This window comes from Triticum urartu, chromosome 3A, assembly GCF_056163025.1.
Source record: "Triticum urartu cultivar PI428250 chromosome 3A, HENAU_Tu73, whole genome shotgun sequence".
Classification (NCBI taxonomy): Eukaryota; Viridiplantae; Streptophyta; class Magnoliopsida; order Poales; family Poaceae; genus Triticum; species Triticum urartu.
In genome coordinates, this window is record NC_141875.1 from 289,296,536 (window position 1) to 289,368,624 (window position 72,089).

The window sequence follows — 72,089 nt, forward strand, 5'->3', positions numbered from 1 at the left end:
TGAATTTTGAATAGCATAAAAGGATACTTGAATAAGAATTTTTGGCAAATGGAGTAACTGAATAAGAATTTTTCAATGAAAGACCTCGGTGAAGCTACTTATATATTAGGCATCAAGATCTATAGAGATAGACCAAGATGCTTAATTGGACTTTCACAAAGCACATACCTTGATAAAGTTTTGAAGAAGTTCAAAATGGATCAAGCAAAGAAAGGGTTCTTGCCTATGTTACAAGGTGTGAAATTGAGTCAGACTCAATGCCCAACCACTGCAGAAGATAGAGAGAAAATGAATGACATTCCTATGCCTCAGCCATAGGTTCTATCATGTATGCAATGCTATGTACCAGACCTGATGTGTGCCTTGCTATTAGTTTAGCAGGGAGGTACCAAAGTAATCCAGGTCAAGTAATCCAGGTCTGGATCACTGGACAGCGGTCAAGAACATCCTGAAATACCTGAAAAGAACTAAGGATATGTTTCTCATTTATGGAGGTGACAAAGAGCTCGTCGTAAACGATTACGTTGATGCAAGCTTTGACACTGATCCGGATGACTCTAAGTCACAAACCGGATACGTATTTTTATTAAATGGTGGAGATGTCAGTTGGTGCAGTTCTAAGAAGAGCGTCGTGGCGGGATCTACGTGTGAAGCGGAATACATAGCTGCTTCGGAAGCAGCAAATGAAGGAGTCTGGATGAAGGAGTTCATATCCGGTCTAGGTGTAATACCTAGTGCATCGGGTCCAATGAAAATCTTTAGTGACAATACTGGTGCAATTGCCTTGGCAAAGGAAACCAGATTTCACAAGAGAACCAAGCACATCAAGAGATGCTTCAATTCCATCCGCGATCAAGTCAAGGAGGGAGACATAGAAAATTGAAAGATACATACGGATCTGAATGTTGCAGACCCATTGACTAAGCCTCTCTCACGAGCAAAACATGATCAGCACCAAGACTCCATGGGTGTTAGAATCATTACTGTGTAATGTAGATTATTGACTCTAGTGCAAGTGGGAGACAGAAGGAAATATGCCCTAGAGGCAATAATAAAGTTGTTATTCATATATTTCCTTATATCATGATAAATGTTTATTTTTCATGCTAGAATTGTATTAACCGGAAACTTAGTACATGTGTGAATACATAGAAAAACAGAGTGTCCCTAGTATGCCTCTACTTGACTAGCTCGTTAATCAAAGATGGTTAAGTTTCCTAGCCATAGACGTGTGTTGTCATTTGATGAACGGGATCACATCATTAGAGAACGATGTGATGGACTAGACCCATCCGTTAGCTTAGCACTATAATCGTTTAGTTTATTGCTATTGCTTTCTTCATGACTTATGCATGTTCCTACGACTATGAGATTATGCAACTCCCGAATGCCGAATGAACACCTTGTGTGCTATCAAACATCACAATGTAACTGGGTGATTATAAAGATGCTCTACAGGTGTCTCCAATGGTGTTTGTTGAGTTGGCATAGATCGAGATTAGGATTTGTCACTCCGTGTATCGGAGAGGTATCTCTGGGCCCTCTCGGTAATGCACATCACTATGAGCCTTGCGAATAATGTGACTAATGAGTTAGTCATGGGATGATGCATTACAGAACGAGTAAAGAGACTTGCCAGTAATGAGATTGAACTAGGTATGATGATACCGACGATCGAATCTCGGGCAAGTAACATACAAATGACAAAAGGAACAACGTATGTTGTTGTGTAGTTTGACCGATAAAGATCTTCGTAGAATATGTAGGAACCAATATGAGCATCTAGGTTACGCTGTTGGTTATTGACCAGAGATGTGTCTCGGTCATGTCTACATAGTTCTCGAACCCGTAGGGTCCGCACGCTTAATGCTCGATGATGATATGTATTATGAGTTATGTGTTTTGATGTACGGAAGGTTGTTTGGAGTCCCGGATGAGATCATGGAGACAACGAGGAGTCTCGAAATGCTCGAGACATAAATATTGATATATTGGAAGGTTATATTCGGACACCGGAATGGTCCCGAAGTGTATCGGGTATTTTCCGGAGTACCGGGAGGTTACCGGAACCCCCCGGGGGGTTAATGGGCCTTCATGGGCCCTAGTGGAAGAGAGGAGGCAGTGGCTAGGTGGAGGCGCGTGCCCCCCAAGCCCAATCTGAATTGGGTTAGGGTTTGGGGGTGGCCCCCCTTTCCTTCTCTCCCTCTTCCTCTTCCTTCTTCTCCTACTTGGACTAGGAAAGAGGGAAACCTACTCCTACTAGGAGTAGGAATCCCCCTTAGGGCGCGCCCCCTGAGGCCGGCCCTCCTCCTACTCCCCTCCTTTATATACGGGGGAGGAGGCACCTCATATACACACAAGTTGATATTTAGCCATGTGTGGTGCCCCCCTCCACAGTTTTCCACCTCGGTCATATTGTCGTAGTTCTTAGGCGAAGCCCTGCGTCGGTAACTTCATCATCACCGTCACCACGCCGTCGTGCTGACGGAATTCACCCTCCGCCTCAGCTGGATCAAGAGTACGAGGGACGTCACCGAGCTGTGTTGGGGAACGGAGTATTTCAAAAATTTACTACGCACACGCAAGATCCATCTAGGTGATGCATAGCAACGAGCGGGGAGAGTGTGTCCACGTACCCTCGTAGATCGAAAGTGGAAGCGTTTAGTAACGTGGTTAACGTAGTCGAACGTCTTCGCGATCCAACTGATCCAAGTACTGAACGCACGACACCTCTGCGATCTGCACACGTTTAGCTCGGTGATGTCCCTCATACTCTTGATCCAACTGAGGTCGAGGGAGAGTTTCGTTAGCACGATCACATGATGACGGTGATGATGAAGTTATTGACGCAGGGCTTCGCCTAAGTACTACAACGATATGACCGAGGTGGAAATCTATGGAGGGGGGCACCGCACACGACTAAGTCAACTGTCAACTTGTGTGTCTATGGGGTGTCCTACTCCTAGCAGGAGTAGGTTTCCCCCCTTCCCTAGTTGGAGTAGGAGAAGAAGGAAGAGGGAGAGAGAGGGAAGGAAAGGGCCCCCCCACCCAATTTGGATTGGGCTTGGGAGGCGCCATCCACCTGGCCGCCTCGTCCTCACTCCCACTAAGGCCCAATAAGGCCCATTGACTCCCCGGGGGGTTCCGATAACCCCCCGGTACTCCGGCAAATGCCTGAACTCATCTGGAACCATTCTGATGCCCAAACATAGCCTTCCAATATATGGATCTCTATGTCTCGTCCATTTCGAGACTCCTCGTCATGTCCGCGATCACATACGAGACTCCGAACTACCTTCGGTACATCAAAACACATGAACTCATAATACCGATCGTCATCGAACGTTAAGCGTGCGGACCCTACGGGTTTGAGAACTATGTAGACATGACCGAGACACATCTCCGGTCAATAACCAATAGCGGAACCTGGATGCTCATATTGGCTCCTACATATTCTACGAAGATCTTTATCGGTCAAACCGCATAACAACATACGGTGTTCCCTTTGTCATCAGTATGTTACTTGCCCGAGATTTGATCGTCGGTATCATCATACCTAGTTCAATATCGTTACCGGAAAGTCACTTTACTCGTTCCATAATGCATCATCCCTCAACTAACTCATTAGTCACATTGCTTGCAAGGCTTGTAGTGATGAGCATTATCGAGAGGGCCCAGAGATACCTCTCCGATACACGGAGTGACAAATCCTAATCTCGATCTATGCCAACTCAACAAACACCATCAGAGACACCTGTAGAGCATCTTTATAATCACCCAGTTACATTGTGACGTTTGATAGCACACAAGGTGTTCCTCCGGTATTCGGAGGTTGCATAATCTAATAGTCATAGGAACATGTGTAAGTCATGATGAAAGCAATAGCAATAAAACTAAATGATCATTTATGCTCGGCTAACGGATGGGTCATGTCCACCACATCATTCTCTAATGATGTGATCCCGTTCATCAAATGACAACACATGTCTATGGTTAGGAAACTTAACCATCTTTGATTAACGAGCTAGTCAAGTAGATGCATACTATGGATACTCTGTTTGTCTATGTATTCACACATGTACTAATTTTTCGGTTAATACAATTCTAGCATGAATAATAAACATTTATCATGATATAAGGAAATATAAATAACAACTTTATTATTGCCTCTAGGGCATATTTCCTTCAAGCTGAACGTGTGCAGATCGCGAAGGTGCCGTGCGTTTGGTACTGGATCGGTTGGATCGCGAAGACGTTCGACTCCATCAACCATGTTACTTAACGCTTCCTCTTTCGGTCTACAAGGGTATGTAGACACACTCTCCCCCTCTCATTGCTATGCATCTCCTAGATAGATCTTGCGTGATCGTAGGAAATTTTTTGAATATTCTTTTCCCCAACAGGCCACAGGCCCCTCTCTTCGACATGGCCAATAGACATGAAAAATAAGAAGAGGAGGAATGCAAAGATGGATGACTCCACCCTCCTCCGCCCCTCCCTTTTATAGGGTGGGCAGGGAGGGCAGCTGCTCCATCAACGGGTGGCCACCACCCTCCTCCACCAATTCAAGATGGCCGAGCCCTCATCATGATGCCCTCCAATGCCGCGCGCCTCCATTACCTACCCCTCGCGATGCATGCAGCATACGTGGCCAGGCATAAGGGCGCACTATGGGAAGAGTAAATTGGCAGTTTCTACCCCGTGCATTAAAGTCATTCACGGGCCATTACTAGAGAGGCCCCACCACTATTGGCCTTACACCACACGCGGGGAAACTGAAAACTGGCCCGAAATCAAGGCTGATGAAGAAGCAATGAAGATCCCAAGGGGCCAACCCCTTCAGCAACCCTGCCTAAGCACTTATTAGGCCCTACCCCCATGATGCTCAGCAACGCGTTCGGGGCAGGCCCGGGGGCTTCTGTCGGTGCAACAAACCCTGGGTCTGTAGCCCAGACTATGCACAGGCGCGAGAGCACGATTGATGCACCAACCCAAGCCAGAATACACTACAAAAAAAGACACATCCGTGACATTTTGGGCCGAACAGAAAAAAACTGTCATACTTATGACACTTCTATGACGATAATTGTGACAAAACCAGGTATCATCATAGATGTGGTGTGCTCCTACTTCTATCACAAAAAATCATGAGAAAATGGGCTTTTCGTCCATGATGGAAAAACCGTGGTAGAAGCGAGGGAAGGAAAATATCGGGGTGTTCCCGGTTACGGTGGGTGGTCGGGGCTGAGCGATGCATGGAGGTTTGCGCGTTTCTCTCATACACGCACGTGCGTGGGTGCGAGGCGTTGGGCTCTAACTGAACCCGAGCGATTGCACTGCAGGCTACACGTTACTGAACCCGAGCGATCGATCGATGGCTGTTAAGTGAACCCGATCGAGCGATTCCTTCTCTATTGCTGCTAATTGAAGCCGATCGATGCTGCCTCTGGATGAACAGTAAGCGTTGCTGGGGGGTTAGGATGAACAGTTCTCGGTGGGGTGGATGAACAGGACCCCGTAGTGTTGCCTCTAGATGAACAGGACCCCGATCGATCGAGCCGGTTGGGGCTGGATGAACTAGACCCCGTGGAGGGCTGGATGAACAGGACCACCCCGTGGAGGGCTAGATGAACAGTAGAGGGTGGGGGTTGGATGAACAGTAGCCCGTGGAGGGGTGGTTGAACAGGAGCCCGTGGAGAGGGCTGGTTGAACAGTAGCTGGTGGAGTAGCACGCGGTGGAGGCTGGATGACCAGGAGCCCGTGGATGAACAGTCGCAGGTGGAGGCTGGACGAGGTCGGCGGTGGATGAACAGTAGCCCATGGAGGCTGGAGGGGGTCGACGGTGGAGATGAACAGTATCTCGTGGAGTCTCGTTTTGCGGTATGCCACACCCCTCCCGATGAACAGGACCCCCGTTTCGCCCGTAGCGCTCGAACACAAGTCCGTTTCCTCCATTTTACGGTACGCCACACCCCTCCCAATCAATAGGACCCCGTTTCGACTGTAGGAGGTCCGTTTCCTCCATTTTGCGGTATGCCAGACCACTCCCGATGAACAGGATCCCGTTTTGAACGTGGTCGGTCGAACACAAGGCCGTTTCCTCCGTTCTGCGGTACGCCAGGCCTCGTTTCCATCGGTTGTTCCGTCCAAGCCCTCCCAATGAACACGACGACGCATTTCGTTCCGACCCAGCCGGTTGGCTCCCCATGAACACAACGACGATGCAGTTTCTCTGTTCCGACCCAGCCATGTACACGAGCCCTGGCCGTACGTATAAGCGAGTGGGCGTTCGAGACCCCGCCCGTATGTACATACGTGGCCGTATTTTCTTTCTTGCACACTGGCCATTGTACGTACGTGTACATGCTATGTGTGCGCCTCTACTACGACACATGCGCGCCTCTACATCGACCAGTATATACGTACACATTCGTGACCAGAATGACAACGCTACGTACGCTTCGACCAGGTGAGTCCCGACTGTCAGGCACTTCCTTGTGTGCGAAGATGTAGCTGGTGGGTCCCAGTAGTCAGGGGCGAATCATTTTTTTGCCCGGACGCACTTCCTTGCGTGCGAAGATGTAGGTGGTGGGTCCCAGCAGTCAGGGGGAAATGTTTATTTTTGCAAAATACGGTGGCCCGTCTGGTGGGTCCCCGCTGTCAGGTGGAGGAATAATTATTTTCCGCGTAATAAGGAGGCACTTCCTTGCTGCGGCCGTGGACCCAGCTATTAGCCTCTCAACGTACAGTCCACGTCCGATGGAAGCCGTTCCTTGACCACGTTGACCACGCCACGTCGAGAGCACTAGGGCGGTGGACGACGGCGAGGCCTAGGAAGGGGACAACGCGGTGCCAGGGAAGAAGCGACAGTGGATGCCACGCGTAGAGGAGTATGAGGGTTCACTGGTTCACTACGGTGTGAGGCTGTCGTCGCCGCAGAATAACAGGGGGTGTGGGTGACTAGAGTGATGGCTTGGCCAGTGGTGGGAGTAGTAGGGGCGGTGAGGCCTCCGCCGCATCGCAGCCGGCCACGGGAGGCAGGAGCACGAGGCACGACCGGCACTGGTTTGGGTGGCTGGAGCAAGAAGACCAGAGGTTGCAGAAGCACTATGGTCGTTGGATGGACATCGTACGTTTACTTCAGCTAGAATCGTGCATATTGACTAAGTTGACAAAGCCCTCCGTCCCTGTCAACTTAGTAGGCCCACAAGTCAACTTGCCACTATACTGGGTCCCAGCTAGCAAGGGGAGTATTCATTTTTTTGTGCGTAATAAGGAGGCACTGCCTTGCGTGCGAAGATATAACTGGTGGGTCCGAGCTGTTAACGACAGTAATGTTTTTTTTGTAGAATCCTGAGGCCCTTTTGGGGGGTCCCAAATGTCAGGTGGAGGAATCATTATTCTGCGCGTAATAAGGAGGCATTTCCTTGCGTGCGGCCGTGGATCCAGCTGTCAGCCTCTCCACGTACAGTCCACTTCAGATGCATGTCGGTCGTTGACCACGTTGACCAGGCCGCGCCGAGAGCACTAGGGCGGTGGACGACAGCGAGGCCTAGGAAGGGAACGACACGGAGCCAGGGAAGACTCGGCAGTTGTTTCCCACACGGAGGGGAGTACGACTGTACGAGGGTTTACTGGTTCGTCTGCCGTCGCTGGAGAATAACAGCAGGTGTGGGTGAGTAGAGGGATGGCTAGTCCAGCGATGGGAGTACGATGGGGCGGTGAGGCCTGCGCGGCAGCATAGCCGGCCGCGGGGAGGAGGGAGCAGGCAGTCCCGCCGGCGCTTGTTTGAGCGGCTGGAGCAGGAAGAGCAGAAATTGAAGAAGCACGACGGCCGTTGGATGGACATCCAACAGTCACTGCTTGTGCGTCAACCTTTTTTTAGGAAAGCCTCAGATCTGTGGAAAAAAGCATACAACCCATCTGCCATTATTTCTAATAATTTACAGCCCATTTGCTAATTCTTAAGGTTTTTTTTTGGAGCCCATATTCTTTTTGTTAGCATTACAGCCCATATTGTGGCCACGGTTAAAAAATTATACGAAATTTTGCATATTTCGGTGCGGTCCAAACTGTTTTTAATCCCAAAATTTCGAGTCACATTCAAACTGATTTTAATAATAAAGTATATCAATATAAAATCCAACAAATTGTCCATGCATAAAAATCAATGCAATTTAAAATCTCAAAGTGAAAAAAAAATTGAAACTAATTGTCGGTTTGATGTGTTTTAAAAATGTACAGCCCATTTGTCATTACTGATAGGCCATTTTCTCGGCCAGCCGAATGAATCTCTCCTCATCTTGAAAGATTTGCAGCCCAACAGGCCTGACAAAGCGACTTACTTGGCAAATCACAAAAAACTGGGTTGTGGCCGTGGACCCAGCTGCGGCCGTGGACCCAACTGTCAGCCTCTCCACGTACAGTACTCTTCCGATGGAAGTCGGATGTTGACCACATTAACCACACCGCGCCGAGAGCACCAAGGCGGTGGACAACGGCGAGGCCTATGAAGGGGACGACGAGGAGCCGGGGAAGACGCGGTAGTGGATGCCCACACGGAGAGGAGTACAAGGGTTCACTGGTTCGGCTGCGGTGTGAGGCTGCCATCGCCGCAGAATAACAGGGGGTGTGGGTGAGTGGAGGGATGGCCTGGCCGGCGGTGGGAGTAGTATGGGGGCGGTGAGGCCTCCGCGGCAGCACAGCCAGCAATGGGAGGCAGGAGCAGGCGCCACGACCGGCGCTGCTTTGGGCAGCTGGAGCAGGAAGACCAGAGGTTGAAGAAGCACTATGGCCGTTGGATGGACATTGTACGGTCACTGGAGCTAGAATCGTTCATATTGACTAAGTTGACAAAGCCCTCCATCCCCGTCAACTTAGTAGGCCCACAAGTCAGCCACCCACGATGGTGGGTCCCAGCTAGCAGGGGGTATTCTTTTTTGTGCGTAATAAGGAGGCACTTCCTTGCGTGCAAAGATATAGCTGGTGGGTTCGACCTGTCAGCGGGGGGGAACGTTTTTTCACAAAATACAGAAGCCCTTCTCGTGGGTCCTAGCTGTCAGGTGGAGGAATCATTATTTTGCGTGTAATAAGGAGGCATTTCCTTGCGTGCGGCCGTGGACCCAGTTGTTAGCCTCCCCACGTACAGTCCACTTCCGATGGATGTCGTTCATTGACCATGTTGACCAGGCCGCGCCGAGAGCACCAGGACGGTGGACAACGGCGAGGCCTAGGAAGGGAACGACACGGAGCCAGGGAAGACTCGGCAGTTTTTTCCCACGCGGAGGAGTACGAGGGTCTACTGGTTCGTCTACCGTCCCCGGAGAATAACAGCAGGTGTGGGTGAGTAGAGGGATGGCTAGGCCAGCGATGGGAGTACGGCGGGGCGGTGAGGCCTGCGCGGCAGCATAGTGGGCCGCGGGAGGAGGGAGCAGGCAGTCCCGCCGGCACTTGTTTGAGCGGCTGGAGCAGGAAGAGCAGAGATTGAAGAAGCACGACGGTCGTTGGATGGACATCCAACAGTCACTGCTCTCGTGTGCATTATTTCTAATAATGTACAGCCCATTTGCTAGTTCTTAAAAAAATTGGAGCCCATCTTCTTTTTGTTAGCATTACACCCCATATTGTGGCCACGGTTAAAAATTATACGGAATTTTGCATATTTTGGTGCGGTCAACTGTTTTTAATCCCGAAATATCAATTCACATTCAAACTATTTTGAAAAATAATTTATATAAATATAAAATCCAAATAATTGTCCATGCATAAAAATCAATGGAATTTAAAATCTTGTAATGAAAAAAATTGAAACTAATTCCCGTGTGTTTTAAAAATGTACAGCCCATTTCTGGGCAAGCTGAATGAAACTCTCCTTGTCTTGAAAGATTTGCAGCCCAGTAAGGCTGATAAAGAAAGTAGGCCTCGTTTGGGTATTTCTTTAAAAAAATAGAACTGGGCTAGCCATTTTCAGCAAGAAAAAAACACAACTGGGCTCATGATGTGGTAAACATAAATAAAACCCTGGATAGACGGGCCACAGCCCCCGCACAGCCCCGTTGTTACCCTGATCCATCGCTAAAACTAGTATAAATAACAACTGCTTGTTCCTTCAAAAAAATAAACTGCGTGACCTGCTGGGTCCCTGGTGTCAGCCGCTTGTAGTATAATTCTCTCGTTTATTGACTACGTTGACAATGGCGTGAGCCCTAGATGTCCAACCATTAGGAGGAACCATATTTTTGGGCTTGTAATATAGAGGCACTTGCTTGCGTACTTCCATGACGTTGGTGGGTCCCTACTGTCATCCTCTCCACGTACAGTCATCTCCTTGTTCCTCTCGGTTGTTGACGACGTTGATAACGCAAGAGGGCGGCGCACCGCGCGCGGCGAGTGAACCAAGTCCGCAAGGCGGAGGACAACGGCGAGGCCTTGGACGGAACGAACAGGAGCCGTGGAAGATGCACCGATGCAGTCGCTTGTGGAGGGGAGTACGAGGGTTGACTGGTTTGGGTGCGGGTGCGTGTTGGGGCTGACGTCGCCGGAGAATAACAGGACGTGTGGGGGAATAGAGGGAGGGACTGGCCAACGTTGGAGGGTACATACGGTAGGGCGGCGGAGGCAAAGCCAGCCATGGGAGGCGGGAGCAGGCGGAGCCGACGGGGTGGTTTGGTTTGGGTGGCTGGAGGAAGAAGAAGAGAAGAGATAGAAGATACACGAAAGATGTTGGATGTCAATCCAACGGCTGGTAGGCAGAATCGTTTGTTGACTGGCTAGTAAGTCAACACCACCTTGGATAGGATATTTCCTCGCGGGTCCCAAATGTCAGAATCCAAAACTGTCACGGTCATGCAACCTTTCCTATGAAAATTTACATCCCATTTGATGTGGGGGCTAATCACTTGTCTTCTGTAATGCACAGTGAGCTCAAGCATCCGATAAGAGTGATGTTATTTCCCTTGGTTGGGATTTGGTAGTTTTTACAATATTTCACTCTAAATTAAACGACTAGTAAGCCATTTGCCTTGCTTCAAATAAAATATGACAGTCACAGCCGAGTTGAAAAGGGCAAGAACATCTAACTCCAGCTTACAAACTGTACAAAAGCATGAGGGTTAATTGTTCATCAGGTTTACAAAAAAAACCCAGGTTGAAAAGGGCAACAACTTCTAACTCCAACACTGTTTTCGGCAGTCACAGTCAAATGGATCGGTCAGGTCCATAGAATGAACATCCTGGGTTGTAAAATTTACTGGATTATGACCATGATATGTTGTAAATAGAAGCCCGACACGTTCAGAAGCCCTTTTGCCCACCTGAAACTCCTTTTTTTCTCTTCCACATACCCATCCGTCAAAACCATGCTGCTGATAAACTTAAGCCTGATGGACAATAGTAACCTCCAACTCAGTAGGAAGAATGTGACAAATCTAGTGTTCGCACGGCGGACTACATATCGTTCTAGCGTTATTGTCTTCAATCGAATCTCATGAGAAGTGAGAAAATCTCGATGCTTACCAATACACCGATTGGTTATAACTTTCTTACCCCGTCATGTTGCCTAAATAGACATGAAGATTGAAAATAGTTAACAAGCCCTCTGGGGCTAGTACTCTGTTTGAATCCATCTATGGGAACTGCTACTACTTTTGTGTGCCCATGAATCATGTGAGAACCATCGTAATTGTTGCCGAAACAAATGCGTCCTCACTAGTTTTTTCATGAATATGGCATGGTAAGACATAAGTTGTCACGGTTTATCATACGAGCAGTTCGTGTTTTGATGAAATAGAGTACTCTTTCAAGAACTGTGCACCGACGTATACATAAGTACTTGTAAACACTGTTGGTGCTACCCCACTTGTAAGCAGTTGTGCAAAACACGGCACATTGGCTCAGCTTGCTTCAACACTAGGCTATCGACCAGCTAACAATCAAAAATCTACTGTCTGACATATAAGCAATTATGTATCTTGTTACAGTGGTTCATGCAGTTAACTCAGGCCACAATGTAAATTCCAAACATTCACACGCTAGTCCAGCGTTCATGTGGAACACTCACATTAAACTCGGCTTCATAAAAAACTTGAAAAGCATAAGTTAAGAAATTTCATACATCTCAATGATTCATAGAACATAACAAACATATACTAGTTCATAGCAAAAGACAAAGTTGTGAGAAGGTTTACAAATCAGGAAAAAACAAGCAAGGCTTCTCTGAGCAAAGGGCCTCCCGGCAGGCTTAAATTTCCTGGAGTTCACTATGGTTTTTTCTTGTTGCCAACATCCAGGTTAGGTTCTCTCATTCCAGAATAACCAATTATAATTGTGTTCTCAACTGGAATGCTGAACTGAACCATGTAGTGTACTGACCAACTGAAAGTCTTGTGCATTCCACTAAATTTAAGCACCGCTACTTGCAGAAATAAGCAGACCACAATGCCTCTTTTCTGCGCACCTGTCAGCTAGTGCCAGCTAGTCCTTGGTCCATGGATGAACTGGTACAAAGTGCATTCCAGACTAGGATGCAGTTGTTTTCGCTCGTCCCTACACTACAATCAGGAAGTAAAACGTACGAACCAACTTCTTCTATATTGTGTTGGTCATTCTACCTAGTAACTACCAATGTAGGAATACCTGGAAGATGGGTGGTTAGACGACGGCAACGAGGGATAGCCATCTCATTTTGCGTAGTTCTACTAAAACTGAGGTGTGTGCCTTTGATTGCGCGGATAGAAACGATACGGAGACAGACATCCCAAAACGATATGGAGACAGACATCCCTATTCGCGCAAATACAAAATACGGTTATTTAAATAGTGACAGATATTTGCAGTGGCGTATGATTAATAGCAGCATCTATTGTGTCATAATTGGCACTAGATTGACAGTATGAAAGTGTCCTTAAGTAAGTAGCATCACATCACATCAACACTGCCACTAGATTAACATGCAGAACAATAGCATTAGTATTACCGTCATGAGAGTAGCACATGGTCAGTAAATATGCAATCAAATTTGTGCAGTTCCATTGGGATGAAGAAATGTTAGCGGTGTGAGATTTAAGTATAACTGCAAAAACACAATTCATGGGAAATAAAACAAGACGGAAGCACTTCATAAAATGGTGGTGGCATTGCTTCAATTTATCAACAACACTAGACCATTACTTATAGTGACATTAGGTGGCATTGCTTAATGCTTCATGTGATTTTACATTAATGGTAACGATATGGGCGTAGGGACAGCAGGGGCATAAAGTGGTGAGGCAGATGTGGTTGCCGAGAGCAGCAAATACTCAGGCAGCATGTCTGCATTTGTCCCAATTTTTATCTCCTCGGTGACATTTTCCTATGTGAGCACAGGAAATCTAGACCTTCTCATTCTCATTTGCGTTGTCCCCCAACACCCATCACTTTCTTTCCTTTTTCAACCAAGAGATAGGTGCACTTCCCCCCACCCTTCTCCATCCACCATGATTTCTTCCTCTTTTCGACCAAGTGACTGGTTGGGTAGCCAATATCTACTACTTTCCCCCGTTTCCTCTTACAACCAGTCCTAGATTCATCCTACAGCTTTCCCACTTTCTTCCCTGTTTGAACCAACTCTTAGAGTCGACTGTATGAACTAACTTTACCTCTAATAATATGAAAAGTCTAGGTGGCTTTGGAACAGCGGACAGAAGTAGAAAAAGATCCACACGAAGCCAAGTGGGGAGCTGGGGCAGTAGAGCAAGGCAGGTTTCGAAGGAATATATACCTGAGGGTTGTCGGCATGTGGCAAAGACGGCATCGGGAGGCCGCATCTTGGCCACAATGCCGCAGGGAGGAAGATGGGGTCGGAGGCCCTCCTGAGTCGGCGCTCTCTCGGAGAGAACGGCACGACCGCCAATCGGGACACGCGGGCATCCATTGGTCTCCTCCCTCGCCGCCGACGACAGCGTGAACGATGCACCTACACCCCTCCCCCGGTCGAGGTTGTCCAGTCGGATTTGTAACCAGCCGTGAGCTGAGAGAGAGTGTGGACACCTATGTCTTTCTTAGATCTGGAGAGCATGAGAGAGTGAATGAGAGGAACCCTAGTAAAGCAAGCGCTAAGGCTCCTACTTATATATATAGTGGAGTGATTTTGTTGTACCATCTTCAAAAAAATGCGCTCCAACGTGTACCTGCCAGTGGGTGTGAGAGAACTAGTGTGTCCGTGCACCGCTTCTCTTCATGAGAGTAAAATATACTATGCCCAAAGAACGTTCGCCACAAAAGTAATAGTATAAGTGTGTGATGTGTGAGCTAAAATAAAATGTGCACGACGTCTTTTGTGTTTTAGAAGTTCTGAGGGTAGGGTGTGAAGAGCACATATGTGTGTGACGTCTACCTGCAAATAGACGGTGGGTGCTGGAGGACTCGGGAGAGTTGTGACTCATGAGGGTGCGTGTGTGTGAGAGAGAGGGGGGGCACGTATCAATGCAATGCATGTGTCCGTAAATCATTATCCGACAAACGTTCACCACAAGGCTTTTCCTGATGAACGCCGTAAGTATCGTTAGATCGGCATCCGACAGTGTCAGTTTTGCCATGTCATTTAACAGAACAGCCACTCCTCCTACACAAAAATCTTCCATGTGAGTGCTAGCAACTGTCATATGCTCCCTCCGTTCCATGATGCAGTGCATATAGCTTTATTGAAAATTCGAACCTCGCAAACTTTTACCGAGTTTTCGTGTACCAAATTGCACATGTAGAATACCCTGTATGTATCATTTCATTCATCTTCGAGAGGTAACTATAAAGATGGGGGAGGAGTCTACAAAGAAAGACAATCGTATCACCTGCAGCAATTTCAACCATCCTTTGGTGTGGAGGAATATCATAGGAACTCTATATGATATGATTTTATAGGATTTTTTCCTTTAGAGCCAATTGGTTGATAGGAATAGATTCACATACTCCACATGTCAAAGGAAATAAACATGATATCATTTCTATAGCTTTAGAGCCACTTGGTTCATATGAATGGATTCCTATACTCCCATAATTTCAAAGGAAAATAAACATTAGCGTATATTCAAGAGAAAAGTTCCTATGATATGAACCAAATTACATCTCTTTTCTAATCCCTCCTCATAGGAATTGAGATACATTTCATCTCTAGATTCAATAGAAAAGTTCCTATGATGTGAACCAAATGACATCTCTTTTCCAATCCCTACTCACAGGAATTGAGATACTCCATGTCATCTCTTTCCCTACAACTTCCATGTATACATCTTCTATTCCTAAATAGCTAGTACAACCCACTAGTAGCTTTTTTCCAAGACATGCAACTATGGCACAAGAACTATATAGTGTGCGAATAACTTTGAAAGATGGTCGTTGGATGAAGCTAATCCGACAATGCAGAGATGGCAAATCCGAGCACTACTGGCCGGTTGATATCATCAACATTCCACCAGATCTGCCACATGTACAATTTAGAAGACTCCATGGTTGAACTTAAGCATAATGCACAAACCTCAAAACACAAGCACTTCTCTTTTGTTCTAGAATCTTCCGTATCATAATTGAATTTTTTTTCTAAATGAATTGCCATTATTTGTTTTTTACTTTATGCCTTACAATGCACAACCCCATGAATCTTAACATTTTTATAAAACTAATTGATTTTGAATGAGATGAACTATAAGAACTAAATGAACATCTACATCATGCATATATGACTCAAAGCTTTACATGCTATAGTGTGTATTTATTCATAATTTGGTTTCGAAATCTCATGCGTTCAATGCATGTGTACCTTACTAGTTTTGAGTAGAGTAGCAAATTTCACGCGGCCCCGGGTATATCAAAATGCAGGGCCCATGCATCATTGCCTTTCGGTCGAACCTACGTCCACAATTTTTTGTACGTACTATATCTCCACTGGTCCCCGAACCCAAAATGCTACCCCGTTCCCTTAAAACCAAGCGGCCCATAGATATTTAAGGCGTCGACTCGAACTCAATCCCTCTCCTGTTTACTATGACATGGCCCCGCATGCCATAGTAGTACTCCTACAAATCCTATCGCTACACGCATCATCGGTTTTCTTCAAGAGGACAAGGGAGAAGCCGATTTGTAGTGGAGGCGCTTTCAAAAAAATGATCTGTAGTGGAGACCCCTACTGTCGTGGTTTTGTCACGGCAGATGTCCTTGTGAAAGGACTTAGTTGTGGAGCCATCGCTATGGGTTAGCTTAAAGGGGTTAACCATACAAGGGACACGAGAGTTTTATACTAGTTCGGCCCCATCGATGAAGGTAAAAGCCTACGTCTAGTTGTGTTGGTATTGCTAGGGTTTCGATGATCAGGGAGCGAATCCGCTTTGCCTGGCTCTCGAGTTGTTGTGTGTTATCCCTAAACCGCTGTCGGGTCGTCCCTTTATATACACAGGTTGACGCCCGCTGGTTTATAGAGTCTCGAGGCCGGATCATAAACGTGTCTAGCTCGGTCTCTATCCTTCCTATCTTACAATACAAGTTACATGAGAAAGTTGGTTTATATCTATAGGCCTTAACCCACCTTTGGGCCTTGAGCCTTCTTAAAGCGGCACCATCCTTATGTCTTCATGGGCTTCTAATCTTCATAGAGCTAACCTGGCTACTCCTGGCCGGTTTACATCCAGTAGTAATATCCCCAACATTAGGCCCCTGATTGATTTGAACTTGTTCATGTCAATCTTCAACACTTAGAAAAATTCTTGCCCTGGCACCTTTGCATGGATCTTGTAAACCGTTGTGACGTCATCCTCCAGGATCATGATAAATCGCCATGACATCTGTCGGGACCCCGATCCTAAGTCACACCGATCTAGCAGGTAACACTTCATATCACTTTGCGGCCTCACGCACGGTATTCCCACGGGTGCCACCTTACCTGGCCCGGGACCGTTTGCGCCTTTTGGCTCACGTATATGATACTGTCGCTAGAATCCATATGACAGAGAACCCGGGCCGACATGACTAGTCGTGAACCCAAAGTGGCACTAACTTACAGGGACAGGCATACATGAATCAACCTCGAGCATGTCGGTCAACAGCGTATGAATCGGGGCTGTAGCACTGGGCTAACAGGACTCCGGGAACCCGGGCTGTAGCAGGCTAGGCAGAACTCCGGATGTCACCGCGTGACATTTCCCGGAAGGGATAGACATAGGAACGAAGTGAATCACATGCCGGCCAGTCAAGTGTTCCGGAGCAGTAGTGCTGGGCTAGCAGGACTCCGGTGAACCGGGCTGTAACGGACTACTATGGCTCATGGAAGCACAAGACTACATTTCCCCATAAGAGAGGCTACCAGGGATAAACAACTAGGTTGTCGGATCCCACACATAGCAATACACGTTACACGTACGCATAACGTGCAGGTATGTGCTGTACAACATGGCATCACATCATAACTCAAACTCATATAGATAAAGGCCCAGAAGAGCCACATAGCATTCAATACAAACAGGGGTCTCATGACCCATCATTCAGAGCATACAAGCAACGGAAGCATTACATGTCTGAGTACAGACAACTACAAAAGGAAAAGACTAAGAAGCCTGACTAAACACGACCCTCCCAAGGGTACAAGACCGTAGCTGCGATACAAGCTACTCGTCGAAGTCACTACTGTAACCAACTACAAAACATAAATAAGCAAACGTGAGTACGAAGGTACTCATCAAGTCTTACATCAGAACTATCTACATATGCAACATTATCAACAAGGGGGGTGGTGGAGTTTTAACAATAGCAAGCCAGCTTTGACTCAGTGGCTAACCTATGCTACGAGTATCAGAAACTTCTTTGAGGTGAGAAGACGCACACGAGTCCACATATTCACCATATCAATACTCCACTATGGATCCGTTCCCGTCTCCCTATGAGAAGGCCATCCATAGCACTCACGCTTACCTTGCGGATTTTAGAGTATCCACTTCAAGTTGTCTATGTACTACATAAGTCCTCCAAGTTTCCATATCCGAGGAAAACGGCTATTCGAATAGATAATGTTGACCCTGCAGGGGTGTACTTCTTCACACATGCTCTCGCCACTTATAGCCCTGTACACGTCATGTACCTCAGAAACCTTCAAGCGGAAGTCGGGCGAGGGTGTCGGCCATGACCTGACTAACCACACAAGTCTCTCGTCCAGGTTTATCGCCTATTCGGGTTCCATCCGCAAGGAGATCCGGGCGGGGTGTCGCTCACGGCTCCAAACGATGTGTGTAGGGTTCCCAAGCCCACCATCCGGGTGCCACTTGGTACACCGTGCCATGGTGCCTAGTCTGTCCCAAGCCCGTCCCGTCGGACACCACCTGGTAGACAAGTAGCACTACCTACAAACGCCAGAAACTAGTTGCAACTCCTGGACAGAGATCAAGTGGATTAATAAGCCGAGAGGGGCCGGATAACCGGAACCCAATGTGTGGCAGTAATTGGACTTGGATAACATACACAGAACTCAGTGCTTAAGGACGGTTCCAATGAGACAACCCACCATGTACTCCTACATGGCCTCTCATCGCTACCTTTACCAAAACGTGTTCACACACTTAGCCTTATCGGTAGGACATGTTCACCACTCCGATTCATTCCCGATGAATCAGACCTGACACAACTCTAAGCATAGCTGGCATAAAGAAAACAAGCATGGATGAGTAGGCACATCAAGGCTCAAGCAACTCCTACTCATGCTAGTGGGTTTCAACTAGTTACTGTGGAAATGACAGGTAATGCAGAGGAATGGGTTCAACTACCACAGCAGAAAAGTAGCAGTTGAATCGTTGTTGTCCTAATGGAGTATAAGGAGCAGGAGCGAGAGAGTGGGATTTATCGAAATGCTCAAGGGGGGTTGCTTGCCTGATAGAACGACGAAGGGGGTACGGCTCCTCTGACAAGTACTCGGGAACACCTTCCGGAGTGGAACCTATCAAGAAGAAACGGTGCCGGAGATCAACACACAAACAAATCCAACAAAATGATGCATGAACATGGCATGTGCAAATGCTAGTGTTTGGGCTAATGCAAGATGCTACCAAGTTGGTTGAAGCCCATTTGAATCAAAGATTCAAATGCAATTCAAAATGAAGCATTTAAAATGCCATATTATGTTTTCACTTATACAGCATGTATAAGTTGGTTTTTCATGCATGTAACTGGCATAAATGGATTCCTTGCATTTTTCTGATAATTTTTCATATATAATTTATTTCATTCTGAGCTACAGTTGAATTATTATGATTCTTTGAAGTTTAAGCAATATTCTGGAATTTCCTGAGTTAAATTAATTCCAGAAATCAATTATTGTGTCAGCTCTACGTCAGCATGACGTAAGCGAGTCAACGAGGCTGACCAGGTCAAACCTGACCAGTGGGTCCCACTGGTCAGTGACCCAGTCAACTAAGTTAGTTAGTCCTAACTAACTGGGCAGGGCCCACTAGTCAGTGACTGTAGTAGCTAACCTAGTTAGTTAATTAGTGCTAACTATAGTATTTGGTCGGGCACGGCCCGCAAGTCAGTGAGAGAGAGGGGGGAGGTCAAACTAGGCAATGGGGTCAACCCACGCCAGTCAAAGGTTAGCGGCCGCCGGCGTTTAGCCGCCGGTGAGCCAAACGCGGCGGTGCGCTGCGGGTTTTGCCTACAGGGGGCTATTTGGCACGCGGAGTGCAGCTACGGGGTGCGGACGCTCGTCCGCATACAGCCGTGGTGGTGGCGCGGCCGGGGAGCGGCCGGAGTGGCACCAGCGACGACGAGTGCGGCGGCCGGAGTTCGGCCAGGTGCACGTGGGGTGTTTTGGGGCACAGCAGGAGTTGCGAGCGGGTCTGCTCGACTCACCAGAGTGCACTGAGTGCAACGGCAAGCTCGGCTGCGAGCTGCAGCGGCTGTGGCCACGACGGCGAGGGGCTGCGGCGGCGATGGCTTCGGCCGGGGTGGAAAAGGCGGGTACACGGTGTAACGGAGCACGGCGAGAGAGGGAAACGGCAGAGGAGCTCACAACGAGGCTAATGGAGGACTCGGCAGGCGCGGGGACGGTCGATGGGCAGCAAATCGACGGCGAGGATCTTCGATGGCCGACGAGGGGAATGGCGGTGCTTGCGGCGTCCAGGGGCTTCCGGCACCGTGCGTCTCGTCGAGGAGGCGTAGCCCACAGTGGCGGAGCGCGTGGACACGAAGGAGGGACGAGGGGGGGCAGTGGCCGCGGCAACGGCAAGCGGTGGCGTCGGCTGCGCTCGGGTGCGTGTGAGAGAGGGTGACAAAGGAGAGGAGAAGCACGGGGGAGAGTCAGAGGGGGTCGGGGAGGCTGTGTGGCGTCTCCAGTGGCGTCTAAAGGGAGGCGGCGAGCAGGAGGTGGCCGGGCGTGCACCGGCGTGCGTCGGCCACGCGCTCGGCGTCCTCCTGGCGCGGTGGAGAAGACGACTGGTAGGGCCAGCTGGCTGGGCCGGCCAGCTGGGCCGCCAGTGCCAGGCCTCAGGTAAGGCCCAGGTAAGCCTTTTCCCTTTTTTGTTTTCTTTTCTATTTCTGACATTTGTTTTTGACTTAAAAATAAATACCAGCACAAATATAAAAATGTTGAGATTCCTAGTGACCACTAGTTATAAAATACCAAAGGCCCTCACCAAAATCCAACATTTTTGGAGCCTCTAAAATATTTATATTATTTTAAACAGCTCCAGTTCAAATACATATGGGTTCATTCAAAAATCCAAAATGTCTAGCAAAAATGTGCATCACCCCTGGTTGTTGTTTCCAACATTTTCCAAAGACCATGAACATTTTTGAAAAGCATTTTGGGTTCATTGAAATTCCATTTTTAATTTGAACCTATTTGAATTTGCTTTGGTGCTAGGGTTTGAAACATGCCCATTTCAATTTCCTTTGAAATTTAAACATGATGCACAAAGCAAGCCTAGGATCATACCAGAACTAGGGATGTGACAACTCGCCCCCACTCGGAAGAATCTCGTCCCGAGATTCAGGAGTTGGCTGAAAGAAAGCGGGGTACTCAAGTCGAAGACGATCTTCTCGCTCCCAGGTAGCTTCTCTCTCGGCATGATGAGACCACTGAACCTTGAGAAACTTGATGTTATGACGTCGAGTGACACGCTCTGCTTGATCCAGAATGCGAACGGGGTACTCTCGATAAGAGAGGTTATCTTGGAGATCAAGCGTTTCGTGGTCCACTCCGCGGATGGGATCCGAGAAGCAACGCCTGAGTTGAGAGACGTGGAAGACATCATGAACTCGATAAAGATGTGGGGGTAGTTCCAATTGGTAGACAACCTCTCCTCGTTTAGCGAGAACATGAAAATGACCTATGTAACGAGGAGCCAACTTGCCCTTAATACCGAAACGATGGGTACCCTTCAAAGGAGTAACCCGAAGGTAAGCCTTGTCGCCAACTTCATAAGCCACTTCCTTATGACGACGGTCATACTGGCTCTTTTGACGAGATTGGGCTGTTTTCAAATTCTCACGAATGATTTGAACTTGCTCTTCCGCCTCCTGGATCATATCCAGCCCAAACAATTGTCTTTCACTGGTTTCTGACCAGTTCAAAGGTGTTCGACATCTTCATCCATACAGAATCTCGAAGGGTGCTTTCTTAAGACTGGATTGGTAGCTATTGTTATAAGCAAACTCGGCAAAGGGAAGACATTTCTCCCAATCCATACCGAATGAGATAATGCAAGCTCTAAGCATGTCTTCGAGAATTTGGTTGACCCTTTCCACCTGACCACTTGACTGAGGGTGGAAAGCGGTACTGAAAGAAAGATGAGTTCCCATGGCATTCTGGAAACTTTCCCAGAAATGAAAGGTGAAAAGACTGCCACGGTCTGAATTGATCTCTAGTGGAACACCATGGAGTGACACTATTCGGGAGATATATAAGCCAGCGAGCTGACTAGCAGTGATACTCTCTCGAACAGGTAGGAAGTGATCCACTTTGGAAAGACGATCAATGACCACGAAGATAGCATTATTTCCTTTCTTGGTCCTGGGAAAGCCGGTGATGAAGTCCATACCAACTTTGTCCCATTTCCACTCGGGAATAGCTAAAGGTTGAAGGGTGCCAGCAGGTCTTTGATGCTCTGCCTTAACGCGACAACAAACGTCACAGTTGGCAATATATTGAGCGATTTCCCTCTTCATCCTAGTCCACCAGAACCTCTGGCGTAGGTCCTGATACATCTTTGTACTACCGGGATGAATCGTGAGAGGAGAGTCATGGGCCTCCTTAAGGATCAGTTGCTGCATCTGTTGACATTTGGGAACCACCAAACGGTTTCCAAAGTAAACAACACCTCGTTCATCCATAGAGAAACAGCCAGCAACTCCCTTGGAAATATTTTTCTTGATCCGGGAGATTCCCGTATCATGCTTCTGAGCCTCTATGATCTGATACGTAAGGGTAGGTTTCGCCACCAAGGTAGAAAGGGAACCATGAGGAGCTATGTGAAGGTTAAGCTTACGGAATTCCTCATGGAGAGGTGGTTGACATTGTTGCAACATGAGGTTGTTGCAATAGGATTTATGACTTAAATCATCAGCCATGACATTGGCTTTGCTTGGGGTGCAGGTGATTCCTAAGTCGTAATCCGAGATCAACTCCAACCAACGTCTCTGTCTAAGATTTAGATCCGGTTGGGTGAAGATATACTTGAGACTCTGATGGTCAGTGTAGATTTCGCAACGGTTACCAAGAAGGTAATGTCGCCAGGTCTTAAGTGCATAGACTAGGGCTGCAAGCTCCAGATCACGTGTAGGATAATTTTCCTTATGTGGATGCAACTGTCGAGATGCATAGGCAATCACATGACGATCCTGCATAAGAATGCAACCTAGTCCTTGACGCGAAGCATCGCAATAGATAACAAAGTCTTTAGTGAAATCTGGTGGCACGAGTATGGGCGCAAAAGTCAGGCGTCTTTTCAGTTCCTGAAAACTGTGCTCACACTGTGGGGACCACTCAAACTGTTTATCTTTCTTGAGAAGTTCCGTGATGGGTTTGGCCACTTTGGAGAAGTTTTCAACGAAGCGGCGACAATAACTGGCTAGACCAAGGAAACTCCTAATCTGTTTGACCATTTCGGGTGGAGTCCAATCAAGAACGGCTTTAACTCTCTCGGGATTGACAGCAATGCCCTTACCAGAGATCACGTGGCCTAGATAGGTCACTTCTGGCAACCAAAATTCACACTTGGAGAACTTGGCATAAAGGCGGTGCTCTCTGAGTTTTTCTAACACAAGTCTAAGATGTTCGGCATGCTCTTCCTCGTTCTTCGAGTAAATAAGAATATCATCGAGATAAACCACGACGAACTTATCTAAGTACTCCATAAAGATCGAGTTCACCAAGCGGGAGAAAGTAGCTGGAGCATTGGTTAGGCCGAAAGACATCATGGTGTACTCGTATTGACCATAACGAGTGACAAAGGCCATTTTGGGGATGTCCCCGTTTCTGATTTTGATTTGGTGGTAGCCTAACCTCAAATCCATCTTGGAAAAGACTGAGGATCCAGCGAGCTGATCATACAGGTCGTTGATCCTGGGGAGCGGATACTTGTTCTTTATCGTGACCACATTAACGGGACGATAATCTACCACCATCCGATCCGTACCATCCTTCTTCTTGACGAAGAGGACAGGACAAGCCCAAGGTGAAGAACTGGGATAGATGAAACCTTTTTGCAAGGACTCATCAAGTTGTTTCTTAAGCTCGGCTAACTCCAAAGGTGCCATCTTATATGTTCTCCTAGAGATTGGAATAGTTCCTGGGATAAGTTTTATGAAAAACTCTACATCTCTGTCAGGTGGAACACCTGGCAGTTCTTTTGGAAAGACATCCGGAAAGTCACAGACTACCGGGATATCTTCAAGGTCTGGAAGAGGACTAGCATTAAGAGAATAGAGTTGACGCCTTGCAACTCTAGTGGAGACAGTGACTATTTTGCCAGATGGATGTGTCAGTTGAACAGATCTAGTGTAACAATCGATCTTGGCATGATGAGCTGTCATCCAGTCCATACCCAAGATGATGTTAATATCTGAAGACTTGAGAGATATCAAAGAAGCAAGGAATACCAGTCTGTCAACAAGGATTTCATTACCATGGCTTACCTTGGAGGTTTGCCTTTTGGAACCAGGAGTCTGGATTATCAGTGGAGTTGGCATATCACAAAATGACATGTCATGCAACCGAGCATAACCTTCGGATATGAAGGAGTGGGATGCTCCAGTATCGAACAGAACTGAAGCTGGGTGACAATTGACAAGAAGCGTTCCCAGTACGACGTCGGGATCATCTTGAGCTTCTGTAGCCGAGACATGGTGCACACATGCTCGTTCGGTGGAGGCTAGCTTGGTACTGATCATCTTGCCTGATGGCTTTTCACGGCCAACAGACCTCTCAGACTGGGGTGGAGTATAACTGGACTGAGGGCAGTCACGTGCATATTGTCCTGGTTCTCCGCAGGTGAAGCAAGTTCCTAAGGTAGGACATGGACCTACATTGGCAAGTGGTCCACTAATAGGCCTGGGTGGAGCACGTTGCTGAGCTGGGTGAGGCGCCACATCGGATGGCCTTGGTGCATATCCAGGTGGAAGAGCCGAGTTCGGAATCCAAATCCGTCGCTTCTGAGAGCCAGAGCGAGAGGAAGAACCCAGAACACAGTTGTGCTTACGAGACTCCTCGTAAGTGAGTTGAGCTGTCTCTGCATTAATGGCCTTGTTCACAAGATCCTGGAAAGTATCACAATGATGCAGGTGGAGATCACGACGCAACTTAGGGTTGAGACCCTTTCGGAACCTAGCCTGCTTCTTAGCATCCGTGGACACTTCTTCTGTAGCATAGCGGGCGAGGTTTCCAAACTCTCTACTGTAAGCATCAACACGCAGCTTACCCTGGGTAAAACTACAGAACCCTTCCCTCTTGCGGTCAATAAGAACCTGAGGAATGTGGTGCTCACGAAAAGCCTCGGTGAAATCCTTCCAGGTAGGAATCTGGCCAGCTGGTAGCATAGCCTCATAGCTCTGCGACCAAATACTAGCAGGACCTTCCAGGTGATAGGTAGCATAGGTGACCTTGTCACCTTCAGCTACGTTCGCAGAATGCAACTTGTGAGTGATGCTTTGGAGCCAATCATCTGCATCGAGTGGCCCAATGGAATGATGGAAGGTGGGTGGTTTCAGACCAATGAAGTCGGTGATGGAAACCAACTTCTTACGCTGATGTGCAGTGTTCTGCTCAATCTATGCCAGCAAGCGGTTAGTCTCATGCTTGTTCCTCTCGGATGCTAACAAGAACTCTGCCATCAAAGGCTGGTTAGGAGGATCCTCGTCCCTACCATCTCCGTGGTTCTTGCTATGAGCAACTGAACCTCGGTTAGCAGACGACATCCTGGCACAGAAACCAAGGAAACAAGGATGGAATTAGCATCAACATAAGGATGTGGAATGTAATGCAAAAGCATTGGAAACTCTTGAAATCCTAGGACAATTTCGGCAGCATAACGGCTGTAATTGCTCAAAAGGATTTTGAGACATTCATCAAAGGAATAGCATAATCAATCAGCATCATAATATCAAGGTTCTGGGTCAAACTGAGGACACACGGAAGTACTAGAACTGAACTGACACACAAACCCAACAATCCTAAGACTTTACGGTTTAGTAACACGTCATCCTGAGAGATAGAGGAGAAGCCTAGGCCTTAACCCTCGTAGAAAAGAAGATGCTGACTCAGAAAGAATGACATGAGGTAAAGGAGTAAACAGAGCCTTACGTTCCCTTCCACAATCAATTCCCTTATATAACTAAAGCATTTCTAGACTCAACTTCGACCAGTTTGGCTTGGTAATCCTACAGTCAGTCAGGCTCTGATACCAACGCTGTTGGGACCCCGATCCTAAGTCACATCGATCTAGCAGGTAACACTTCATATCACTTTGCGGCCTCACGCACGGTATTCCCACGGGTGCCACCTTACCTGGCCCAGGACCGTTTGCGCCTTTTGGCTCACGTATATGATAGTGTCGCTAGCATCCATATGACAGAGAACCCGGGCCGACATGACTAGTCGTGAACCCGAAGTGGCACTAACTTACAGGGACAGGCATACATGAATCAACCTCGAGCATGTCGGTCAACAGAGTATGAATCTGGGCTGTAGCACTGGGCTAACAGGACTCCGGGAACCCAGGCTGTAGCAGGCTAGGCAGGACTCCGGATGTCACTGCGTGACATTTCCCGGAAGGGACAGACATAGGAACAAAGTGAATCACATGCCGGCCAGTCAAGTGTTCCGGAGCAGTAGTGCTGGGCTAGCAGGACTCCGGTGAACCGGGCTGTAACGGACTACTATGGCTCATGGAAGCACAAGACTACATTTCCCCATAAGAGAGGCTACCAGGGATAAACAACTAGGTTGTCGGATCCCACACATAGCAATACACGTTACACGTACGCATAACATGCAGGTATGTGCTGTACAACATGGCATCACATCATAACTCAAACTCATATAGATAAAGGCCCAGAAGAGCCACATAGCATTCAATACAAATAGGGGTCTCATGACCCATCATTCAGAGCATACAAGCAACGGAAGCATTACATGTCTGAGTACAGACAACTACAAAAGGAAAAGACTAAGAAGCCTGACTAAACACGACCCTCCCAAGGGTACAAGATCGTAGCTGCGATACAAGCTACTCGTCGAAGTCACTACTGTAACCAACTACAAAACATAAATAAGCAAACATGAGTACGAAGGTACTCAGCAAGTCTTACATCAGAACTATCTACATATGCAACATTATCAACAAGGGGGGTGGTGGAGTTTTAACAGCAGCAAGCCAGCTTTGACTCAGTGGCTAACCTATACTACGAGTATCAGAAACTTCTTTGAGGTGAGAAGACGCACACGAGTCCACATATTCACCATATCAATACTCCACTATGGATCCGTTCCCGTCTCCCTACGAGAAGGCCATCCATAGCACTCACGCTTATCTTGCGGATTTTAGAGTATCCACTTCAAGTTGTCTACGTACTACATAAGTCCTGCAAGTTTCCATATCCGAGGAAAACGGCTATTCGAATAGATAATGTTGACCCTGCAGGGGTGTACTTCTTCACACACGCTCTCGCCACTTATAGCCCTGTACACGGCATGTACCTCGGCAACCTTCAAGCGGAAGCCGGGCGAGGGTGTCGGCCACGACCTGACTAACCACACAAGTCTCTCGTCCAGGTTTATCGCCTATTCGGGTTCCATCCGCAAGGAGATTCGGGCGGGGTGTCGCTCACGGCTCCAAACGATGTTTGCAGGGTTCCCAAGCCCACCATCCGGGTGCCACTTGGTACACCGTCCCATGGTGCCTAGTCTGTCCCAAGCCCGTCCCGTCGGACACCACCTGGTAGACAATTAGCACTACCTACAAACGCCAGAAACTAGTTGCAACTCCTGGACAAAGATCAAGTGGATTAATAAGCCGAGAGGGGCCGGATAACCGGAACCCAATGTGTGGCAGTAACTGGACTTGGATAACATACACAGAACTCAGTGCTTAAGGACGGTTCCAATGAGACAACCCACCATGTACTCCTACATGGCCTCTCATCGCTACCTTTACCAAAACGTGTTCACACACTTAGCCTTATCAGTAGGACATGTTCACCACTCCGATTCATTCCCGATGAATCAAAACTGACACAACTCTAAGCATAGCTGGCATAAAGAAAACAAGCATGGATGAGTCGGCACATCAAGGCTCAAGCAACTCCTACTCATGCTAGTGGGTTTCAACTAGTTACTGTGGCAATGAAGGTCATGCAGAGGAATGCGTTCAACTACCACAGCAGAAAAGTAGCAGTTGAATCGTTGTTGTCCTAATGGAATATAAGGAGCAGGAGCGAGAGAGTGGGATTTATTGAAATGCTCAAGGGGGGTTGCTTGCCTGATAGAATGACGAAGGGGGTACGGCTCCTCTGACAGGTACTCGGGAACACCTTCCGGAGTGGAACCTATCGAGAAGAAACGGTGCCGGCGATCAACACACAAACAAATCCAACAAAATGATGCATGAACATGGCATGTGCAAATGCTAGTGTTTGGGCTAATGCAAGATGCTACCAAGTTGGTTGAAGCCCATTTGAATCAAAGATTCAAATGCAATTCAAAATGAAGCATTTAAAATGACATATTATGTTTTCACTTATACAGCATGTATAAGTTGGTTTTTCATGCATGTAACTGGCATAAATGGATTCCTTGCATTTTTCTGATAATTTTTTAGATATAATTTATTTCATTCTGAGCTACGGTTGAATTATTATGATTTTTTCAAGTTTAAGAAATATTTTGGAACTTCCTGAGTTAAATTAATTCCAGAAATCAATTATTGTGTCAGCTCTACATCAGCATGATGTAAGCGAGTCAACGGGGCTGACCAGGTCAAACCTGACCAGTGGGTCCCACTGGTCAGTGACGCAGTCAACTAAGTTAGTTAGTCCTAACTAACTGGGCAGGGCCCACTAGTCAGTGACTGTAGTAGCTAACCTAGTTAGTTAATTAGTGCTAACTATAGTAGTTAGTCGGGCAGGGCCCGCAAGTCAGTGAGAGAGAGGGGGGAGGTCAAACTGGGTAGTGGGGTCAACCCACGCCAGTCAAAGATCAGCGGCCGCCGGCGTTTAGCCTACAGGGGGCTATTTGGCACGCGTTGTGCAGCTACGGGGTGCGGACGCTCGTCCGCATCTTGCCGTGGTGGTGGCGTGGCCGGGGAGCGGCCGGAGTGGCGCCGGCGACGACGAGTGCAATGGCCGGAGTTCGGCCAGGTCCGCGCGGGGTGTTTTCGGGCACATCAGGAGCTGCGAGCGGGTCTGCTCGACTCGCCAGAGTGCACTGAGTGCAACGGCGAGCTCGGCTGCGAGCTGCGGCGGCTGTGGCCACGACGGCGAGGGGCTGCGATGGCGATGGCTTCGGCTGGGGTGGAAATGGCGGGTACACAGCGCACCAGAGCACGGGGAGAGAGGGAAACGGCAGAGGAGCTCACAGCGAGGCTAACGGAGGACTCGGCAGGCGCGGGGATGGCCGGTGGGCAGCGAATCGATGGTGAGGATCTTTGGTGGCCGACGAGGGGAATGGCGGTGCTTGCGGCATCCAGGGGCTTCCGACGCCGTGCGTCTCGTCGAAGAGGCGTAGCCCACAGCGGCGGAGTGCGTGGACACGACGGAGGGACGAGGGGGGGCAGTGGCCGCGGCAACGGCGAGCAGTGGCGTCGGCTGCGCTCGGGTGCATGCGAGAGAGGGTGACAGACGAGAGGAGAAGCACGGGGGAGAGTGAGAGGGGGTCGGGGAGGCTGTGTGGCGTCTCCAGGGGCGTTTAAAGGGAGGCGGCAAGCAGGAGGTGGCCGGGCGTGCGCCGGCGTGCGTCGGCCACGCGCTTGGCGTCCTCCTGGCGCGGTGGAGAAGACGACTGGCAGGGCCAGCTGGCTGGGCCGGGCAGCTGGGTCGCCAATGCCAGGCCTTAGGTAAGGCCCAAGTAAGCCTTTTCCCTTTTTGTTTTCTTTTCTATTTCTGACATTTGTTTTTGGCTTAAAAATAAATACCAGCATAAATATAAAAATGTTGAGATTCCTTGTGACCACTAGTTATAAAATACCAGAGGCCCTCACCAAAATCCAACATTTTTGGAGCCTCTAAAATATTTATATTATTTTAAACAGCTCCAATTCAAATACATAAGGGTTCATTCAAAAATCCAAAATGTCTAGCAAAAATGTGCATCACCCCTGGTTGTTGTTTCCAACATTTTCCAAAGACCATGAACATTTTTGAAAAGCATTTTGGGTTCATTGAAATTCCATTTTTAATTTGAACCTATTTGAATTTGCGTTGGTGCCAGGGTTTGAAACATCCCCATTTCAATTTCATTTGAAATTTAAACATGATGCACAAAGCAAGCCTAGGATCATACCAGAACTAGGGATGTGACAACATCACTTGTTATATAAAAATTATACATCTATCCTTCAGTTAATGATCCTCCGACAATCGACGCGACCGCTCCGTCATATATCCAACTTTCGGGCTCCTTGATTCTCGCGTCTGTCACCTCTCCCTGTACCTTATAAATATAACCATAGATCATTTTCTTTTTTCCCCTTTGTCTCCTCGCTTCTTATTCTTCCTCGCGACGCCACTGCACCCGAGAGCCGCCGCCATTGTCGAGCTTCACCTCTGCATCTCCGTTGGCTGCTGCATCGACCTGGTTGCATGAGAAAGACGCGGCGCACCTCCGCTACCTCAACCGCTGCTGTAAGCCTCTCCTCTTTCCTCTGTAGATCCGTTAGGGCTCATGCGGGTTCATGTCGCTCTCCTCGTGTTCTTCGTCAACCCACAGATAGCAGAGCTTGATCTTTATGTGTTCTGCATAGTAGCTATGGAACTCCTTATCTCAGCCATTTGATCCAAACCTTAAATACATCGTAACTTGATCTAGACCTTTTGTGAACTGCTTCGGGACCAAACTTTGAAGTTTCAATATTTTCCTTTTCCTGACTTACCGTAGATCCAAAATTTCAATGCAATCCTGTGAAACCTGTTTCCCTCACTTGGGTATTTTTAGATCTGTACCCTTTACACTAATATAGGCGGTTTAAAGTATGATAATCCGGCAGGTACCATTAGTCCCCTTTTAAACCGCCAATTTATTTATACTCCGGTTTAACAATATGTATATAACTCTGCCTCTGTTCATTCCTTACCATTCATAAATACCCTGTCGTCGGTTTACCAATTTGCACATACTTGGATTCCTTTTCCTTGTTGTACCTTACGCATCACCATTAATGAATCATAAACCGGCATTATTTTCTTCCCAGCCTTTCAATTGCAATGGCCAAGCAGTTTTATTCCTGCAACTGGGTCCCCTCCCAGGTTACTGAGGAGAAACTCGACGGAATGGTCAAGATTGGCACCTTACCGAAGAAGAATGAGATCCGGTGGCGAGTTCCTGGGCCGGAAAATCCTCCCATCCCTAAGTAGGGTGAAGTAGTGGTGTTTGTTGATCACATAGGTCGTGGCTTTAAACCGCCCAGATCAAACTTTTCCCAGGATGTGCTTGCCAGCTTTCAACTCCACCCTCAAGATGTTGGACCCAACTCGGTATCCAATATATGCAACTTTCAAGTTTTTTGTGAAATGTATCTACAAGAAGAACCAACTGTCGAGCTGTTCCGGGATTTCTTCCATCTAAACCGGCACACTGAATTCGTAAACGGTTCCAATACTAAACTTGGCAGCGTCTCCATTCAGAAAACAAAAGAAGTTGAGTTTCCTCATGCCAAACTCCAGAGTCACCCAAAGGAGTGGAACCAAACTTGGTTCAATTGCAGAGACACCTCTCCCAAAGATGAGAACCCTCTATCAGGTTATCGTGCACACCGGCTTGCTAATAATCATCCACTTCCGCAACGACTAAGTGCCCAGGAACGGGCCTTGTACGCACCTCAACTCGCCAAGCTGAGAGCCTTCTTGGTCAATGGTTTAACAGGCGTGGACTTCGTCCATTGTTGGATTTCCTGGAGCATTTTGTCATTAAGTCACCGCGTCGGTTTAATGTGTGAGTATACTGGTGACGTAGAAGAATCCCAACGCCATATCAATATTCAGCTAACAGATGAAGAATTCACTGAATCTGTTAAGAAAATATTGAACGAATCGGAAGCTATCTACAGCAAGACCGGGTTAAACCCCTTTTACACGCAAAACAAACCGCCCGCTGTAAGTATTGTTTGTGCTTCAGCTTTACACCTGATATTTTTGAACTATGCAATCTTTGAATACCCCCTGCTCATGTTTAAACAGGGTGACAATCCTTTCTGGAAAAAGAAACCTCAAGAGAAAGCAGCGAAGCCTTCTCGTCCTAAGACGAAAGCCGTCAAGAAGACCACAAAGAGAAAAGCACCTGAACCCATCGGTTTCGAGCTTGATGACGACCCGGACGAACCGGAAGTAAAGGTAGAACTTGATTCACTTGGTTCACTTTTCATGCATCTCATTGACAATGATACTTATCAGGAGGACGTTGAGGGCAGCCAAGTTGATGATGCAGAGGTAATTATCCTTTCCTTCGGTTCAGACTGTAACGCCCACGATGCAGCTATATCTCCCACATGTCGAAGCATGACTTAGAGGCATAACTACATTGTAAGCAATGTCGCAAGTGGGGTAATCTTCACAGAACCCATGTAATGAATAAGGAAAATAGGTACATAGTTGGCTTACACTCGCCATGTCACACAATAGCATAAATATCATTACATTCATCCAGATACAATCAAGGTCCTACTATGGAACCAAAATAAAGAACAACCCCAAAATGCAACAAAGTCCCCGATCGCCCCAAATGGGCACCACTACTGATCGTCTGGAAAAGAAACGTAGTATCGTACTGAGTCCTCATCGAACTCCCACTTGAGCTCAGTCGAATCTCCTGGAATGGTATCATCGGTCCCTGCATTTGGTGTTGGAAGGAATCTGTGAGTCACGGGGACTCAGCAATCTCACACCCTCGCGATCAAGACTATATAAGCTTATAGGTAGGGAAAAAGGTATGAGGTGGAGCTGCAGCAAGCACTAGCATATATGGTGGCTAACATACGCAAATGAGAGCCGGAAGAGTGAGGCAAGGCACGGTCGACGAACTATGATCCAGAAGTGATCCTAGAACAACCTACGTTCAAGCATAACACGAGACCATGTTCTCTTCCCGGACTCCGCCGAAAAGAGACCATCATGGCCACACACTCTGTTGATTCATTTTAATTAAGTTAAGGTTCAGGTTATCTACAACCGGACATTAACAAATTTCCATCTGCCCATAACCGCGGGCACGGCTTTCGAAAGTTCAAATCCCTGCGGGGGTGTCCCAACTTAGCCCATCACAAACACTCACGGTCAACGAAGGATATTCCTTCTCCCAAGACAATCTGATCAGACTCGGAATCCCGGTTACAAGACATCTCGACAATGGTAAAACTAAACCAGCAAAGCCACCCGAATGTGCCGACAAATCCCGATAGGAGCTGCACATATCTCGTTCTCAGGGCACACCGGATTGTCCAAGGTTCCGATAGGCCAGCCCAGAGTTGCCCCTGGTGGCCACCGGCAGCTGACAGGTTGGACCAACACTCAGAGGAGCACTGGCCCGGGGGATTAAAATAAAGATGACCCTTGAGTCCGCGGAACCCAAGGTAAAAGAGGCTAGGTGGCAAATGGTAAAACCAATGTTGGGCATTGCTGGAGGAGTTTTATTCAAGGCAAACTGTCAAGGGGTTCCCATTATAACCCAACCGTGTAAGGAACCCAAAATCAAGGAACATAAATCGGTATGACGGAAACTGGGGCGGCAAGAGTGGAACAAAACACTAGGCATAAGGCCGAGCCTTCCACTCTTTACCAAGTATATAGATGCATTAAAGTAGACAATATAATATAATGATATCCCAACAATAAACATGTTCCAACAAGGAACAAACCCCAATCTTCACCTGCAACTAGCAACGCTATAAGAGGGGCTGAGCAAAGCGGTAACATAGCCAAACAACGGTTTGCTAGGAAAAGGTGGGTTAGAGGTTTGTCATGGCCATATGGGAGGCATGATAAGCAAGTGGTAGGTATCGTAGCATAGGCATAGAAAAAGAGCGAGCATCTAGCAAGCAAAGATAGAAGTGATTTCGAGGGTATGGTCATCTTGCCTGCAAAGTTCTCCGAGTTGACGTTAGCTTGATCCTCGTAAGCGTACTCAACGGGTTCCTTGATCACATACTCGTCTCCCAGCTCTACCCAAAGCAAGAACACAAGAAAAGGGAGACACAATCAACCACGTGTAATGCACAAGCAACATGATGCAAAACATGGCATGACAGGCGGGATGCGATATGCAATGCATATGCATGTTTCGGAAAGGAAAGATTGAACCTGGCCTCAACATGGAAAACCAAGAGTGCCACTGGAAATATGAGTTTATTTCGGTCGAAATTGATATAAAGATCACCGGAAACGGATGCACGGTTTGCAAATGACAAGCAAAACAAATATGGCACCGATCTGCGATTAACAGCACGAGGCCATCTAAACGCATCAATAACAACAAGCTACTGCACTCTAACATAGCAACAAAATACATGGCAGGGATCCACTCAAGATTCTTGACAAAAGATGAACACTGAGCTACGGCTAATTCACTCAATAGTAGGTTCAAACAAGCATGGCAAAAGTGCAAAAGATAACAGGTTACAGACTTAGAGAAAATAACAACATGCCAGGAATTTAACATCAGGAAGCAATGTTTAGAGCAAGATAACAACATGCTACATGAACATATCATGGCAAAGCAAGGCATGGCATGAAGATACTCAAAGCATACAACAAAAGTCCCTTACTAACCATAAGCCAAAAGGGATCAGAAAATACAATGTCAACCATGTGAACATAGCAATTTACGTTAACAGATTCAGACTTAGCAAAAAACTATAACATGGCAAAACAGATTCACGTAGGCATGTTTACGAGCTCGATGCACTCACTACAAGGCATTGCATGACAATCTAAGCATACACCCAGCAAGTAGACATGGCATAGAAGCTAAACATGGCAAGAACATCACATAGCATGCACGGATCATCTACAACAAGCTCGGCCAAATCGCTTAACATGTAAGCAATCTGCCAGGAATATTTTATAGCAAAAGTAGAGCTCGATTGAGTCAAGCTAGGATGCTCCATAATTGCAAACAAATACATGGATGGATAGACCACAACAATATCTCAAAATGATCCTCACTGAACATGATCAAAAGAGGCATGGATCACTCTGTAGCAACATGAATACATGGCATAAAAATATTATCAGGACAATGACTTAGAAGATTTCTAAGTCCCTGAAATTAGCAACATTACGAGAGCTACTTTTCATGCTTGTGCTAGTCACCATAGAGATCACAAAAATACAAGGCATACACCCCTGTAAAGATGGCATGGCATACTTGAAAACACATGTAGGGCTCAATCTCGCAGGAGGCACACAACAATCATGGCAAAAATGGCAAATGTCCAATTGCTGATAATAATCTGAAACTAACATTGCATAGCACTCTTGCAACAGCATTTAGGGCATCAATATAAACTCAAATGAACATGGTGCAATAAGATGAAATGAAGTACTCGTCGAGACGAACAATTTGATATGCTACATGCCCAAAACGGAGCCACGGTGATGAAGTTATGACATGATGAAAATATGCAAAAAAAATACTGAGAGTAGGGAAAAAGTCAACCGCCTGAAATCCGGATCTAGGGTTCGTCCGGGCATGCAATCCGAGGAGTGGCCGGAGCTGTCGCCGGAGTTGGGCCGGAGATGGCCGGGTCGGTGTGGGGCGGCGCCGGCGAGGTCGGAGACAGCTGGAGGAGGTCGGTCGCGGCGTCGGGTCTTTGGAGCAGATCGGCGGCAGGGCGGCTCGCGGTGGCCGGAATTCACGGCAGCGAGGCGCGCGACGCCGGCAGGCGGCGGAGCGGGCGCGCTAGGCGGCGGCGCGCGAAGACGGACGGCGGGGCAGGCGTGGCGGGCGCGCGGCCTGGTTGGCGGCGCGGGAGGACCCGCCCTGGGCCGGGACGGGCCGGCGAAGTGGGGCTCTGTGGGGGGACACGTGGCGGCTGCTGGTTCGTCCGGCGGAGCGGGTTAGACATGTCCGGCCGGCCGGTTTTTGTCCGGCGGCGCGAGGAGAGGGAGGGGTCTAGGGTTTGATCCGAGATTTGGAATGGGAGGACCTTTTTATAGGTAGGAGGAGCTAGGAGGCTCCAAATTGAGCATGGTTTGTGACCATGCGATCGTGATCAAACGGCCTAGATGATCGAAGGGGTTTAGGTGGGTTTGGGGCCACTTTGGAGGGGTGTTGGGCTCCAACCCACCCGAGGCCTTCTCGGCTCCTCGGTTAACCGTTGGAGTAGCAAATGAAGTCCAAATGGTACGAAACTTGATAGGTGGTCTACCAGTAGTAACCCGAGGCCGGTTGGCAAGTCTCGGTCCAATCCGAAAACGTTTAACACCTTCATATGAAAAGAGGTAAAAGGGGACACCAGAGGACATAGGAGCGCCGGAATGCAAAACGGACAACGGGGCAAATTGTCGGCGTTCTGGGAACGGGGGTCCCCAGACTTGCCTGCCTGCGGCCTGCGGCGTGGCTCAAAGGGGGGCCCAGCGCGGCCCATCTTCACCAACACAAACCCAAGACCCTCGCGAGGGGCCAAGCCTCGCGGGGCGGACGACGCGGAGCTTCCTCAGGCGCGGCCTCGTCAGGCTGGCTCACGAGGAGGCGGAGAGATCAAGGCGGGGTACCTCACGAGGTGCCCGTGGAGCAAGCCATGACGACCGAAGGTGCCAGGCGGGTGCCAGCCCGCGCAGTGTCCTCCTTTCCTCTTTGGTGCAAAGGGGGCAAGCGCAGCCGCGGAGTACCGAGGCATTAGGCAAAGGTTGCCATTTCGGTGCAACGAGACCAAGACCATGAGGACTACAAGACGGAGGTCACCGTGGAGCCCAAGACGGCGTCATCACCAGAGCTTTGCGCAGGCGAAGACTACTTTTGTCAGGGTAGCTAGTACTAGCTGTCCCCCTTCAAATTAGCCCGCCATTGTTGGCTCCCTTCCCGCTCGATATTTGGGAAGAGGACCAGGGCCTCTATAAATAGGACCAGCCACCCACAGAGCAAGGGGGTTTTTTTTCGGGGGTTGAGAGGTTCAGAGGTTCAGGGGTTTGAGAGGTTCGGAGTTTGGAAGGTGAGAGGGGTTTCGATCAGAAAGAGAGAGAGAGAGAGAGAGAGAGAGAGAGAGAGAGAGAGAGAGAGAGAGAGAGAGAGAGAGAGAAAGGTGACTGAATTCCTCCCAGCAGTTCATCGCCCCAGCCAAGAACAGACACTCGCGAGGCTGTTCTTCCTTGTATTGTTCATCATCATCAGCCCAAGAGGCAATCCACCACACCACACACTGGAGTAGGGTATTACACCACAACGGTGGCCCGAACCAGTATAAACCATGTGTCTCTTGTGTTGTTCTTTCCTTAGTTTAGATCCTAGCAAGGCGGGGGGTGCAGGTAGGTAGGAGGCGAAATCTCCGCGCGCACCCAGTGTTCGAACCTCAAGGGTCTGCCGGAACCCGAAATCCGACATTTGGCGCGCCAGGTAGGGGTGCGCTGGAATCCACCTTCTACCGCTTCGCGCCCCGTCGCATCGTCATCACCATGTCCGGTGACCAAGCGGGCAACCCAGATCCGTGGGCGGCGTGCCCCGCCTGCACAGAGTCGCTTGCCTCGGGCGACCCCATGCCCCAGGCAGCTCGCGGTCCGTAGTGCGCTGCGGGCCGCGGGCGACGCGGACAGGCTTCGACAGCTCTCACACCGCGGCAGGCGCGGTCGGCAGCAAGGGCCTCCAATCACGCCGCGACCACGACGCCGTACACCCGCGGGGAGTAGGCGAACTCGAGGGCTGCGCTCACAGTGGCCCGAGAGCTGCTACAGTGCAGGCTACTGGAGGGCGGCCATGACGTGCTGCTGGAGCGAGTGGCAGAGCTCCTGGGCTTCGCCGCCTCGGGGGCTCACCCCTTCTCCACCCAGCTCCCATCTCAAGCCCAGGGTGGCCCGCGCAGGGGCTCCGCGCGCGCCCGCGGGCTCCAAGGCTACTCCAACGCCAGCGAAGCTATCAGCGCCGGACCGGCGGCGGCGCTGCCCCCGCTCTCGGTCCGCGAAGAAGAAGGACTCGACACGACCCGCGGCCCCAGTGGACAGCCGCGCTGCCACCCCACGGTGGGCGCGTCAGGCAGGACCGCATGGCATGCGGGGCATTATGGCGTGGCATTCGGGATGACGGCGCCGGAGGAATACGTGCCCCTCATGATGGACTAAGGACACCCACACGAGAGCGAACAAGGCTCGCTCCTCAGCCCAAGCTGGGGGGACGAGGCGCCAGAAGCTGAGCCTTTCCGGGAGCCCCGGGACGGTCCCACTGGCCACGCTGGGGGCAACGATTATCGGGTACCGCTAATTTTTCGGGAGCGGGTATACGCTAACCATGGATCGCAGGAGGTGCAGGTCGCCACAGCGAGCAGCTGCCCCGCTCCCACAGTCTCCTGCCCCTCGGGAGGAGGGCGCAGGGGGCTGCAGGAGAGGGTCCGGGATCCGACATCACCACCGTGGCGTTCGGAGCAAGGTGTTCTCAGGAGGTAGGCCCTCCGCTGGGGAGGTGCCTCAGGGCCTGCCCCGGCGGAGGACCCATGGTCGTCGGGGGAACCGCTGGCGACCGCTCTACCCCATCGGTGACGTCCTGGTTTCCGGTCGTCGTTGATGGCACTAGAGTGTGGCGCAAGGCGGGGCCCTCATCTGGCGATATGAAGCAAGGCCAGTACATGTGAACAAGGCCCAGTGCCTGTGAAGCTCGCCGCCCCGTGACACTCTCACGTAACAATGAGTGGGGCTGTACACGCCCTGGAGTCTCAGGGGTGCCGGCCTCAGGCCCTGGGGCTCCCTCCCACGCCCAGTGGCAGCACTTAGCTCCGTGCTGGTGAGAAGACGTCCAAGACAAGACTAGGTGTCGGACGCGGCCTTTTGTTTGCTTTCGTTGCTCTTCCCTTTGGTTGTCGCTTTCCCCCGCTGGATTCAAGTTGGATTCGAATTTGAGATTTGCGTGTGTTCGGGGAAGGGGTGCTTAGTCTCGTTCGAGCAATTTCTCGCGTTTTGGTTACCGCTTCGCCTTAGCTGCCTCCCCTCGCGAGCCCCTCGCGAGCCGGGTCAGGCATAGCTTGCGCGCAGCCCAGACTACCGCCGACGTGACCTCTCAGGAGGGTGTTTTACTGCAGATCCTACAAAGCCAATCAGGGAACACTCGAGACACCACAACCTCCCTCGGGCCGCCTCAGGGCCAGCACGGGACAAAGGTAAACTAGCCGACTAGCGTGTCGCTTGGGCCAACCACTTGGCGTAGGCGCATGGGCAATGTAGCGTCTACTAATACGATGAACGCAAGTTTTACATGAGGGGCTCCCCCTCCAAAATGCTCTCACTGCAATCAGGCCAAAACCTGAGTTCTATTCATGCAAGGTAAGGAAGTAGGAACGATGCACGATCAGTCGGACGAATCCCCCAATGCGTTCTCAGGAGCACCACCCGAGCCGTTGCTGGCATCGCTGAACTCGCCATCGCTGTCCGCGTCGCCGCCGCCGGCGTCAGGGCCATTCACCACGTCGCCCTCGTCGGCGGCCACGATCGCGTCGTCGTTGTCCGAAGCAAAGGCCCTGATAAGAGCATCCACATTGTCTTCCACCCAGTGCGCCAGATCGCCTCGGACGGCCAGGGGGACTGGGGCGATGGCGGCGTCAAAAAAAAGTGGGGATCCATGTTCCGGAGGTGGCTGAAGATGCGAGAAAAGGCGCACCCAAGCAGGGCGCGGCTCCTCTCCTCCACCAACCTGTCAGCCCTGACCGACCGCGCCTCCAGCTGCGTCACCACGTCAGTGAAGAACTGAAGATTGCCAGCATAGTTGACTGCGTGCGGCTCGCCAACAGCCGCCTCGCAGATGTTGCCCAAGGCTGCGTTGGTTCTCTCCCGGAGCGTGGTGAGCATGGGGCCGTGCTCATGCTCCAGGATCCGCCACTGACGTATCTCGTCCGTCTTCTGGCCCGCGACGACCTCGGCCTCCTCCACCCGCTGGCGGAGAAGGAGCACCTCGGCCTGGGAGGCGGTTAGCTCACCTTGCGCCACCTCAAGAGCGGCCCGGAAAGCGTCGGCCCGCCGCGGCGCCTCCTCCAGCTTGGCCCTCGAGGCAGCAGTCCTGCCTTCAGCTTCAGCCCGGATCAACCCCAGCTTCTCTTCGAACTCATGCTCGAGGTTCAAATGCGCCATCGCCACTCGACGTCCGACCTCCTCCAGGACGCGGGCTTCCTGCGCAGCAACATCATCCTCCGCCTGCATCACCAAGCACTCCCTCGTCTCCAAACGCTCGTACTCTCGGGTACGTTCGGCGGCTTCCAGCGTCAGCGCCTCCTCATGCTTCTGGAGCTCTACTGAGTCGCCGGAGGCCACCATCATCGACGCGAGGGCTGCCTCGCGCAGCTCCACCTGCTCCTCCAGCGAGTGGCACCAGGCCAGGAGCTCCCGAGCCCACTCCTCCGCCGCCGTTCACCGCCGGTCAGCTTCCCGAGCCTCCTCAGCGGCCCAAGATCGGGCCTCCCGAGAGGCCACTAGCGACGCCTTGGCCTCTGCGTCGTCAAGATCGCGCTGACGGCGCGCAAGGGCGATGGCGCCCTCCAGCTCGTGCCTCTCTGCAGCCAGGCGCAGGCCCTCGGCCTCAAGGCACGCATCTTTATCGGCAAGCTCCTCTCCAAGTAGGCTTACCGCGTCAGCCGCCCTTCGAAGCAATCCTTGCCGGAGAGCGCGATGCTCCCGAGCGCGCTCGAGCACGTCTTCCACACCATCATCTGCCCCAAGCAAGCGCCGGGGGCCGCGAGTCAGCACCCCCCTCCGGGCTGGGGGCTGGAGGCTGGCACCCTCGCGACAGCCGGGCATGCCGTGTCAGAAGCCCGGCCGGGGGCCAGCCCGTCCCCAGGTGAAGAGCGCAGGAAGCGCCTCAGCCAATCGTAGTCCACGACCAGGCGAGAAGCCCACGGTAGGCTGGCTATGCCATGAGAAGGCCCGCGAAGGATCGCGAGGTGCACGGGGCCACGATACGCCTCGGGACGGTTCGCCTCGTCGATCGCCCTCACCACAAGGGCTCCACTGCTTGGAGCGCTTGAAGACGATGGAGGGGGCGAAGCCAAGGGGGACGGCTCCTCAGCCGTCTCCGCAAGCTCGGCTGGAAGAGGCCTACGGAGCAAGGGTCAGTAAGAGCAACAGAAGGAACGGGAGGTGGGAAAGGAGAAGGCTTACTCATCAGTGGCTAAGTACTTCCTACGCTTCAGTAGGCGACAAGGGTAATCGTCGCCCAGGGCCTCCCTTCTCTTCCGGAGGGCCTCAAAGTCCACGCGTAAGTGGCCTAAGAGTCGGGCGCAGGGATCAACCTGCGACGAAGATGGAGCGTCAAGGCGATCTGCAGCAGGGGCGGCTGCCTGACGTGCGCTGCCAATCGCCTCGCCAAGAGAAGCCGCCGGAGCCTCAGTGGCCTCGGTCGTAGGCGCAGAGGGTAGCTGCTTGTCACCCTCAGCCTCGGCGGCACGGGCCCCGATAACTGCTTCCTCATGAGCCTCGCCTGGCACTGTCACCCCGCCGGGAGCCCCGTCGGCCTCTGGCACCTCGTGCCTCCCTACTCCGCCACTTGAGGAAGAGTCGCCTTGGCTGACTGGAAGGGTAGTCACCACCACTGGGTTCTCGCGAGGCCCCTAAAGGCCGGCGGGGCGCGGCACCCACTCATCGAAGGTAGGCATCTACCTCACAAAATTGCCCCCGCTCTGGCAGAGGTACAGCAAGGCCCCTCCCAGTTGGATACTGCCAGGGTTGGGGTCCCCGGTCAGGGTCAAGAGCGCCGTCCTCAGCACTTCAGGCATCAGGTCCTCTTCCTGGAGCCTCATACGATCGTCGCGCCCGCTGAAGGCCCACATCCGGCGGGAGTGGCACTGGAGAGGAGCAACGCGGCATAGCAGGAACTCCTTCACCACCTTGGGCGCTGTCGCGCCAAGCGACCTCAAGAACGCGAGGCGGTGCCAGACGAAGACGAGCCAGGGGCTCTCAAGCGTCTCCTGGCCCCAGCCCGAATTGGGGACAGCGGGCGAAGTTGGCTCCGACGGCAGGGGGCTGGGCACCCCAGCATCCACATACAGCCACCGCTCGTGGAACCCAGCCGCGGGCGGAGGGAGCTTGAAGTCAATCCCAGAGGCCACCGTCTCAGGCGCGGCAACGAAGCTCACACACGCCCAGCATTGGGTAGGGTCAACAAGGCGCAGCGAGAAGAAGTGGCGCAGCAAGGCAACCGAAGGAAGGATGCCCATCATAGCCTCACAAACAAAGGCGAAGACCGAAAGGAGAGTGATGGATTCAGGACCCAGATGCATCAAGTGGATCTGATAATGGGAAAGCACGGCATTGAAGAAATCAGAAAAGGGAGGAACCAGACCCGCCCACAGGGCGTCGGCAAAATACGAGACCTTGCTGGCTATCCTGTCGATGGAGAAGTGGGACGCAGGCCAGGCCGTCGTCCTCCCGCATTCATTGAAGATGGTGGCCAGGGCCAAGCTAACCTTGCCCAAGCCCTCGGCGGGGGCCGCCAACAGCAGCGGGCAAGGTGGAGACACGGGTTTCTTCCCTCTTCCCTTCTTCGTCGGAGCCATGGCGATGGGAAGGGGGGGAAGGTTCAAGATTGAGTTGAAAACAGAAACCAGAGTTCGAGCGGAGGAAGGACAGAGGGCGCTCGAGCAACAAAAGGGGAACGGCTGTGTACGACTACGGGTCCGCCTAGCATGGCGCAAAATAAGGAGGGCGTGGGGGAACAATGCTGCCCACGTCCAACCAACCGCCACGCGGCGCCCAAGGCCGCAGGCTGTTAGGGCCCGCGACGCTTCGCTCTTGCCCTTCCGCCTCCCTGCACGGCCAAGTCCGGGCGCGCCTTGGGCCCAGGGGCTACTGTCGGCGTTCTGGGAATGGGGGTCCCCAGACTTGCCTGCCTGCGTCCTGCGGTGTGGCTCAAAGGGGGGCCCAGCGAGGCCCATCTTCACCAACACAAACCCAAGACCCTCGCGAGGGGCCAAGCCTCGCGGGGCGGACGACGCGGAGCTTCCTCAGGCGCGGCCTCGTCAGGCTGGCTCACGAGGAGGCGGAGAGATCAAGGCGGGGTACCTCACGAGGTGCCCGTGGCACAAGCCATGACGACCGAAGGTGCCAGGCGGGTGCCAACCCGCGCAGTGTTCTCCTTTCCTCTTTGGTGCAAAGGGGGCAAGCGCAGCCGCAGAGTACCGAGGCATTAGGCAAAGGTTGCCATTTTGGTGCAACGAGACCAAGACCATGAGGACTACAAGACGGAGGTCACCGTGGAGCCCAAGACGGCGTCATCACTAGAGCTTTGCGCAGGCGAAGACTACTTTTGTCAGGGTAGCTAGTACTAGCTGTCCCCCTTCAAATTAGCCCCCCATTGTTGGCTCCCTTCCCGCTCAATATTTGGGAAGAGGACCAGGGCATCTATAAATAGGACCAGCCACCCACAGAGCAAGGGGGTTTTTTTCGGGGGTTGAGAGGTTCAGAGGTTCAGGGGTTTGAGAGGTTCGGAGGTTGGAAGGTGAGAGGGGTTTCGATCAGAGAGAGAGAGAGAGAGAGAAAGGTGACTGAACTCCTCCCAGCAGTTCGTCGCCCCAGCCAAGAACAGACCCTCGCGAGGCTATTCTTCCTTGTATTGTTCATCATCATCAGCCCAAGAGGCAATCCACCACACCACACACTGGAGTAGGGTATTACACCACAACGGTGGCCCGAACCAGTATAAACCCTGTGTCTCTTGTGTTGTTCTTTCCTTAGTTTAGATCCTAGCAAGGCGGGGGGTGCAAGTAGGTAGGAGGCGAAATCTCCGCGCGCACCCCAGTGTTCGAACCTCAAGGGTCTGCCAGAACCCGAAATCCGACACAAATGCTCGGATGCATGAGACGAACACGTATGCAAATGCGATGCACATGATGACATGATATGAGATGCATGACAAAGACAAAACAACACGAAGACAAAAACCAGACAATCCGGGAGACAATCCAGGAGGTATATAGCTCTACCAACTGAGCTGTTGTGATAGATTCTTTGATAGGATAAAAATGAGCCACTTTAGTGAGCTTGTCGATGACAACGAAGATAGCATCATTGCCACGCTTGGACTTTGGGAATCTAGTCACGAAGTCCATCTCAATATGGTCAAACTTCCATTCTGGAATGGCAAGAGGTTGGAGGAGACTAGCTGGTCGTTGGTGTTCTGCTTTCACTCTTCTGCAGACATCACATTCATTCACGAACTGAGCAATCTCGCGCTTCATTCGAGTCCACCAATACGACTGCTTGAGGTCCTGGTACATCTTTGTACTTCCAGGGTGAATAGAGAGGAGTGAATTGCGACCCTTGTTCATAATGACTTTACGAAGGTCACCTTTAGGAACAACAATGCGATCCTCGAAGAATAGAGTATCCTTGTCATCAAGACGATAGCACTTGTACTTGGGTTGACTCTTGGCAATCCCAATCTTCACCTTCTTCACCATAGCATCAACAAGTTGAGCCTCACGAATCTGATCTTCCAAAGTAGGAGAGACTTGGAGGTTGGCAAGGAATCCTTGAGGAACAACTTGAAGATTGAGTTTGCGGAAAGCTTCACAACGCTCTGGTAAGGCTTGATAATCAGACTGTTGCAGTAAGCCTTCCTGCTCAATGCGTCAGCAATTACATTGGCCTTCCCTGAAGTATATTCAATACTCAGATTATACTCTTGAATCATTTCGACCCAACGAGTTTGCCTGAGGTTGAGGTTGGGCTGAGTGAAGATGTACTTAAGACTCTTGTGATTAGTGAACATGTCCACTTTTCTTCCCAATAAGAGATGTCTCCATGTTAAAAGAGCATGGACAACTGCCGCCAACTCGAGGTCATGAGTGGAGTAGTTCTTTTCATTGGGCTTCAACTGGCTAGAGGTATAGGCCACAACTTTCTTCTCTTGCATCAACACTGCACCAAGACCTTGAAGGGAAGCATCACAGAAGACCTCGAACGGTTTGGATTCATCAGGAGGAGTCAGAACTGGAGCAGTGACTAACTTCTCTTTCAGGGTGTTGAAAGCGATGTCACACTCAGGCGACCAGACATATTGCACATGCTTCTGGAGAAGGTTGGAAAGAGGCTTCGCGATCTTAGAGAAGTTCTCAATGAACCTTCGACAATAGCTTGCGAGCCCAAGGAAGCTGCGGAGTTGCTTCACAGTCTGAGGTGGTTCCCAATTCACAATTGCAGACACCTTCTCAGGATAAACAGCTATGCCCTTGGCGGAGATGATATGTCCAAGGTAGAGAACCTCATTGAGCCAAAACTCGCACTTTGAAAACTTCGCATAGAACTGATGTTCTCTGAGTTTATCCAGCACCAACCTCAAATGCTTGGCATGATCCTCCTTGTTCTTGGAAAAGACCAAAATTTCATCGAGGTAGACCAAGACGAAGTCATTTGTGTAGGCATTGAAGATGAAGTTCATCATGCAAGAGAATGTTGGAGGAGCATTGACGAGGCCGAAAGACATGACAGTGTATTCATATGAACCATAGCTTGTTCTGAAAGTTGTCTTGGGGGTATCTTCTTCACGAATGCGAATCTGGTGATAGCCCATATTGAGATCAAGCTTGGAGAATACTTGAGCACCTTTGAGTTGTTCGAAAAGCTCATTGATGTTGGGAAGTGGGTACTTGTTATTTATGGTCTTCTTGTTCAATGGACGGTAGTCGGCACAAAGTCGGTCCGTTCCATCCTTCTTCTTGATGAAAAGAACACCACAATCCCATGGAGAAGAACTTGGTCGGATGAGACCCATACGCTCTTGAATATCGAGTTGCTTCATCAGCTCCTTCAACTCTTAAGGTCCAAGCTTGTAAGGACATTTGCACACAGGTTCCGTGCTAGGCTCAAGATCGATGATGAATTCAACTGGCCGGTGAGGAGGCATTCCTGGAAGCTCTTCTGGAAAGACGTCTTGATATTCGCAAACGACTAGAATCTGACAAATGGCATCCAGCTCGCCCTTCTCGTTGAGAGAAAACAGTTGGATGGTATCATCATGAGCAGCAAAGACGATTACATCCTCAGACGAATGTGTCAATTGAATCTTCCTGGCAGCACAATCAAGCTGAGCCTTGTGCTTAGAAAGCCAGTCCATTCCAAGAATAAGATCAATATCCGAGTCACCAAGAACAGTTGGAGAAGACAGAAACTTGTAGTCACCCAACGTGATAGTAACATCCGGAACCATGGAGTTAGCGTTCATGCGTTTACCCGGAGAGACAACTGCTAACGGTCTAGGAAAAACTTGGAGAGCCAACTCATGCTTAGATGCAAATGGTCTCAAGATGAAACAATGCGATGCACCAGTGTCAAAAACAACTTTTGCAGGAATATCGTTAACAGGAAGGTTACCTATAATCACATCTGATGAGTCCTCTGCCTGAGCTGCGTTCATCATGTTGACCTTTGCGAACTTGGGGTTATGCTTGACCACTGCGGTACTCGCAGATCTCATAGGAGGAGGAGGAGGAAGACGCCTCTGATTGAAACATTTGTTGGCATAGTGACCCTTCTGCTGACACTTGTTGCACGTGACCTCTGAAAGAGGACGGTGATACGGAGCACTTGATCTTGGAGCATGAGACGAAGTCTTGTTCTGAAAGCATGGATTGGGTGGGTGGGAAGATCCATTGCCACCTTTGCACTTCTGTTGATAAGGCTGACGGAACGGAGGAGGAGGCAACCAATACTTTTGCTGCTTAGTTTCCACTTGAGTTGAGGAAGGAGTTGCATCCCTGACTCGTTTCTTGGAAGCATAGCACTTGAGTTGAGCAGTCTCTTGTTTCAGTGCCATGTTGTAAAACTCATCGTACTTCTGTGGCTCGAAAAGCATGAGAGCAAGTTGGAGATCTTCTCTGAGTCCACCCCTGAACTAATAAATCATGCTCTTCTCTTCGGGGACGTCTTGCTTAGCGAAACGAGCGAGCTTCTGGAACATGGTGTTATACTGGTAAACAGACAAGCTGCCTTGCTTCAGATTGCGGAACTCCTCACGCTTGCTCTCAATAACACTCTAAGGAATGTGGTGAGCTTTGAAGTCTTGACGGAATTCATCCCAGGTAATCACACGACCTCCTCTGGAATCTTTGTATTGCTGATACCATTTTGCAGCTTGGTCTTTGAGTTGGAAGGAGGCAAACTTGACAAAGTCCTCAGGCCTGACGTTGCTGCACTTGAAATGCTTGCATATATCCATGAGCCAATCATCAGCGTCTGTTGCCTCGACACAGTTACTGCAGGTCTTTGGCTGGTTTGTGAGGAACTGGTTGAGTGTAGCAAACTGATTCTGATTGTTGCCATGGCCTTGATTCCCTTGGTTGCGCTCTTGCAAGAGTTGCATGATCAGCTGCGTGTTGGCATTAGTAGCGGCCATCACAGCTTGCCATGCCTCCGGAGGTGGAGGTGGTGGCGGCGGTTCAGGATTCTGACACGTTGGAGGAGCCATCCTGAAGAGGGTGACATCCGTTAGCATCATGACAGACAAATATTCAAGCTGAATCAAATGGATCGAAATTGCAACATATAGTCTTAACATCTGAACAAAATGAACAAATGAATTCCAATTGAAATGGTCACACTTCCATAAATTGCGAAGCCACTTAGATAGAGGTAGAAGAATAAAACAACAAGGTACAGACAAGAACAAATACTTGGTGAGGATTACCCAATCACAAACCAAATATTTGCGGAAGAAAATCTAGAGCTACATGAATTCTCACCTATGAAACTCCCGAACCTTTCCGGTTATGCAATCAGGTGTTGGGGATACAGGGGAAGCATAATATCTCACCCAAAGCTAGCAAATCCTACATCCAGCAGTATCCATCCTTCAACACATAACCAAGAAACCTTCGGAAATCATTTACCTCAACCTTCGAAAAGCATCCGTTATACGAGTTATGGCGATACTCCCGAACTCCCACCCTAGTACTGGGTGGCGTCGATGGTATCTCACCAACAACTGCATAAAAGAGATTTTCGATGTCGGCGAAACTCAGTATTCCAGAATTGCAACGATAAAATTGTGACGACAACACCTCGGAGCTCAACTCCCCGGGACACTGCCACAACCCCTAAATGTCAGGAGGCACCAAGAACAATGTTCTCATCACAAAACCATCGGAACGATTCCAAGATACCCGCGTGATCCTAAAAAAAATTAGTGAAATTTGAGAAGAGAAGAGTCAAAACTCTACGTCAGGATGCCTCACCAGAGCGACGAAGGGACTGAGGAGTAAAAAGAATCCTACTCTCCGATATATATAATCCTAAATGACTCAAAACATTTTTTCTGGACTCAACAACGCCAACGATTCGATCAAGCAGGGGGCTTCTAAGTCGGGGAAGGCTCTGATTACCAACTTGTAACGCCCAGGATGCGGCTATATCTCCCACGTGTCGAAGCACGACTTAGAGGCATAACCGCATTGTAAGCAATGTCGAAAGTGGGGTAATCTTCACACAACCCATGTAATGAATAAGGAAAAGAGGTACATATTTGGCTTACACTCGCCACGTCACTCAATAGCATAAATATCATTACATTCATCCAAATACAATCAAGGTCCTACTATGGAACCAAAATAAAGAACAACCCCAAAATGCAACAGAGTCCCTGATTGCCCCAACTGGGCGCCACTATTGATTGTCTGGAAAAGAAACGTAGTATCGTCATGAGTCCTCATCGAACTCCCACTTGAGCTCAGTCTAATCTCCTGGAATGGTACCATCGGTCCCTGCATCTGGTGTTGGAAGGAATCTGTGAGTCACGGGGACTCAGCAATCTCACACCCTCGCGATCAAGACTATTTAAGCTTATAGGTAGGGAAAAATGTATGAGGTGGAGCTGCAGCAAGCACTAGCATATATGGTGGCTAACATACGCAAATGAGAGCGGGAAGAGAGAGGCAAGGCACGTTCGAGGAACTATGATCAAGAAGTGATCCTAGAACAACCTACGTTCAAGCATAACACGAGATCGTGTTCTCTTCCCGGACTCCGCCGAAAAGAGACCATCACGGTCACACACTCTGTTGATTCATTTTAATTAAGTTAAGGTTCAGGTTATCTACAACCGGACATTAACAAATTCCCATCTGCCCATAACCGCGGGCACGGCTTTCGAAAGTTCAAATCCCTACAGGGGTGTCCCAACTTAGCCCATCACAAGCTCTCATGGTCAACGAAGGATATTCCTTCTCCCAAGACAATCCGATTAGACTCGGAATCCCGGTTACAAGACATCTCGACAATGGTAAAACTAAACCAGCAAAGCCACCCGAATGTGCCGACAAATCCCGATAGGAGCTGCACATATCTCGTTCTCAGGGCACACCGGATTGTCCAAGGTTCCGATAGGCCAGCCCAGAGTTGCCCCTGGTGGCCACCGGCAGCTGATAGGTTGGACCAACACTCAGAGGAGCACTGGCCCGGGGGTTTAAAATAAAGATGACCCTTGAGTCCGTGGAACCCAAGGGAAAAGAGGCTAGGTGGCAAATGGTAAAACCAATGTTGGGCATTACTGGAGGAGTTTTTTTCAAGGCGAACTATCAAGGCGTTCCCATTATAACCCAACCGTGTAAGGAACGCAAAATCAAGGAATATAACACCGGTATGATGGAAACTAGGGCGGCAAGAGTGGAACAAAACACTAGGCATAAGGCCGAGCCTTTCACCCTTTACTAAGTGTATAGATGCATTAAAATAGACAAGATAATATAATGATATCCCAACAATAAACATGTTCCAACAAGGAACAAACTCCAATCTTCACCTGCAACTAGCAACGCTATAAGAGGGGCTGAGCAAAGCGGTAACATAGCCAAACAATGGTTTTCTAGGACAAGGTGGGTTAGAGGTTTGACATGGCAATATGGGAGGCATGATAAGCAAGTGGTAGGTATCGTAGCATAGGCATAGCAAAAGAGCAAGCATCTAGCAAGCAAAGATAGAAGTGATTTCGAGGGTATGATCATCTTGCCTGCAAAGTTCTTCGAGTTGACATTAGCCTGATCCTCATAAGCGTACTCAACGGGCTCCTCGATCACATACTCGTCTCCCGTCTCTACCCAAACAAGAACAACAATCAAAGGGAGACACAATCAACCATGTGCAATGCACAAGCAACATGATGCAAAACATGTCATGATATGCGGGATGCGATATGCGATGCATATGCATGATTTGGAAAGGAAAGATTGAACCAGGCCTCAACTTGGAAAACCAAGAGTGCCACTGGAAATAGGAGTTGATTTCGGTCAAAATCGATATAAAGATCACTGGAATCGGATGCACGGTTTGGAAATGACAAGCAAAACACATGTGGCACCGATCTGCGATTAACAGCATGAGGCCATCTAAATGCATCAAGAACAACATGCTACAACACTCTAACATAGCAATAAAATACATGGAAGGGATCCACTCAAGATTCTTGACAAAAGATGAACATTGAGCTACGGCTAATTCACTCAATAGCAGGTTCAAACAAGCATGGCAAAAGTGCAAAAGATATCAGGTTACAGACTTAGAGAAAATAACAACATGCCAGGAATTTAACATCAGGAAGCAATGTTTAGAGCAAGATAAAAACATGCTACAGGAACATATCATGGCAAAGCAAGGCATGGCATGAAGCTACTCAAAGCATACAACAAAAGTCCCTTACTAACCATAAGCCAAAAGGGATCAGAAAATACAATGGCAACCATGTGAACATAGCAATTTATGTTAACAGATTCAGACTTGGCAGAAAACTAGAACATGGCAAAACAGATTCACGTAGGCATGTTTACGATCTCGATGCACTCACTAAAAGGCATTTCATGAAAAGCTAAGCATACACCCAGCAAGTAGACATGGCATAGAAGCTAAGCATGGCAAGAACAATCACATAGAATGCACCGATCATCTACAACAAGCTCGGCAAAATCGCTTAACATGTAAACAATCTTCCAGGAACATTTTATAGCAAAAGTAGAGCTCGATTGAGTCAAGCTAGGATGCTCCATAATTGCAAACAAAGACATGGATGGATAGAGCACAACAATATCTCAAAATGATCCTCAATGAACATGCTCAAAGGAGGCATGGATCACTCTGTAGAAACATGAATACATGGCATAAAAATATTATCAGGACAATGACTTAGAAGATTTCTAAGTCCCTGAAATCAGCAACATTACGAGAGCTACTTTGCATGCTTGTGCTAGTCACCACAGAGATCACAAAAATACATGGCATACACCCCTGTAAAGATGGCATGGCATACTTCAAAACACATGTAGGGCTCAATCTCGTAGGAGGCACACAACAATCATGGCAAAAATGACAAATGTCCAATTGCTGATAATAATCTGAAACTAACATTGCATAGCACTCTTGCAACAGCATTTAGGGCATCAAGATGAACTCAAATGAACATGGTGCAATGAGATGAAATGAAGTACTCGTCGAGGCGAACAATTTGATATGCTACACGCCCAAAACGGAGCCACGATGATGAAGTTATGACATGATGAAAATATGCAAAAAAAATACTAAGAGTAGGGGAAAGTCAACCGCCTCAAATCTGGATCTAGGGTTCGTCCAGGCACGCAATCCGAGGAGCGGCCGGAGCTGTCACCGGAGTTGGGCCAGAGAGGGCCAGATCGGTGCGGGGCGGCGCCGGGGGGGGGGGGGGTCGGAGGCGGCCCGATCGGGTGCGGGGCGGCGCCGGTGAGGTCGGAGACGGCCGGAGCAGGTCGGCCGTGGCGGTGGGTCTTTGGAGTAGATCGGCAGTGGGGCGGCTCGCGGTGGCCGGAACTCACGGCGGCGAGGCGCGCGACGCTGGCGGGCGGCGGCGCGCGGAGACGGGCGGCGGGGCAGGCGCGGCCCGGTTGGCGGCGCGTGAGGGCCCGCCCTCAGCCGCGACGGGCCGGCGAAGTGGGGCTCCACGGCGGGACATGTGGCGGCTGCTGGTTCGTCCGGCGGAGCGGGGCGAACGTGTCCGGCCGGCCAGTTTTTGTGTGGCGGTGCGAGGAGAGGGAGGGGTCTAGGGTTTGATCCGAGATTTGGAATGGGAGGACCTTTTTATAGGTAGGAGGAGCTAGGAGGCTCCAAATTGAGCAAGGTTTGCGGCCACGCGATCGTGATCGAACGGCCTAGATGATGGAAGGGGTTTAGGTGGGTTTTGGGCCACTTTGGAGGGGTGTTGGGCTGCAACACACACGATGCCTTCTCGGCTCCTCGGTTAACCGTTGGACTATCAAACGAAGTCCAAATGGTACGGAACTTGACAGGCGGTCTACCGGTAGTAACCCAAGGTCGCTTGGCAAGTCTCGGTCCAATCCAAAAATGTTTAACTCCCGCACACAAAAGGAGGTAAAAGGGGACACCGGAGGACATAGGAGTGCCGGAATGCAAAACGGACAACGGGGTAAATGCTCGGATGCATGAGACGAACACGTATGCAAATGCGATGCACATGATGACATGATATGAGATGCATGACAAAGACAAAACAACACGAAGACAAAAACCCGACAATGAGGAAATATCATAACTTAGTGCCAGAACTGGCAAGAGTTGGAATACAAATATGGCAGGTTACATACGGGGTGTTACACAGACTCTCTGCCAACACAAAAAATCCGTCAAGCGGTCCGGAAAGTAAGCTTTTCTCATCCTCTTTCTCACTTGGATCCAACATTTATTTTGAAGAAGCAGCAGCACGAGGCTTGCCGCACAACCCGGCATAGCGGCCAAAAGGTTACTTCGACCGGTTTACCGGACACCCCGGTTCGGAAACGCCGATCTGAGGTCTCACCCACTTCTGACACTTCTTATCCCAAGGCAGACTATTTCCGACAACCTCTTAATCCGTCCGATTCAAATTATCAGGTGACACCTCCTTCATCCTCTGGCGAGTCAACAGCGACCCAACTCCCTCCTCTCAAAACCGTAGCTGGGTAAGTACTTCAACCCCTTCTTTTGATATTTCATACTTTATATGCTATGCTAACCTTTGCATCTTGTTCTGTTTAGAGCCAAAGCCAGACCCAGTAAAAAGGCTCGGGCGAATAACCCGCCTGAAGACCATGTGGTTATTGAACCGGAGCAAACCACTGAACCGGAAGGTCCCCATGTGGACACTATTGTTCATGAAACCACCCCCTCCGGATCATGATTTGAACGAGCAAACAGAAGTTGAAATAGCAGACCTTGCCGACAAACAGACGAGCCCAATCCATAATGACGATGGTCCGCCCAGTCCGGCGAAGGCTACTGATATCCCCACAACTCCAACACAGACTACTGGTAACAAAGCAGATGATGTTGTCATCACTGGTGTTGGTTATACTTCTCCTGGCAACCCTGTCGTATTGGTGAAACATAGTGCCAAAGAAGAACATGCTGCCATGGAAAAAGGCAAGTGGAGCACTGATCTATCAAGCTATGCCCACTTGAGTGTTGAAGAACTCCACTCTGCCTTTCTGAACCGTCTGCACACAAATCGTGATTATGAAGCCCGTTTGGTGAATCTAATGAAGGAGCGCTATGAGGTAATGACATAACTTTTCCTTTCTTAAGTCCACTTGCAAATATCAACTCCAGTAGCCCCCAAGGGCCGGTTTATGGTAGCAATCATAAATCGGGACTTTGCAATATCTCAACCCTTGCATATTTATCCTCCATATGTCAGGTGATCCTTTGAAATAAACCGGTACTTTACCGTTGTATTCCTGTAGTTTTTCATCTGTGTAGTCCCCAAGGGCAGGTTTATCTTTCCGAGGGGAACCAGGACTTGAATCAATGCTTTAACTTTGAAGAGATATACATTAGCTCCCAAGTGTCAAGGATAATGCTTGTATTGTACTTGGGACTTGCAAGAATTTTTGATAATAAAGCAAACATGCATTAGCCCCCAAGTACAAAGTGCATAACTTGTTATGTGCTTGGTACTTCAAATATATACATCCCACTTGATGATATGTCATTCCTTTACAGGCTGAACTTAGCAAAAGGGACTCCCAAACCACTAATCTTCAGGAAAATATCAAATCTCAGCAAGCAGAAGCTTCGAAAGCCAAGGAAGAACTGACTAATGCTTTAGTAGGCATGGAGACGCTGAAGGAAACTTTTAATAAAGAACGTGTCGATTGGGAGATAGAGAAAGACGGTTTAACAAAGAAGGCCAAAGACGCAGAAGCAACCCTGAAGCCGGTGGTTGAAGAACTGACCGGCTTAAAGCGGCAAATTAATGCCATGACCTCTGATGTGTTTGGTGAGTACCCTCTCATGAAGTTTTCTAATTCATAATATCTTACCAATGACCAGTTTGCTGATGTTTTACCATGACAGGGACCCGCATTACTCATCTGGGCTCCGACATGCGGATGAAGCTTAAAGCGGCCTATACTTTGGTAGAACAGTTGTATTCTGGATCCCAGCGAGCGATTTGCACGGCAGCTTATATCAAGCCTCCTCCAACGCTGATAAACGAAACCATCGAAAAGCTGGTCATGCTGCCTGCCTGGTTGGATGAACTGAAGAGATCGGCCGCAAGGTCAGGTGTACTGACCGCGCTAATTCGGGCCAAGGCATGGATTCCAGATCTGGAACCGGCAGATATCATCAAAGGCTATCCTGGTGTGAAGGAAGACGGTTCGGATTTCAATAATGACGATCTCCGAAGGCTGACAAAGGAGATGTGGCTTATAGCAAGCAAATTGGTAGATGACACAGATCTATCTCATTTTCAACCGGTTTACGATGTTGAGGGGAAAAGGCAGCCCGCGCTGATTCATAATGTAGAAGATCTTGTTCCGCCAATCCATAAGCATACTTACGCTCCTGACATTGACCCTTCCAACCTTATTCATGAAGAAGCCGTTTTTCAAGCCTTAACTGGAACCGATTGGTCAACGATTGATTTCCAGCGACTGGGTAGAGATGAGGAGAATGCAACCGCTCAAGATGACCCTCAACCTTCAAGCCGTCCAGATGAGGAATCATAAACTGGAGGCCGGTTTATCAGTTGCAATCTGCCACTCCTATTAAAACAATTATTCAATTTGGGTTGTTTAAAGCACCTTGTAATAGGATAGCGTGAACACTTTATCTGGCATGCCATCGAGCATGTTTGGTTTGCTTGTTACTGAGAACTTGCCATGCCTTTGAGAGCTATTATATGCATAGCCCATTATGGCTTTTGTTCCTACATATAAAAACTTGAAAGTGTCCTAGTGGTTTACCACTGGACGGGTCATGATTCCCAAAAAATATATACATAAATTGGATAGAGAACCAAGATTGTAATAACCAAAAAAATAGATGATACTTGTGATATACCTCGTTGGCTGACCTACTGTTGGTATAGTAAGGGAGAAAACACCAATCTGGAGTATTGATGACTCCTTTCCCTCTTGCCGGTTTATATAAAAACCATATCGGGGTATGATAACCACTAGTTTGTTCATATAATGTTGGTGACCTCTAGCCAAAACCAGACTGGAGCAACTTACTGCCGGTTTGGAAATGATCATGTACTGACAACTGAGCATTGAAAGCCATGCCGGGTTGTAACAAACACCGGTTTATCAGAAAAATATTCACAAATTCCTTATCAAAAGATGTTTAAAAATAGCAAATCCAAAAGAAATATGCAAGGCTTTTCATGGGCTGCCAGGCCCTAAATCGAGGCTTTTCATGGGCTGCCAGGCCACTGAGTTAAACCATTTTTCAAAGCCTTTTAAGATGGACCTCAATCTTTAACCAATCATCATTTTAACTTTGACAAGTTCAGGGTCTATGAGATTGACTTGTCAAACGTTTGATGGGTCATACCAGGTTTACCTGGATGGAGTGGCTTACTTAAAAAGGTAGGGTAACCCGGGATTTTAGGTGAAGACATCTAGCTTCCAAGCCTGGCTTGATAGCCTATCACAAGGGTGCAAGCTCATTGTTCTTTGAGAAGCAAGGAGCCCCAAGTAATATTTGAGCTATGCTTAGTGGTTACCTATGTTTGAGTTATGCTTTATGCAACAGACTCTCTTTGGTTCCACATAATTTCCTTTTGGCTTTAAGCCTATCAAATGGTGTAGCTATGGTCTAAATACAACCAAGCCCCCTAGTGATTTCCCTTTTTAGTCTTAAGCCGATCAAGAGGTGTAGCTATGGTTCGAATACGACCAAGCCCCCTAGTGATTTCCTTTATATCTATGTGGCTTTATAGGCCGGGTTAACAGAACTCCGCTTTGTAAGTAGAAACCCCCATGGAACCACACATGATGTAAAAAAGAAACAGAGACCCCGCTTTAGCTGAGGCTTCAGTTTATTATATAATATATACATTGTCATAAGTATGTACATAGGAAGAGCCTGTGCCTCAAGTATAGTAAGGCCAAAGGAGAGCTATATTCCATGGCCGCTGGGTCTCCTCCTCTGATTTGCGTGAATCTTTGTGCTCTCGAACATCGATAAGGTAGTATGACACGTTGTGCAGGTTTTTGCTGACCACAAAAGGTCATTCCCAAGGTGGGGATAACCTATGCATATTAGTCTGATCCTGGATGAGCCGGAGCACCAGATCGCATTCTTGAAAAGTTCTAGTCTTAACCCGGCGGCTGTGATAACGTCAGAGATCTTGTTGATAAATCACCGACCGCGCCGCTACGAGATCACGCTCCTCATCTAACAGGTCCAGTGAATCCTGACGTGCCTTCTCAATATCAGCTTCAACGTAAGCCGCCACACGGGGCGAGTCATGACGGATGTCACTAGGGAGAACTGCCTCTACTCCGTAAACCATGAAGAAAGGCGTGTAACCCATAGGTCTGTTTGGTGTGGTGTTGATACTCCATAATACGAAAGGTAACTCCTCCACCCAACAACCCGGCGTCCGTTTTAAAGGAACCAGAAGCCGAGGTTTAATACGAAATTTCTTGATTTGCCCTCTCTGCTTGACCATTAGACCGGGGGTGAGCCACTGACGCTACATCAAGCCGGATGTGCTCATGTTGACAAAATTCTTCCATCTCACCCTTGGACAGATTAGTACCATTATCAGTTATAATGTTGTGTGGAAAACTAAACCGGAATATCACCTTTTTGATGAATTGAACCGTCGTGGCTGCATCACACTTACTGACTGGCTCTACCTCTACCCACTTGGTAAACTTATCAACCGCCACCAACAAGTGGGTCTTTTTGTCCTTGGATCTCTTAAAGGGTCCAACCATATCGAGCCCCCAAGTTGCAAATGGCCAAGTGATTGGAATCATTCTCAACTCTTGAGCCGGAACATGAGCGCGGCGTGCAAATTTCTGACAACCGTCACACCTTTTGACTAAATCCTTAGCATCAGCATGAGCCGTCAACCAATAGAAGTCGTGACGAAAAGCCTTAGCCACCAAGGACTTTGAACCGGCATGGTGACCACAATCTCCTTCATGGATCTCACGCAAAATCTCACATCCTTCTTGAGGAGATACACAACATTGAATCGCCCCTGTCACGCTGTAATGATGTAACTCCCCATTGATAATGGTCATTGACTTGGATCGCCAGATTATCTGCCGGGCCAAGGTTTTATCCTCCGGTAACTCGCCCCGGTTCATGTAAGCCAGGTACGGGACTGTCCAATCCGGTATAACATGCAAAGCTGCCACCAACTGGGCCTCCAGGTCAGGAATAGCCAACTCCTCCTCTGTTGGTATCTTGGCCGACAGATTATGAAGTACGTCGAGGAAGACATTAGGTGGTACCAGTTTACGCTAAGAGCCTAGACGGCTTAAAGTGTCCGCCGCTTCATTCTTTCGCCGGTCTATATGGTCAACTTGATAACCTTTAAAATGACCAGCCACTATATCCACCTCCCGTCGATATGCAGCCATGAGTGGATCCTTTGAATCCCAAGTGCCAGATACCTGCTGAGCCACCAGGTCCGAGTCACCAAAGCACTTAACCCCGCTTAGGTTCATCTCCTTAGCCATCCACAGACATGGAGTAAGGCATCATACTCAGCTGCATTGTTATTGCAAGGGAACATTAAGCGGAGAACATAACAAAACTTGTCACCTCGTGGGGAAGTTAATATGACTCCAGCCCCCGAGCCCTCCAATTGCCTGGACCCATCAAAGTGAATAGTCCAATAAGTGTTGTCTAGCTTTTCCTCTGGTGTCTGCAACTCTGTCCAATCATTGATGAAGTCCACCAGTGCTTGGGATTTGATGGCTGTACGAGGCGTATATTTTATCCCGTGAGGTCCAAGCTCAATAGCCCACTTGGCAATCCAGCCAGTTGCTTCTCTGTTTTGAATGATATCTCCCAGAGGGGCTGAACTGACCACTGTGATAGGTGACCCTAAAAATAATGCTTGAGCTTCCGGCTTGCCATAAAAACCCCATACACCAGCTTCTGCCAATGCGGATACCTCTGCTTTGATTCGATAAGCACCTCACTGATATAATAAACCAGCCGTTGAACCGGATACTCCTTTCTAGCCTCCTTGCGCTCCACAACAATAGCCACACTAACAGCCCGGGCATTAGCAGCCACATATAGCAATAAGGGCTCTTTATCGACCGGAGCCGCAAGGATTGGCGGTTCCGCTAACTGTCTCTTCAAATCCTCAAACGCTTTATCAGCTGCATCGCTCCAGACAAAGTCATCCGTTTTCTTTAGCATCTGATATAAAGGGATAGCCTTCTCCCCAAGACGACTGATAAACCGGCTCAATGTGGCAATCCGGCCCGCCAGACGCTGAACGTCATTGATACATGCCGGTTTAGCCAGAGAGGTGATAGCTGTGATCTTCTCCGGATTAGCCTCAATGCCCCTGTTAGACACCAGAAAACCCAAGAGCTTGCCTGCCGAAACACCAAAGACACATTTGTCCAGATTGAGCATCATCTTATAAACCCGGAGGTTGTCAAAAGTCTCTCTCAAGTCATCTATCAATGTTTCATCCTTCCTGGACTTCACCACAATATCATCCACATATGTATGAACATTGCGCCCAATCTGCTTATGAAGACAATTCTGAACACATCGATGATAAGTCGCCTGGGCACTCTTGAGCCCAAAGGGCATAGAGACATAGCAGAAGGCTCCAAAGGGAGTTATAAAATTGTCTTCTCCTGGTCCTTAACTGCCATTTTGATCTGATGATAACCAGAATAAGCATCCAGAAAACACAAACGGTCACAACATGTCGTAGCATCAATAATCTGATCAATACGAGGGAGGGCAAAGGGATCAGCTGGACAAACCTTGTTCAAGTCTGTGTAATCCACACACATATGCCAAGTGTCGTTTTTCTTAAGAACCAGCACCGGATTAGCCAGCCACTCCGGGTGAAAGACCTCCACGATAAACCCTGCGGCCAACAGCCGAGCTACCTCCTCACCAATAGCCTTACGCCTTTCTTCGTTGAAGCGGCGGAGAAACTGCCTGGACGGTTTAAACTTAGGATCTATATTAAGTGTGTGCTCATCGAGTTCCATCGGTACAACTTGCATGTGAGAAGGCTTCCATGCAAAGATGTCCCGGTTCTCACGGATGAACTCGATGAGCGCGCTTTCCTATTTGGGATCCAGGTTAGCGCTGATGATGAACTGCTTGGATGAATCGCCAGGAACAAAATCAACCATCTTAGTGTCTATAGGCGATTTAAACTTCAACGCCGGATCATGCTCTGTAGTTGGTTTTTTCAAAGAAGTCATGTCTGCCGGATCAACCTTGTCTTTATAAAACTTCAGCTCCTTTGTGGCACAAACCGACTCAGCATAAGCCGCATCACCCTCTTCACATTCCAAAGCAATCTTCCTGCTCCCATGTACTGTGATGGTCCCCTTATGACCTGGCATCTTAAGCTGTAGATAAACATAACACGGCCTCGCCATGAACTTGGCATAAGCCGGTCATCCGAACAGGGCATGATACGGACTCTTGATTTTCAGCACCTCAAAAGTCAACGTTTCTAACCTTGAGTCATGATCATCTCCAAAATCCACCTCTAGGGCTATCTTGCACACTGGATATGCAGACTTACCAGGCACCACACCATGAAAAATGGTGTTTGATGGTTTAAGATTCTTATCTGTCAATCCCATACGGCGGAAGGTATCATAGTAAAGGATATTGATACTACTTCCTCCATCCATAAGCACCTTGGTGAACTTATACCCCCCAACTTGAGGTGCCACCACTAAGGCTAGATGACCCGGATTATCAACCCAGGGTGGGTGATCCTCTCGACTCCATAAAATTGGTTGTTTAGACCAACGCAAATACTGAGGCACTGCCGGTTCAACTGAGTTCACGGCCCTCTTGTGAAGCTTCTGATCACGCTTACACAAGCTAGTGGTGAAGACATGATACTGCCCACTATTCAACTGCTTCGGATTGCTCTGATAACCCGACTGTTGCTGCTGCTGATTCCCCTGATAGTTATAACCTCCCTGATTGCCCTGATTACCTTGATTACCATGTCCGGTCTGATGGCCTTGGAATCATGAACCGGAGCTGCCGCCTCCATAACCCGGCCCATGAAAACCGCCTCCTGAACCGCCGGGTGGGCCAGTGTCGTACTGAAACATATTGGAATTTTTGAACTCTCGCATGATGAAACAATCCTTCCAAAGATGTGAAGTTGGCTTCTCCTTCGATCTGTACTTTGGACAAGGTTGATTTAACAGGTGCTCCAGATTGGGGCCTAACCCTCCGCCCCTCTGAGGCGGTTTGCCCTTACGACGCTGACCGTTATCCTGGGCGTTGGTGTTAGCCACAAAGTCCAGGCTATTATCTGCTCTGCGCTTACCATTATTCCCATGACCTGTCGGATTGTGCTGCTGCCCCTTGGCATTGCCATTCTTTTTCCCCTTCCCCGTTTTGTCATCCTCCGACTCAGGGTCTTTGGTACTATCTGAATCGGCATATTTCACCAAAGCAACCATAAGGGTTGACATGTCATTGCAGTGGCGTTTGAGCCTCCCTAACTTCAGTTTTAATGGCATGAACCGGCAATTGCCCTCCAACGTCAAAACTGTTGTATCCGCGTTGATGCGGTCCGACGAATGCGGAATAGCTGAGACTCGCTTCACCCAATGGGTTGTAGACTCCCCATCCTCTTGAACACAAGCGTCCAGGTCCACAATCGACATAGGCTGCTTACAAGTATCTTTAAAATTCTGGATAAACCGGTGTTTTAACTCAGCTCATGACCCGACGGAGTTAGCCGGTAAGCTCTTTAACCAAGTACGAGTTGTCCCCTCCAACATCATGGTGAAGTACTTAGCACACACCGCTTCATCCACATCCAGCATCTCCATCGCCATCTCATAACTCTCAACCCATGACTCAGGGGGTAAATCGCAGTGTAATTGGGCACCTTACGAGGGCCTTTAAAATCTTTGGGCAGTCGTACATTACGCAAAGTGGGGGTGAGACATGGCACCCCTAAAGAACTGAAGACCACGCCTGGATCCACTGAAGCGGTAGGACGAACTGGAGTAAGCTGACGAGCCGCATGTTGTGCTGCTAACTCAGCTTCTCGGCGTGCACGACCATGATCCACCACATCCTGCGCATTAGCACCACCACCTGCTGGGTTATGCCCTCGCGGCAAGTTACGGTGACGTACACTGCTTGACACGGCCGGTTCATCCTCAACGTGCCTGCTGTAGCTCCGACTCGGATGGGGGGTGGAATGAATCCTCTCGCAACTATGTGAATAAGCCTGCTGCTGGTTTAAAGTTGTTTCAAGGAGCTCTCTGGCCCGTCGTGTCTCAATCGCCACTGGTGACTGGCCGTCAATTGGGAGGGCTGCCAATCGTAAAGCGGCGGCCACAATGTTATCCAACGGGTTGGAGTAATGCCCTGGGGGCGTCGGACACTGTGGCACAATGTTGTTCTGACGAGGCGGGTTCATCGTGAGCGGCTGAACCAGCGCTCCTGTTACCGGTGCATCAGTCCAGTTTACCACCGGCTGGTTACTGCTTCTTGCTCCTGGCGTGTTGAAGAGATTTCTTGATTCATAGCCCGGCGGGAGGTGCGACCGGTATCTCCTCCTCATGACATCGTCTGAGGCACTCTAATCCAGCCTAAGCCCGTAGGCCTGAGCTTCTAACTCGGCCCGTTCTGTAGCCATCACTACAAAATAAAGACACATCCATGACATTTTGGGCCGAACGAAAAAAATTTCTGTCATACATATGACACTTCTATGACGATAATTGTGACAAAACCCGGTATCATCATAGATGAGGTGGACTCCTACTTCTATGACAAAAAATCATGAAAGATAATGGGCTTTTCGTCCTGGGCGGGCCGGAGACGCAGCTACATGACATTCTTTGGGCCGTCCATGACGGAAAAAACCATGGTAGAAGCGAGGGGGAGGAAAATTTCGGGGAATTCCCGGTTACGGTGGGAGGTCGGGGGCCGAGCAATGCTCGTTTCTCTCGTACACGTACGCGCGTGTGTGCGAGGCGTTGGCTCTAACTGAACCCGAGCGAGGCGTTGGGCCCTAACTGAACCCGAGCGATTGCACTGTAGGCTACGCGTTACTGAACCCGAGCGATCGATCGATGGCTGTTAACTGAACCCGATCGAGCAATTCCTTCGCTACTGCTGCTGACTGAAGCCGATCGATGCTGCCTCTGGATGAACAGTGAGCATTGCGGGGGGTTTGGATGAACAGTTCCTGGTGGGGGTGGATGAACAGGACCCCGTGGTGTTGCCTCTGGATGAACAGGACCCCGATCGATCGAGTCTGTTGGGGCTGGATGAACAGGACCCCATGGAGGGCTGGATGAACAAGACCACCCCGTGGAGGGCTAGATGAACAGTAGAAGGTGGAGGGCAGGATGAACAGTAGCCCGTGGAGGGGTGGTTGAATAGGAGCCTGTGGAGAGGGCTTTTTGAATAGTAGCCGGTGGAGTAGCGCGCAGTGGAGGCTGGATGAACAGGAGCCCGTGGATGAACAGTCGCAGGTGGAGGCTGGATGAACAGGAGGCGCGCGGTGGAGGCTGGATGAACAGGAGCCCGTGGATGAACAGTCGTAGGTGGAGGCTGGAAGAGGTCGACGGTGGATGAACAGTAGCTCGTGGAGGCTGGAGGGGGTCGACGGTGGAGATGAACAGTAACCCGTGGAGTCCCGTTTGCGGTACGCCACACCCCTCCCGATGAACAGGACCCCCGTTTCGACCGTAGCGCTCCAACACAAGTCTGTTTCCTCCGTTTTGCAGTACGCCACACCCCTCCTGATCAACAAGACCCCTGTTTCGACCGTAGGAGGTCCGTTTCCTCCGTTTTGCGGTACGCCAGACCCCTCCCGATCAACAGGACCCCGTTCCGAACATAGGAGGTCCGTTTCCTCCGTTGTGCGATACGTCAGGCCTCGTTTCAATCGCATGTTCCGTCTAAGCCCTCCCGATGAACACGACCACGCATTCCGTTCCGACCCAGCCGGTTGGCTCCCACGCGTTCCGTTGCCTCCCCATGAACACGACACATTCTGTCGCCTCCCCATGAAGACGACGACGACGCCGTTTCTCCGTTCCGACCCAGCAATGTACACAAGCCCTGGCCGTACGTATGCGCGAGTAGGCGTTCGAGACCCCGCCCGTATGTACACATACGTGGCCGTATTTTCTTTCTTGCACCCTGGCCGCTGTACGTACGTGTACATGCTACGTGCGCGCCTCTACTACGACACGTGCGTGCCTCTACTACGACACGTGCGCGCCTCTACATCGACCAGTATGTACGTACACGTTCACGACCAGAATGACAATGCTATGCACGCTTCGACCAGGTGGGTCCCGACTGTCAGGCACTTCCTTGCCTGCGAAGATGTAGCTGGTGGGTCCCAGCAGTCAGGGGGCGAATCATTTTTTTTGCCCGGACGCACTTCCTTGCGTGCGAAGATGTAGCTGGTGGGTCCCAGCAGTCAAGGGGAAACGTTTTTTTCGCGAAATACAGTGGCCCGTCCGGTGGGTCCCAACTATCAGGTGGAGGAATCATTATTTTCCGCGTAATAAGGAGGCACTTCCTTGTTGCAGCCATGGACCCAGCTGTCAGCCTCTCCACGTACAGTCCACGTCCGATGGAAGTCGTTCCTTGACCACGTTGACCACGCAGCACCGAGAGCACCAGGGCGGTGGACGATGGCGAGGCCTAGGAAGGGGACGACACGGAGGCGGGTAAGACTCGGCAGTTGTTTCCCACGCGGAGGGGAGTACGACTGTACGAGGGTTTACTGGTTCGTCTGCCATCGCCGGAGAATAACAGCAGGTGTGGGTGAGTAGAGGGATGGCTAGGCCAGCGATGGGAGTACGATCGGGCGGTGAGGCATGCGCGGCAGCACAGCCGGTCGCGAGGAGGAGGGAGCAGGCAGTCCTGCCGGCGCTTGTTTGAGCGGCTGGAGCAGGAAGAGCAGAGATTGAAGAAGCACGATGGCCGTTAGATGGACATCCAACAGTCAGTGCTTGTGCGTCAACCTTTTTTTAGGAAAGCCTCAAATCTGTGGAAAATAGCATACAACCCATCTGCCATTATTTCTAATAATTTACAGCCCATTTGCTAATTCTTAAGGTTTTTTTGGAGTCCATATTCTTTTTGTTAGCATTACAGCCCATATTGTGGCAACGGTTAAAAAATTATATGAAATTTTGCATATTTCGGTGCGGTCCGAACTGTTTTTAATCCCGAAATTTCGACTCGCATTCAAACTGATTTTAAAAATAAATGTATATCAATATAAAATCCAACAAATTCTCCACGCATAAAAATTAATGTAATTTAAAATCTTGAAATGAAAAAAAAGATATTTGAAACTAATTGCCGGTTTGATGTGTTTTAAAAATGTACAACCCATTTCTCATTACTGATGGGCCATTTTCTCGGCCAGCCGAATGAAAGCTCTCCTCGTCTTGAAAGATTTGCAGCCCAACAGGCCTGACAAAGCGACTTACTTGGCAAATCACAAAAAAACTGTGATGTGGCCGTGGACCCAGCTGTCAGCCTCTCCACGTACAGTACTCTTCCGATGGAAGTCGTTCCTTGACCACGTTGACCACGCCGCATGGAGAGCACCACGGCGGTGGACAACGGCGAGGCCTAGGAAGGGGACGACATGGCAGTGGAAGCCCGCGCGGAGAGGACTACGAGGGTTCACTGGTTCGGCTGCGGTGTGAGGCTGCCATCGCCGCAGGGCCTGGCCAGCGGTGGGAATAGTAGGGGGCGGTGAGGCCTCTGCGGCAGCACAGCCGGCCACGGGAGGCAGGAGCATGCGGCACGACCGGCGCTGCTTTGGGCGGCTGGAGCAAGAAGACCAGAGGTTGAAGAAGCACTACGGCCGTTGGATGGACATCGTACGGTCACTGGAGCTAGAATCGTTCATATTGACTAAGTTAACAAAGCCCGTCATCCCCGTCAACTTAGTAGGCCCACAAGTCAGCCTCCCAGCAAGGTGGATCCCAGCTAGCCGGGGGAGTATTCATTTTTTCGTGCGTAATAAGGAGGCACTTCCGGTGGGTCCGAGCTGACAGCGGGGGGAACGTTTTTTTCGCGAAATACGGTGGCCCGTCCGGTGGGTCCCAGCAGTCAGCGGGAAATGATTTTTTTCGCAAAATATGGGTGGCCCGTCCAGTGGGTCCCTGCTGTTAGGTGGAGGAATCATTATTTTCCGCGTAATAAGGATGCACTTCCTTGCTGCCGTCGTGGACCCAGCTGTCAGCCTCTCCACGTACAGTCCACGTCTGATGGAAGTCGTTCCTTCCACGTTGACCACGCCACGCCGAGAGCACCAGGGCGGTGGACGACGGCGAGGCCTAGGAAGGGGACGATGCGGAGCCGATGAAGACGCGACAGTGGATGCCCACACGGAGAGGAGTATGAGGGTTCACTCATTCGGCTGCGGTGTGAGGCTGTCGTCGCCGCAGGGCCTGGCCAGCGGTGGGAATAGTAGGGGCGGTGAGGCCTCCACGGCAGCACAGCCGACCACGGGAGGCAGGAGTAGGTGGCACGACCGGCGCTGCTTTGGGCGGCTGGAGCAAGAAGACCAGAGGTTGAAGAAGCACTACGGCCGTTGGATGGACATCGTACGGTCACTGCAGCTAGAATCGTTTATATTGACTAAGTTGACAAAGTCCTTGGTACGTCAACTTAGTAGGCCCACAGGTCAGCTTCCGAAACAGTGCACCCCAGATGTCAGGGGGAGGAATCATTTTTTGGGTGGGTGAAGCTAGAATATCCGAGATTGAAGAAGAAGCACGGCATCCGTTGGATGGACATCCAACGGCCACTGCTGCTAGAACCGTGTGTTGACTATAAGTTGACAAAGCCTTCCATACGCGTCAACTCTATTTTTTTAGGGGACGCGTCAACTTAGTAAGGCCAGAAGTGTGTGGCAGAGAACTTATAGCCCATTTGAGATTTGTAAGAATGTGTAGCCCATTTTTGAATTCTAATGGAATTTACTACAGCCCATTTACAGTTTGTTAAAAGTACAGCCCATTTCAACCAACCGTTCAAAATAGAATTCAATAAAATTTCCCACATTTTGATGGGATCCGAAATATTTTTATCCCGAAATTTCTAGTCAGATTAAATACAATTTCAATATAAATTTATATTACGTAAAAATCCAACGAAACATTGCGCTCGCAACAATTAATGAAACTAAAATTTTCAATATCCAAAAATAATATTTTATAAAGTAATCACGTGTTTGGTGCATTTTTTATAGTTACTGCCCAGTTTTTATAATTACATCCCATTTATTATTTCTTAAAGCCCATTTTCTTGTTAAGCCTAATGCATCCCTCCTAGGAAAGATTTGCAGCCCAGCGGGGCGGAGAATAACAACTTGACCTTGCCTGGGTATTCCTAAAAAAAGTATAGCTGGGCTAGCCATTTTCAGCTTGAAAAAAATTAATATCTGGGCTGGATATCTGGCCTGGGCTAGATAGGCCATAGCCCGCCCAGTTAATACCTACAGCGATGTTTTCGTTGTTGTTCAGAGGAGAAAAAATAATATCTGGGCTAAACATCGAAAAACTCTGCAGTGCTCACATCTCAAAAACACAAATACTGCTCGAGCTGCTTGGTCCCAGCTGTCGGCCGCTTCTTGTGCAATTCTCTCGTTTATTGACTAGTACTACATAGGTTGACAATGGTGTGGGACCGTGATGACAGGAAACCAGGGGAAGCAAAATAAATAACTCCAACGAGCGCTTCCACCTCTGCCTCATTGTCTCCCGTGGAAACCCCTTTCCTCCCTTTTTTTTGCTCGGGCAAGGACCAATGCATGCAGCACGTCCATGCAGTTATTAGGCAAGAAATAAAAGCGCTTTGCATGCTATGAATTACGATGGCCTGCATGGGTAGCATATAAGGCATCCTCTTAACTGCTGTGATTAAATGTTGTGTTTAGAAGAGAGAAATATTCTTCTTTTCCACCAATCTGCTTGCACCTAGGTCGTGATGCACCTTCTAATACGACTTATTCACCTAGTCGGAGGGAGTATAGTTTTATACATACATACATATATATATAATAAGGAGGCACTTGCGTACGTGAGGCCATGGACCTGGTGGGTCCCCATTGTCATGCTCTCCAAGTAAAGTCATCCCCTCGCCCGCGCGCTCTTTCTGCCCGAAACAGTAAGCGCCGCCCGCCCCGCTTCTCGGTGCAGGCGATTGCTCCGCCTTCAAACGACACAAGTGTCGTCCGTCCGTCCATCTGCCGCCCACATTAATGATACGCGGTTGCCGAGGCGGCTACTCCGGCACCACACGTCCGTCCCTCCGCCCTCCCACCATTGCTATATAAACTGCTGCGCCGGCCATAGCAGCAGTCATCCGCATTTGTTCCCTTTCTCCTGTCCACACCACTACTGCCCACCATAGCTTCCTCGTGCTCCAACGCTCTTCGGGACGGGCGGACGACGGACCACAAGGAGATATCAGCCATTCCTGCCGACCGGCTGGCAGGCAGGCAGTCGGAGGACAACGACGTCCCAATGGAGAACATGGTAGTCGATGATCCGGCGCCAACCCCCTCCTCCACGCCATCCTCGCCGGTGCATTGCACCATGACCATCAGTGAGGCCCGTGCCCAATATATGGACAGTGTGAGGCAGATGCGTCAGGAGCAGTTCTGGGAGGCGCAGGCCGACGCCGCCTACAACCACCATCTCCTACAGGAGCATCTACAGGCGGAGGAGCAGATCGCCGCGGAGCGGGCGGAGCAGGAGGCGCTGCTCGACTCGTACCGCTCCGCCCGCAAGGGCCGCCTCGATCGCTGGCGGGAGCGCATGCGGGTGGTAGAGGCTGCGGCCGCCTACAAAGAGGCTAAAAAAAGAGGGCGATGAAGCGGGCGAGGCGCTGTTTGGCGAGACCGAGGACGAGGCAGAGGACAATGTCGGCTCCGACGAGTCCCCGCTCCGCTGGCGTCGATGAGGCGCTGCTCTGCCGAGGCCTCGCGGCGCCAACAAGGAGGCATAGGACACCGCCGGCTCAGCCGAGGCCCCGCCCCGCCAACAACGAGGAAGAGGACATCGCCGGCTCAGCCGAGGCCCCACCCTGCCGGCAACGTGGGGGAGGGTTTCCACCGCTCCGCTAAGGCGCTGCCCACCAGCAACGAGACAAAAGACATCGTCGGCTTTGCCGAGGCCCCGCCCCGCTGCCAACGAGGCCGCGCCGCACAGAAAACGAGAAGAGTAGAACATGGTAGGTCTCCGCCGCTCAGGTCCAAGTAAGGCCACCGCTGCTACCCTCCTGTTGAAGCCAAGCTAGGCAGGTTGACCATTGACGGCCGGTTAGCTTCTTGGCGGCGACGTGGAGTCGGGGAGTTCTGCTGGAGAGTAATGCTGGTGCAGTTGGCTGACTGACACATGTCAGTTACGCAACTGCACCTGCAGTTAAGTCACTAAAGCTTCTGTTCGGCTCAGCGGCACACAGGTGGGTAGCTTCGGTTAATTAATTATACCTCCAGCGCACCCCTTTTTAGTTGAAGAATGTATGAAATGTAATGAAATCTGGCATGTTTATATGAAATCTGACCGTGTATGAAAGAATTTATTTTGATTAGTTCGAATTCCTGTATCACTGGCATTGGATGAACATGCAAAACAATATGTACTAGCATTATTCCCAGGGTGATCACCTCGTTTGCAGCAGTTTCACATGTACTCCATCCGGTCCTTTCTAGTCGGCATACAAGTTATGTATGCAGTCAAAGTATCTCTACTTTGACCAATCTTATACAAAAAAGTATGCACTTTCACAATGTGCGAAGTAAAAAGGAACAGAAGGAGTACAAAGAGTTTGAGCAGGTTTTTAGCATTTCTGTACATTGCAATCAAACACACAGGCCTGGCAATTCATAGAGAACATTCAAAACAATCGATGATTATGCATCTCAGCGACTCACATGCCAGAGACAATATTTACTTCACAACTAAAGAATAAACAAAAAATTGATCGACGTTGCTGACAGTAAGGGCGTCCCATTCGAAAATATCAAACGCATGTCTTGCTAAAATCAATGAGCAAAATTTGACAAGGTTGTCCCATTCCAAAATATCAAATGCCTACGATTGTGGAATGGGCAGGGTTTGCCATCAGTTCGGACATTGACATGTCACCTCGTGCTAAATAAACCAGTTGTTCTTTTTGTGTAGTTCCACCAAAATCAACTAAATTCGCGCGTAGCTTGTATGATTTCACCCTTATATGTTGCAACGCCTTGAACTTATCGGCACCTCCTTTCTTGTGGTGGAAATGAATGATTCGATGTATTCATGAACATTTTGTGCAGTTCCCATTGAAATCAAGCTGAGCACCCCTGTTTGCACAAATACAAAAAAGTGATTAGTATAGAGCAAACTGTACTATGAATTGATAGTTTCAACAGGAACATACATGGTCCATGTAGAGCACACTTTTAGAAAAATGGAACTCACCAGAAAGAATCCTAGAACAACATTGCACTCGCGCATCACAGCAAAAAAATGGAGATTTTGTCAGTCCTTCTGAGTTGAAGTTAGTTTGGTCTTGTGGGGAGTAATGTAACCATCCTTCAACTACTCCTTCTGATGATAAGATAGACAGGGCTTCTTCATCCTGGCATAATCGGAACTAGTCACTTCACGTACTCCATATTCTTCTTCAGAGGAAGATGATCTTGTTGTGCAAAGACAACAGGATTACTAAATGCTAGCATCACTGTTTGCTCGAAAAAAGGAAAGGAAATATTTAAAACAGCACAGATGAAGCACTTCTCAAGGACAATACCACTTTTTCATGACAGCACCGGGAGTTGATTTTTGTTTTTCTTCCGCTTGTTCTTCCCCTTCATCACTTGGTTCAATAACAAACAAGCTTCGCCTTCAATGTAAGATTTGGCATGTCAATTAGGGAGCATAATTATAGTACTAAACTTAATTTTCTGATGAAAGTGGCAAAATACAGGCCAGCAGTTGTGAAATATCCTTATATTACCTCAATCTGATATTACGGTGCACATACAGATTGGAAGTCTTGTCTCCATTTGTGCATTTCACTAAAATCAAGAAACATTATTGTACAAGTAGCACAACATATGAATGCACACTGCAGAATCATGTGAAAGAAGGGTAGTACTGACCTCTCATGATGCGGAATTCAAACAACTCACAAGAAGAAGATCTGAACCAAATTCGCCTTAACAGATAGGAAGTAAGATCTCCTCTTGTGCAGTTCCACTAAGATCAAGCAATCAAGCAACGTCGTCAGTGTGAGATTTTGGTTGAACTGCACAAAACACTCTTAAAACAAAAGTGTTTTGTGCAGTGCAACAAAAGGTCACAATGGCAACGAGGTGAAGCAGATAACCCTGTTTACATAGAGGTGCAAAGGAAACAATTAGTGGTCAATAACGGTGGATGACACAGAAGCCAACAAAAAGAAGCATCTACCTTATCTAAATGGTAAAGAAAGCAAGACAGTAGCATTTCTCAAACGGTGGCATTGATTAATAATAACATAGAGATTATATTAACAATAAAATTTGTTAAACATGTAATTTGCTTTTAACTGTGGCATTGCATCAATTTTCCAGTGGCATTATTAGAGGGTGTTTGTTTACAGGGACATTTTGGTGTAGGGACTAAAAAAACTCCATGTCAGTCCCATCTAAACCAAAGAGGAGGGACTTTTAGGGACTAAAAGTGGGCATTTGGGACTAAAGAAAGAAAACCCCGAGGGAGTCTTTTTGGGACTTTTTCCAATAGTTGCCCCTGCCACGCATCGCACCTTGTCTCTATTAGTTCATTACTAGGGGTAACATCGTATTTTAGCATGTCATTTAATAACCTCTAGTCCATGTTTAGTCCCTAGAACCCAGCAGGTAGGGACTAGGGAGTTTTTAACCAAACAGAGCCTTAGATTAACAACAGCTAATGAGTTGCACGGGGCAGTGGACGCACCAGCACCATGTGCATCTACCGATGTACTGTGGTCATGCACAGTCTGTTGCAACAAAGAATGATGTAGGGTAGGAACCCTATAGGCCGATCTTTCACGAAAGGAGCGGATCCCGTCCAAGAACACGAAGAACACAAAAGGGGAAAACGAGAGAAAACACTCAAACCAACATGAACAAGTCACACATGTGCTAGATCCTCGGATACATAGAACGATACACGAATCCACGGACAACTAAGGACGATACTAAAGGGTAGCCAGTTCTTCTCCGAGAGGAGGTCTTGAATCCACAAGGGGATCTTCTCGTAAAGGGGTCTTGAATCCAAGGTGGATCTTCTCCATAGAGGGGCCGCGGTCTCTCTCGTGGAGTAGATCCGATATGGATGAGCAATGCTCTATCTCTCAATGAGCTAAACCAATTCTAACCCTAGAAAGTTGTACGGGATAGAGTATATATAGTCTAGGTAACGAAAGGGTACACGGGCCTCGGCCCAAGTGGCTGCGCACAGGCAGGGCTGGAAGTTCCGAGCTAGGACGGAAGTTCCAGGCGCCGGAGGTTCCGGGGAGGGTCCGGTCTAACCAGAGAGTTGGCGCGGTGGAGATGTGCTGGCATCCGGGGGCCGGAAGGTCCGGGCAGGCCGGAGGTTTCGAGCGCCGGAAGGTCCGGGACGGGGTCCGGGCTAACCCGAGAGTTGGCACGCCTGGGCTGATCGAAGTCATCGGCGGCCGGAAGCTCCGGGTCGGCCGGAAGGTCCGGGGGCCGGAAGTTCCGGGTTGTCCAGAGTGTTGAC